Source organism: Humulus lupulus, chromosome 3, assembly GCF_963169125.1.
Source record: "Humulus lupulus chromosome 3, drHumLupu1.1, whole genome shotgun sequence".
In the NCBI taxonomy this organism is placed as follows: Eukaryota; Viridiplantae; Streptophyta; class Magnoliopsida; order Rosales; family Cannabaceae; genus Humulus; species Humulus lupulus.
The window spans coordinates 200,576,248-200,648,336 of NC_084795.1; the positions used below are offsets into that span (position 1 = coordinate 200,576,248).

The following is a 72,089-nucleotide window of genomic DNA, read 5'->3' on the forward strand; positions in this document are numbered from 1 at the left end:
TATGGACACCACGAGCTGAGAGTACATCAAGCTCGAGGTGCGAGCTTGAGTTGGCACCTCTGACCCCTTATAAAGTCAACTACACAATGTAAACGTGCATATATCAGACATCACGTGTCTGATCCATCCCTAAATTCTCGGACACGCAGCATAAACGTGCGTGTTCAGGCACCCACGACTGGGTTGGGCCGTGCAGCCCATTATCCCCCTTACCTATTGATTAGACCACACTTTTTTGTCAGGTTTTAGGAATTAATCATGAATGTCACAGAAGTCACATGATGGGTAAGAAGGTCACGGGATGACCTCCCTTGCCAACCCCCAGGTGCCCTCTCCCTATAAATATCGAGACCCTGGGAGTTGCAAAGGGTTGGATTCTAATCTGCAAAGAAATACCCTGTAAAGAATATCATAAAGATATCAATAATATTGGCTAGTGGACTAGAAGGATTTTAACCTTTGAACCACCTAAAAAAGTATTCTTGTTATCATTTTATTTTGAGATCATTCATCTATTACAGTTCATTATTTAGCACTAATCCCGCTCTTTATTCTATTAATTATCTGTTGCCGAAGAACCGCGTCAACAGATTGTAACTACTTTTTGATTAAAACTAATTTTGTGATCCCAAGTAAATATATAAAGTTTCAATAAAAGTTTATATGTTTAACCAAAATTTTTAATACCTAAACCTTTGATTAGCTTTAATTACACTTTTCAGTCCAAATGACTCGCTTAACGAGTTAAGCACTATTTTAAACACACGGTGTAACCGTCCCAGATTAGTAGGGCGTTACAACTTGAAATCAGAACAGCCAAGGCTTATGGTTCCTGAAGATTGACCGAATATGTACGCTCGCTAGTAAAGACATGTTCGACTCATGGTTCGGTGGGTAATGGGTTGAATACATGTTTATTGGTTTAATTGAACTATGTGCCTTATCTGCATGCTAGAATAGAGAGCATGATATATATTGTTAGAGCAAGGCCAATTGATTGATACATGAATCTTATAGACATGAGCATTAGTATTATTGCTTCATGTGGATCCTGTGTTGTTTGGTTTTGACCATGAGATCGTTTCTAGATACGTTTTTCTTGCCTGATAGGTCGAGTCATTGATTGTAGACATACTTGGAAGTTATGCATCCAAGGCAATCAATTGGACCAGGCAGTGTTAATAGTAATGCCCAAAATGATAATCAATGCCAAAACCATTCGACTGCCCCTTGGAATTGGCAACAGATGTTTATAGACATGCAAGCGAGTCTACAGAGGCAAGATGAAGAGATTAGGTGGTTGAGACAATAGGTACTGCCTAGGAACACTGCTCTGATGGTTCTGTTAGTAGTGGCATTGATTTTGAAACAGTATGGGGTTGAGAACAGATGTGAGCCACTGTACGAGAGGTTCCATAAACACTACCCTCTAGCCTTTGAGGGAGACCTAGATCCACTTAGAGCTGAGAAGTGGATGGGCATGATTAGCTCCATCCTCGACTTTATGGGGGTTGTGGGCAATGATAGGGTGGTTTGTGCTACGTATATGTTGCGGGATGATGCCTGGACTTGGTGGGAAGTGGTATCCCAGACTCAGAATTTCATTAGGATGGGTTGGGAGGAATTTAGCCAGTTGTTCAATGGGAGGTATTACAATGACGTAGTTCGAACTGCGAAGACGAATAAATTTATGAATTTTTTTAGGGCAACATGATAGTGATTGAGTATGCCATTAAATTCAATGGGTTGGCCAAGTTTTCTTTTAATTTGGTGCCGACAAATGTGGCTTGAAAGGAACGATTTGTTGGAGATTTTCACCTATGCTTAAGTAGTAGAGAAGGCCCTTACTGTTGAGGGTGCAAAGGATGAGATATGGAGGGAGAGCGTCGTAGGGCACGACGCACATAGAGTGGTACCTCCCTTTACTGGATTGGGTAGGGCCGAGGCCCTAGTGATCAGGAAAGGAAGGTTTTAGACACGTTTAGAACCCTGGAGCAGAGAGGGAGTTCTGTGGCGCTCAGTGCAGTCGTCTGGGTGGGGGTGAGAACTTGAAGACTTACCCAAAGTGCGCTCGATGTAGGAGATGCCACTTGGAAGAATGTCGTGTTTTCTATGCGACGTGGTGGGTTATTTCAAGAATGAGTGCCCATAATTAGAGAAGGAGGAACCGAGGAAAGGCAATAATTTAGTTCCGGCCTGAGTAGTTCCTTTCACATAGACGAAGGCTGAGGCTAGTCCCTCTGTGTTGATAGGTTAGATTTCTAGCATTGATTCTTATTGCATAACAAAAATTTATTTTGGCACTAGATATGAAATTGTTTATTTTGTAAGGTTATGGATGAGTTGAGTAGACTCGGTGATTTGTATGTTGTGGAAGTTGGGACGTTGTCGATGCTGGAAATTAGTAGCCTTTGGAAGGTGGAATTAGATTTTTACTGGTAGGGGTAAATATTAGGGAGTGTCCTCCAGAGTTGATAAATGTAGTAATGAAAGAGTTTCACATGGTACTGGATGTGATTGGTTGGCCAAGTGGGAGCGACCATAGAATGTAAGAGGAAAATAGTGACTCTTGAGTTGAAGGAGAGGACCCGTTTGCTCTCGTGGGTGCTATGAACGAACCTCACATTCCAATGACTTTGATATTGAATGTTAGAGACCTATCCCAATGAGGCTGCATGGGATTCCTAGCTAGTGCCGTGGATACCACAAGGGTATTACAAGTTGGATTAGAGGGTCTACTGGGATTGCCATCGCATCGGGAGATTTAGTTTGTTACTGAATTGACATTAGAGAACTAACTAGTATTCAAGGCACCATATAGAATGAAACTGATAACGTTAAAATGGTTGAAGCAACTACTCGAATTTGGTTGATTAGACCGAGTTTTTCACCACAGGGTGTGCCAAGATTATTTGTTAAGAAGGAGGTTAAGTCATTGAGGATGTGTACCAAAGATGGATAGCTGAATAAGGTGATTACCAGTTGAGGATCAAGAGAGAAGACATTTCAAGAACTACAACTCGTACTAAGTATGGACGTTGTGGATTTTCAGTGATGGCTTTTGAACTGACCAATGCTCCAATGGCCTACATGGATTTGACAAGTAGAGAGTTCGAGGATTATTTGGAAAATTCGCATTTCAATTTATTAGTAATGTATTGGTCTACTTCCAACCAGAGATGGAATACGAGCAACATATCCATTTGGTATTGCAAAAGCTAAGGGAACCTAAATTTCAGGCAAGGTAAAAAAGGATGAATTCTCACTTCTTTGAGTGATGTTTTGGGTCACATTTTTGGAAATAATGGGATCGTGCTTGATCTAGTTAAGATAGAAGAAGCAAAAGATTGGCCAAGGAACACTTTAGAGGTTAGAAATTTCTTGGGACTGGCAGGACAATATCAACGTTTGGTTGAAGAATCTTTAAGAATTGCAAAACCATTGACTAAATTAACACGTGATAATTTGAGGTTTGTCTAGATTGGTAGATGCAAATCGGGCTTCCAAGAGTTGAAATAGAGGCTGATCATTGCACCATTGTATTAGTATAAGTATATGGTGGACTGATATACCAAGACTGTATATTGGATAAGATATTTGTTGTTTGAAAATGAGAAAATTGGAGTGTTTGGGGTAGTGAAATGACAGAGACTAGGATATGTCCATGTGTAGGTTGGGAAGGTGATTGCTTATGCTTCAAGGTAGTTAAGGGAATAAGAACAGAGATATACTACACGTGACTTTGAGTTAACATAAATGATGTTTGTGTTTGAGGTATGGTGACAGTACTTATGTGGGGGGAAGTGTGAGACATAAACTGACATAAAAGTTTAAAGTGTTTCGTTACCCATAGGGATGCTACTATGAGATAGAGACGTTAGTGAGAATTGGTGAAGGATTGACAAGGAAAACCTTTATTACCTAGGGAAAACTAATGTGGAGGCTGATGCCTTGAGTTGGAAAGGTCCAGGTCGAGTGTATAATTCTAAATAGATCACAGAAAAGTCAGTTGAGGAAATGCCTAGAATCGATATAGAGTTTGTTATTGATAAATTGGCAGATGTAATTCTACAAATGGTGAAACATAGAAAAATAATCTTAATAGGAGTGTCTAAGGACACTATTATTTTGACATGGATAGGTTGAGATGTGAGGATCATATATGCGTTCTGATGAATGATGATATCAAGAAGGAGATTCTGGATGAATCTCATACCATTCCATGTTCGCTACACCCAGGCACCCCGAATGTGTATTAAGATTTGAAATTTGTGGCTAAGCGCCTAACCTTTCAGCAAGTGAGGGTTGAATACTATAGGCCAGCGGGGTTATCATGACCTTAGGGCATTTAAGAATAAACATGGGTGGACATAACCGGGGACCTCATGAATGAATTGCCTAGGATGGTGAGGCAATGTGATTTTGGTATGAGAGGTTGTGACTCGATATACTAGGTCAGCGCACTTTCTGCATGTGCGAATGAATTATAATGTGGAACAATATGCTAAGTTATATGTGAGGGGAGTTGGTGTATCTCCATGGGGCACCAAAGTCTATATTGGAAAGGCTGGCAGAGGGCGATGGGTACAAGACTGGAATTTGGTATTATTTATCATCTTCAGACAGATGGACAATTTGAGAGGAGGATTTAGATTTTACAGAATATGCTTTGGGCATGTGAATTAGGTTTTAGGGATCCTGGAGTAAGTACAGTCCCTCGATTGGGTTCCTACAACAGTGGTTATTAGTCGATAACCAGAGTGACTCTGTACAAGTTATTCGAGATAGGAAGTGAAGATCACCCATTTCTAGGGATTAAATGGGAGGAAGGAAGTATTCTGGACTTGAGACGGTTCAGAGGACCAATGAAGTTATTGGGAAATGTTAGAGCAGGAATATTCGCTTTATTGAAAGGATTGAAAAGTGACACAAATCTAAATATAGGAACGTGGAGTTCTAAGATTGGATATTTTGTGTTTCACCGAGTATCACAAACTAAAGAGATAAAATAAGTTGGCATGAAAGGGAAATTGAACCTTAGGTGTGTTAGACCTTTGAGATTTTGGAAAGGAATTAGGCAAGTGATCCACAGATTAGCTTTACCCCAGCAGTGGTGGGGGTTCATAGGGTATTTCATAAATCAATGCTAGGAAAAGATGTGTCGAGTACTACACCTGTTTGGGTTAAGAGACCTTATAATTATAGTAATACTTATCATGGGAAGAAAAGCCAGCAGAGATTCTAGAAAAAAAGGATAAAGTCTTAAGGAATAAGATTGTCACCTTAGTATAAGTGTTATAAAGAAATGACAAGGTAGAGAACATGACTCCGAAGTTAGAGTCAGATATGCAGGACCAGTATCCCGAGATGTTCCAATAAATTTTGAGGACGAAATTTCTATAAGGAGGAGATAGTTGTAACGTCCCAAAACTGCTGATAAGATTAATGGCTTGGATTAGCGTGCCAGGAGGGCACGTGGGATAAATATGTTGATTATATTGATATATAATTAATTATGCATGATTACATGTATTAAATGCGTTTAAAGACATGCTTTTGTTAAGAAATTGGCATTTTCGTAATTTTGACCCGTTGAGAGTATATTTGCAGTTTATATGCTATATGCATGTGACCACATGGTTATGTGGATATATTTGTGATATTTGGCAGGAGTTGATCCTCTTGAGAAATTTTAGTGTAACGTCACAAATGGGAAATAAATACTCAGCTCGGAGTGAGCCAAGGAGTATTTTGGTAATTTTGTATATTTTGGGGAATTGTTTGGTAAATGAGATAAATATGTGGAATGTATGTGTTTGGAATATTAGTGGAATTAATTTGGAGACTAGAGGTGTAAATTGAGGTTTAGTGGGTGTTGACGCGGTTCTTCGCCAACAGGTAATTAAGAAAATAAGAGGAAGGGATTAGTGCTTATGTTGAACCGAAATAGATGAATGATCTTTTTAGGAATGGGCTGGTGACACAATTACGTTTTTAGGTGGTTCAAAGGTTAAAATCCTTCTACTCCACTAGTCAATATTATTGCTATATGCTTGGTATTCTCTTACAGGGTACTTCTTACACAATAGAGTCCAACCCTTTGTAACGCTCAGGGTCTCCATATTTATAGGAGAAGGCACCTGGGAGTTGGTAAGAAGGTCATCCCGTGACCTTCTTACCTATCATGTCAACTCTGTGACATTCATGATTAATTCCTAAAACCTGACACATGAAGTGTGGTCTAATCAATAGGTAAGGGGGATAATGGGCCGCACGGCCCAACCCGATCGTGGGTGCCAGAATGCGCACGTTCATGCTGCGTGTCCGAGAAGTCAGGGATATATCAGACACGTGATGTCTGATATATGCATGTTTACCTTGCGTGGTTGACTTTATAAGGGGTAACAGCCTCCAACTCTAGCTCGTACCACGAGCTGGATGCTTCCCTCGACCTGTGGCTTTCAAAGTCAAAACTCAATCTAATCTTGGCGAACCCTTAGGTTACCTCGAGCTGAGGAGGTAGGACCTTTCGAGTTGCAGCTCCGGTCTTGGGGATGTCCACGTGGTAGACATGATTAGGTCGAATCTCATGATTAGGCCATATCTCAGCTTGCTAACAGAACGTGGGAAAACCAGGGCGTACATTTGCCCCCCAAGCCCCTGCTCGTGGTACACGAAGTCGCATAGGGCCACAGTAGGGGCTTTTAGGCTTCCCCATGAACTCTTCATATTCCACATTCTACGCAGGCGCCGAATACGTGGAACATCGTGGTTGGTGATGGTACGTCTTCCAAGAACTGCATTTAATGGCCTAGCCTATACTCAGCCGTCGTTTCGTCTTTCGAGTTGAGAGCCTTGGATCCCACATCAGGGTAATCCAACGGTCCTCCTCACGTGACCCTTCACGTATATAAAAGGGGTGGCCACCTTACGCATGGGCCACCCGTTCATTTGAAATTTTTCAGAAATTTTCTTCTTCTTCTCTCTTCATTTTCAAAAGAAAAAACCCTCTTCTTTCTAGCTGCCATTCCCAGCACTCAAGAAGTTCAAGTGTAAGGGCTCCTTCGAAGCTTTGGAATCAACTACTCCGACAAAGCCCCAACCCAGGCGATCCCTTCATCCTCTTCTCAACCAGAACACTCAGTAAGTCTCCTGACCGTGCATGTTTTGAAATTATTTTTCACTGTAGCTTAGGTAAATATTTACTGTAGCCACATGCAGGGTTTTGTTGGTTTTTTGTGGGCATGAAGGGTAAAAGCCTTTTAGGTTAGGGTATCTTTTGCATTAGAAAACCATTTAGGAGCCTTGGTGCGTTTTCTGGGGAAACTTTCTGGGTAGGATTTTAGGTATGCTTGTTTAAAATACCCAGTATTTTGGGTGCAAAACCGGGTAGCTTAGGGGACACGCCTCACAGGAGGTTTTACCTCTCTTGCCTACCGAAACTTTGCATCCAAGGCAAATTCTATCCTGACCCTCCTGACACATGAATTCCGAGTAATCGGGGATCTGTTGGGAGCACAGGCGCGTGTTCATAGAACTGCGTGGTCTCACTCTCCACGGGCTGGGCTTACCTCAGCTCGTGTCAAGGAAACACATTCAGATTTTTCTCCATTTTTAGGTCGCCTTCTTCTAAAATTTCTTCTTTTTGTTCACTAGGCGACCAGATGGGACCCAAGAAGAACGCTCCCAAGAAGTCTGTAGGCAGCTCGTCATCCCAACAAAACAAGGGAAAGGAGGTGATGGCTGAATCCCCGATTCCCAACTTTGGGCCAGCAGTGGAACGGGAGCTCGAGGTGGCCCCTGACGCATTCTTTGAGGTAGAGAGGATCATCTCGAAGATCACTGACCAGGCGAGGGTAAACAAAATATTCCTCTCCCACAATATCGAGCTGGGGAGGGGAACCGTGGTTGCCCGACCTCCCTTAGAAGACGAGCGGAGCTGCGCGTCGCTTGATGAGGTGTTCTCGGCCTGGAGCGACAAACATTTCAAGGCGGGGGCCTTCCTCCCGTTGGACTAGTACTTCAACGATTTCCTCAACTACGTGAGGTTGGCCCCATTCCAGCTCCCCCCCCAACTCTTACCGTTTGTTGGCGGGGTTAAGATACTTGTTCTTGAAACAGGAGTGGGAGGTCCCCACTCCTGCGGACATTCTGTATTTCTTCTGCCTCAAGGCCAGCCCGGAGCAATGGGGGCGAGGTGACGGGTTTTATTACTTAACTCGGTTCCCCAACACGACTGCGGTCAACGAGCTGCCCAGCCATCCCAACGACTTCAAAGATCAATTCTTTATGTTGACGGGGTTTCGAAACTGTGAGCTGCACTACTTCAACCGTCCTCGTAAGTGCCTTTCAACCTTAGCTCGTAAGTTAAGTATCGGTTAGTTCCCCCTATATCCATTTCTGACTTAGAATAATTCTGCAGCTATCTTTGCGAGGACAGAGAAGTCTGTGATCCTCGGGAGATAGTACGAGACACTAGCGGGCTTGCCCCCCAGTGAAAAGGACTATCGCCAGCTCATGACAGATGAGACAATGCTGGCCTGTAAGCTGATCTCCCCAGGCCAGACTCTGAACTTGAGGAGGCCCCGAGTGCTTCCCCCAGCCTGCGATACGAGGCCTATCATCGTGGAGGAGGTCGCGGGGGATGAAGATGAGGAGGACGAGGTGCCCCTCATGAGGACGAGGAAATGGGCGTTGGAGGTCGCCTAAAGAACGGAAGAGGAGAGGATTCGGTCCGGAGCAGCTGCAGGTCCCTCCGGCCAAGGTAACCCTTATACGTTTAGGAACTTAGATAGGGCCACTGCAGACCCCCGGCTAGCTAGGTTCAATCCTAGACAGATCGTCCAACGCCATCAAAGTGACCCAGACTTAGATGAAACCCTGCTCCACTGTGTCGACCAGCTCGTGCTGGACTACAAAAGTCATGCTGGACTACGAAAGTAACCGCCCTAGGGGGACCATAGTTGTAGACAACACCCTAGCTTTTAGGTCGGTCCTATTCGAGGAGTACGGGACTAACCTTCAGTCATGGCCATCACTCCGGGAGGGTACCGTAGCTCCAAGTCTTAGGCAATACATAGAAGAGTCTAGTCCTGAGACAGCCTCGGATCCAGAACCTGCACCAGCTCGAGAAAAAATTGCCTTAGATTTCCCCGCGGAAGCTCCGGGGCCGATGGTCGTAATCATAGATTCTTCCTCTAGGTCGGGGGGTAGGATTCCCTTTAGTATATATACATACTTGAATTTTGCTTTTTTTCCCTTTGTTTTTGTTTTTGCATGACTGCTAACTTGTGTACTAATCATGTCTTTGTTTTGCCAGAGGAGATGTCTCAGCCCGAGGGAAAAAATCTGCAGTCTGTGTTCACCGAGGGGAACTCCTTAGCCGGGGCCTCTGGGCCCAAAATGAAGAAGCTCCGGATGGTGAAGAAAGCCGCCTGGACCCTGACCAAGTCTCCTGAGAAGGAGAAAGAGCAGCCCCCAGCCGCCCAGGTCGAGGAAACTGCACCTCCTGCTACAGGGGGGAGCATGCCCCCACCTCCTCCGCGAGCTCCGGCCTTCGTCCGGGATACAGGGGCGGAGCCCGGGGCTTTGGTGATTATGCCTCCCGAGGTGCGCATCCCGGTTGACCCCCAGGACCTGGAGAAGATTCCAGACGTCTTTCGGGGGATGGTGTATGAGACCACGAACTACGCCATCAGCCACTTCTACCGCTTCAACGAGAGGGAGCTCAGGGCCATCGAAACAAGGAGCCCGGTGGGTGTGCTGGAATCTTCCTTGGGCATGGCCCTAACTGTAAGCTAACCTTATCCTTTTGTGATGTTTGATTAGTTGCCTCTCCGTTTTTGCAGAGCACCTTGGCCCTTCACAGGAGTATAGCCCGGACCAAGTGTAACGACCCAAATTCACTAATAAGGCTTAAGGGCCTTGATTAGTGTGCCTGGAGGGCGTAATGGGAATTATGTGTGATTTTAATGATTAAGATGCATGATTATGATTTAAAGCATGTTATATTACTATTTGAGTATTTGAGATGCATGACTATGTGTATTATGTTATGTGATAATTTTAGCCCGTTGAGGGCATAAACGTGATAATTATGTTATGTGATTTGCACCACGTGGGTGTGGTGATATCAATGTGATGCATGTGCCGAGACGGTCCTAGAGAGCTAGATAACTCAAAAGTCAACGGGATTTAATACCCGGCTTGGGAGGAGCCTAGGGGTACTTCGGGGATTTTGTAATTTAGTTCTTGAGAGATAATGGTAACTGGTAATATGGTAACTTATGTAACTGTTAGTAACCATAGAGAGTAATAGGTTTTGTTGGAGAAGTGGAAGAATTGTAATGTAAGTAAAAGGACAAGTGCGCCCTTGAGGTTTAGTTAGGAAGGGGTATTAGTGGAGGGATAAGGTGGTCTTTTTGCAGTGGTTTGGATGAGCTTCAGCTGAAGGAAAAGGTAGTCACGTATAACACTTTGGAAATTGATTTATGCTGAAATTGGAGGAAAATCTTGAAGAAAAGAGAAGAAGAGGGAAGCTGAAGTTAGGAGACCTAAGAAGAGAGTTTTGATGGTTCAAGGCAACTAAGTTGAGCATAAGCCAAGATTACTTAGAGGTAAGGATTTTTCTATGATTTGTTTAAGTTTCAAGACTGGTTTTTAGAGGATAAGCATGAATTGAAACAAGATAGTGGCTAGTTTTGCATGACTTCAGAGTTGGGATAATCAAAAGGGAAGGTGATTTGAAGATAGAGTTGAGGAGAATTCAAGCTGAGTTCTTGATTGAGATAAGAGTGTATCATGTTTAATTTTCGTAACTGTTACGGTTTAAGAATCTAAAGGGTCTAGTTTGCACTTTTCTCAAGTTTTGGTTCAAGTGTTTGAATCTGAAATTTAAGTACGAATTCTGTGAGTGGTTGTGTAATTGAGCTAGATTATGATGTTCATAGGTTGTTTAATGGTTTATTTGGGGTTTTGAATTGGTTTTGGGGCTTAGGTATGAGTTTGGGATGATTTGGAGTGATTTGGGTTCGGGAAAAACGCAAGGGAAAACCCAGAAATCTGGGTTCGCGAAGGAGCGCCGCAGCCCTGTTCTTGGGCGCCGCGGCGCGAGGCTTATTCTGGGAAGAGTAAGCTCTCTGACTTGCTGGGCGTCGCGGCCCTATAGCGCAGCGCCGCGACGCTAGGCCAATTTCAGAACATGGGATTTTGCAATTTTGAGCCTTTGCTCCGGGGGTTCGGGGGATGTCTTCGGTGCATTGTTTTAGGGATTTGGGGGATTCCGAGAGTGTGGGATTGGTTCTGGGAATTAGTTTTTGATTGGTTAGTGATAAATGATGTTTCATTTGTGTTGTGACTAGGTCTTTCGAGAGGCTAAGGGTAGGGGACCGTGCTCGCGGCTTTGGGGCATCGGAAGCTAGTGAACTGAAAGGTAAGAAAACTGCACCTGGTTGTTTGATTGTGATGGGACTAACTGCTCCCGAGAATTGTGTCGTGTCAATGTTGGTTTTACGCCATGGGACATGTAAAAGCGGTCTAAGAGTATCGTACATGATATTAGCGCACAGGGCGCGGATTGGCCACTGGTAGCCAAGGACAACGGGATAACGGAGGGAGCAGCCTGAGGGCGCTAGCCCTAGTTATCATTTGTGAACTGTAAATTGATATGGCTATTATATGGAATACTTGATTATACTGATTGATGATTTGGTTGAGATTATGTAATGAAGTTTGAGATATTGATTTGTTTGCTAATTGCTTATGCTCCGTTGTTGTTGTGTTTTCTTTCTGGGCCTTGGCTCACGGGTGCTACGTGGTGTAGGTAAAGGCAAGGGCAAGCTAGACCAAGCCTAAGATGGAGAGCTCTGGGGTTGGATGTACATAGCCAGCTGTTCGATCACCATGGTCGAGGAGTGAGTCAGGACAAGGATTACCTAACTGCTAGTTTTGCCTTAGTATGGCTGGTTATTGTATCTGAACTTTATAACTTTTGTAAATGGCCTTTAAACTGATATTTTTGGGATCCCGTGTAAATAAATGATGTTTCTTAATGAAAATGTTGCTTTTGAGACCAAAACATTTTAAACCCTAGTTCCTTTATATTTTTGATGACACGCTTTCAACAGATTGACTTGATTAGAAAGTCTGGCACTTTACAAACACACAGTGTAACAGTCCTGGCTATCCAGGGTGTTACAACTTGGTATCAGAGCGTCCTAGGTTTATGGGTCCTGCGGACTAGCTGGGTATGTACATTCGCCGCGAGAGACAAGCTCAACTCAGGGTTTGGTAATTGTGTAGGCATGATTATGTGCTTAAATGATTTGAGTGAGATATGATTGTTAATATCTGTTTGATGAATAGGGAGCATGAGATACTGATAGGGCCTGGCCCTTGACTGTTGCATGATGTTAGTGAGGCGTGCTTATTAGCACTGCTGTGCATGTGAGTGAATATCTGGATAAATTGCTATACTTTGATTGCTTGTGAATGATTGGAGTTTCAGTGGTGGATTGTGAAAGAAATTTTACCCTGTCATCATAGCCTAATTGCCGAGTCGTTGATTGCAGATTGACTTGAATAGTGATGCATTCAAGGAAATCCACCCGACTAGCCGGCAGGTCTGGGGCTAAAGATGATGACCAGGGTTCGACCCCTCCGCCAGTCCCTGAGAACTGGCAGCAGTTAATGGCAGATATGCATGCTAGGCTTCAGAGCCAAGATGAACAGATTCGAATTCTGCAGTAGGCTCCATCTGGGAGTGCTGGCCCTGCTGTGCCATCGGCGATGGTACCTGTGGTACAGCCAGTTGATGTTGGAAATAGGTTGGAACCGTTGTATGAGCGGTTCAGGAAGCAGCAGCCCCCGATCTTTAAGGGTGGACCAGATCCACTGAGGGCTGAGCAGTGGATGACTTTGATCACTACCATTCTTGATTTTATGAGAGTGGAAGGACATGACAGGGTGGCCTGTGCCACTTATATGCTGAGGGAGGATGCCCGAATCTGGTGGGAGGTGGCATCACAGACTAGAGAGGTTGCTACATTGACTTGGGAAGGGTTTAAGGACCTATTCAATCAGAAGTATTACAACGTTGCCATCAGGGCAGCGAAAGTGAATGAGTTTGTGGAGCTGGTTCAGGGCAGTATGACAGTTACAGAATATGCCTTGAAGTTTGATAGACTCGCGAAGTTCGCACCAGATCTTGTGCCTACCGATGCAGCTAGGCAGGACAGATTTGTCAGAATTACCACAGTTCCCAGAGTGACTACATACGCCCAGGCTGTTGAGAGAGCTCTCACTGCGGAGGAAGCGGAGAATAAGATATGGAGGGAGAGTGCTGTGAGGAGGGAGGGCCGCATGGCGGTGCCTCCATATTCTGGTTCAGGTAGGGGCGGGGGCCCCAGTGATTTAAAGAGGAAGACTCCTGATGCTCCAATCGCTCCTAGGTTTGATAGGGGAGGTCGGGGTACTCAGGGTGGCCGCCAGGGAGGCGGTGATTCATGGAGGATTTATCCAGAGTGCACGAGGTGCAAGAGACGCCATCCGGGTGAGTGTCGGGCTAAGGCCTGCTATGTGTGCGGGGTGGTGGGACACCTCAGGAAAGATTGCCCAATAGTGAAGAAGGGAGAGACAGGAAAGGTGGACAGCTTGACTCCAGCTCGAGTGTTCACCCTGACACGGGCGAAGGCCGAGGCTAGTCCCTCGGTAGTGACAGGTCAGCTTTCTAGTGCTGGCACGCCCTTTACTGTTTTGATTGATTCTGGTGCTACGCATTCATTTGTATCTGATAAGGTGATTGATAGACTGTGTAGACCTAGTGAATATAGTGCTTCAGGGTTTGGGACTATATTACCTACAGGAGAACTGGTAGTATCTAGGAGGTGGATTAGAGCATTACCAGTGATAGTTGATGGTAGGGAGTTATCAGTAGACTTGATTGAGTTGAGTATGGGGGACTTTGATATGATTCTAGGTATGGATTGGCTGGTTAGATATGGAGCTACCATCGAATGTAGGAAGAAGATGGTAACTTTTGAGCCAGAGGGCGAGGATCCCTTTGTTTTTGTGGGAGCGGTGCATGGACCCCGTGTATCCAGGATATCCGCACTGAGAGCCAGAGACTTATTACAGGGCGGTTGTATAGGCTTTCTGGCTAGTGTGGTGGATACCACTAGGGTTTCACCAGTAGGGCCGGAAGACACCAGATTGGTTTGCGAGTTCTTAGATGTGTTCCCTGAGGATTTGCCTGGGTTGCCGCCGCGTAGAGAGATTCAGTTTGTTATTGAGTTGGTACCAGGGACAGAGCCAGTGTCGAGGGCACCATATAGGATGGCACCGACAGAATTGAAAGAGTTAAAGATACAGCTGTAGGAGCTTCTAGATTTGGGGTTCATCAGACCTAGCTATTCGCCATGGGGTGCTCCAGTTCTGTTTGTTAAGAAGAAGGATGGGACTCTGAGGATGTGTATTGACTATCGGGAATTGAACAAGTTAACAATTAAGAATAAGTATCCCCTACCAAGGATTGATGACTTGTTCGATCAGCTGCAGGGTAAGACGGTGTTCTCAAATATTGATCTTCGATATGGTTATCACTAGCTGAGGATCAAGGATGAGGACATACCTAAGACGGCCTTCCGAACGCGGTATGGGCACTATGAGTTCTTGGTCATGTCTTTCGGTTTGACCAATGCCCCAGCGGCCTTTATGGACTTAATGAATAGGGTGTTCAAGGATTTTCTAGATCTGTTTGTTATAGTCTTCATCGATGACATCTTGGTATATTCCAGTTCAGAGGCAGAGCACGAGTTTCATCTCCGACAGGTTCTTCAGAGGTTGAGAGAACATCAGTTGTATGCTAAGTTTAAGAAGTGTGAGTTCTGGTTACCTGAAGTGACATTCCTTGGACACATTGTAGGTGCAGATGGGATTAAGGTGAATCTGTCTAAGATAGAGGCAGTTAGAGATTGGCCGAGGCCAAGGAACGCCTCGGAGGTGCGGAGTTTCTTGGTTTGGCAGGCTACTACAGACGGTTCGTAGAGGGTTTTTCGAAGACAGCAGCACCGATGACAGAGTTGACAAGAAAGAATTTGAAGTTCATTTGGTCAGACAAGTGTGAAGACAGTTTCCATGAGTTGAAGCGACGACTTATTACAGTGTTAGTGTTGAGTCTTCCTTCAGGGGAAGGGAAGTTTGTTGTATATTGTGATGCATCGAGGTTGGGCTTGGGCTGTGTGTTGATGCAGCATGAGAAGGTTATAGCATATGCATCACGACAGCTGAAGGAGTATGAGCAGCGGTATCCTACTCATGACTTGGAGCTGGCAGCAGTGGTTTTTGCCTTGAAGATTTGGCGGCATTATCTTTATGGGGAGAAGTGCGAGGTGTACACTGACCATAAGAGCTTGAAGTATTTCTTTACATAGAAGGAGCTGAATATGAGACAGAGGCGTTGGCTGGAGCTGGTAAAGGATTATGATTGTGATATTCTTTACCATCCAGGGAAAGCCAATGTGGTGGCGGATGCATTGAGCCACAAAGGTCCAGGTCAGTTGTATAGCTCTGTTCAGATCTCAAGGAAGTTAGTTGATGAGATGGTTAGAGCGGGGATAGAGTTGGTGGTGGGCCGGTTGGATAATATTACTCTGCAGTTGACCCTGCTAGAGCGGATCAGAGAAGGGCAGTTGGTAGACGCTCAGTTACAGAGGGTTAGAGAGGATGTCTTAGCGGGAATAGCTAAGGACTATTCTATTTCTGAGGTTGGTTTACTTCGGTATCAGGGACGGATTTGCGTTCCAGCTGATGAGGGTATCAGACGAGAGATACTAGACGAGTCTCATATGATGCCGTACTCACTTCATCCGGGTACCACGAAAATGTATCAGGATCTGCGAACTTTGTATTGGTGGCCCGGGATGAAGAAGGATGTGGTGGAGTATATTGCCAGATGCTTAACCTGTCAGCAGGTGAAAGCTGAGCATCAGCGACCACCAGGGTTGCTTCAACCTTTGAGTATTCCTGAATGGAAATGGGAGGAGATTACTATGGATTTTGTGGGAGGTTTACCCAGGACAGTAGGACTTCATGACTCGGTGTGGGTGATAGTGGATCGATACACCAAATCAGCCCATTTCCTTCCGGTGAGATCAACTTATACTGTGGATCAGTATGCTGAGTTGTATGTGAGGGAGATCGTACGTCTCCATGGGGTTCCTGAGTCTATAGTGTCAGACCGGGATCCTATTTTCACTTTCAAGTTTTGGGGTGGTTTACAGAAAGCTTTGGGAACTCAGCTAAAGTTCAGTACAACCTTTCATCCTTAGACTGATGGACAGTCTGAGAGGACGATCCAGGTGTTGGAGGATATGCTCAGAGCATGTGTGATTGATTTTGAAGATTAATGGAGTAAGTACCTTCCGTTGATTGAATTCTCGTATAACAATAGTTATCAGTCAATGATTGGAGTGGATCCCTATGAGATGTTATATGGGAGGAAGTGTAGATCACCCATTCATTGGGATGAGATGGGTGAGAGGAGATATTTGGGACCAGATATGGTACAGAAGACAAGTGAGGTCATAGAGAAGATCCGGGCTAGGATGCTCGCATCTCAGAGTAGGCAGAAGAGCTACGCTGATCCTAAACGTAGGGACGTGGAGTTTCTGGTTGGGGATCACGTCTTTCTTCGAGTTTCACCTCTGCGAGGGGTGAGGAGGTTTGGAAAGAAGGGCAAGCTAAGCCCTAGATTCATTGGACAGTTCGAGATCCTGGAAAGGATTGGTCAGGTGGCTTACAGATTAGCTTTGCCGCCATCGTTGTCTGGAGTTCACGATGTGTTCCATGTCTCCATGCTTCGGAAGTATGTCTCAGATGTGACTCATGTATTGAGGCATGAAGATTTGGAGTTACAGGCATATTTGGCTTATGAAGAGCAACCAGTTCAAATCTTGGACCGAAAAGATAAGGTGTTGCGGAATAAGACAATTCCTCTGGTTAAAGTGTTGTGGAGGAATAGTAAGGTCGAGGAGGCGACCTGGGAGCTTGAGACAGCTATGCGGGATCAGTATCCGGAGTTGTTCAGGTAAATTTCGAGGACGAAATTCTCATTAGGAGGGGATAGTTTTAACGACCCAAATTCACTAATAAGGCTTAAGGGCCTTGATTAGTGTGCCTGGAGGGCATAATGGGAATTATGTGTGATTTTAATGATTAAGATGCATGATTATGATTTAAAGCATGTTATATGACTATTTGAGAATTTGAGATGCATGACTATGTGTATTATGATATGTGATAATTTTAGCCCGTTGAGGGCATAAACGTGATAATTATGTTATGTGATTTGCACCATGTGGGTGTGGTGATATCAATGTGATGCATGTGCCGAGACGGTCCTAGAGAGCTAGATAACTAAAAGTCACAACGGGATTTAATACCCAGCTTGGGAGGAGCCTAGGGGTACTTCGGGGATTTTGTAATTTAGTTCTTGAGAGATAATGGTAACTGGTAATATGGTAACTTATGTAACTGTTAGTAACCATAGAGAGTAACAGGTTTTGTTGGAGAAGTGATAGAATTGTAATGTAAGTAAAAGGACAAGTGTGCCCTTGAGGTTAGTTAGGAAGGGGTATCAGTGGAGGGATAAGGTGGTCTTTTGGCAGTGGTTTGGATGAGCTTCAGCTGAAGGAAAAGGTAGTCACGTATAACACTTTGGAAATTGATTTATTCTGAAATTGGAGGAAAATCTAGAAGAAAAGAGAAGAAGAGGGAAGTTGAAGTTAGGAGACCTAAGAAGAGAGTTTTGATGGTTCAAGGCAACTAAGTTGAGCATAAGCCAAGATTACTTAGAGGTAAGGATTTGTCTATGATTTGTTTAAGTTTCAAGTCTGGTTTTTAGAGGATAAGCATGAATTGAAACAAGATAGTGGCTGGTTTTGCATGAATTCAGAGTTGGGATAATCAAAAGGGAAGGTAATTTGAAGCTAGTGTTGAGGAGAATTCAAGCTGGGTTCTTGACTGAGGTAAGAGTGTATCATGTTTAATTTTCGTAACTGTTATGGTTTAAGAATCTAAAGGGTCTGGTTTGCACTTTTCTCAAGTTTTGGTTCAAGGGTTTGAATCTGAAATTTAAGTATGAATTCTGTGAGTGGTTGTGTAATTGAGCTAGATTATGATGTTTATAGGTTGTTGAATGGTCTATTTGGGGTTTTGAATTGGTTTTGGGGCTTAGGTATGAGTTTGGGATGATTTGGAGTGATTTGGGTACGGGAAAAACGCAAGGGAAAACCCAGAAATATGGGTTCGCGAAGGAGCGCCGCAGCCCTGTTCTTGGGCGCCGCGACGCGAGGCTGATTCTGACAGAGCAAGCTCTCTGACTTGCTGGGCACCGCGGCCCTATAGGGCAGTGCTGCGGCGCTAGGCCAATTTCAGAACATGGGATTTTGCAATTTTGAGCCTTTGCTCCGGGGGTTCGGGGGATGTCTTCGGTGCATTGTTTTAGGGATTTGGGGGATTCCGAGAGTGTGGGATTGGTTCCGGGAAGTAGTTTTGGATTGGTTAGTGATAAAGGATGTTTCATTTGTGTTGTGACTTGGTCTTTGGAGAGGCTCGGGGTAGGGGACCGTGCTCGCGGCTTTGGGGCATCGGAAGCTAGTGAACTGAAAGGTAAGAAAACTGCACCCGGTTGTTTGATTGTGATGGGACTAAGTGCTCCCGAGAATTGTGTCAATGTAGGTATTACGCCATGGGACATGTAAAAGCGGTCTAAGAGTACCGTACATGATATTAGCGCACAGGGTGCGGATTGGCCACTGGTAGCCAAGGACAATGGGATAACGGAGGGAGCAGCCTGAGGGCACTAGCCCTAGTTATCATTTGTGATCTGTAAATTTATATGCCTAGTATATTTAATACTTGATTATACTGATTGATGATATGGTTGAGATTATGTAATGCAGTGTGAGATATTGACTTGTTTGCTAATTGCTTATGCTCCGTTGTTGTTGTGTTTTCTTGCTGGGCCTTGGCTCACGGGTGCTACGTGGTGTAGGTAAAGGCAAGGGCAAGCTGGACCAAGCCTGAGATGGAGAGCTCTGGGGTTGGATGTACATAGCCAGCTGTTCGATCACCATGGTCGAGGAGTGAGTCAGGACAGGGATTACCTAACTGCTCGTTTTGCCTTAGTATGGCTGGTTATTGTATCTGAACTTTATAACTTTTGTAAATGGCCTTTAAACTGATATTTTTGGGATCCCGTGTAAATAAATGATGTTTCTTAATTAAAATGTGGCTTTTGAGACCAAACATTTTAAACCTTAGTTCCTTTATAGTTTTGATGACACGCTTTCAATAGATTGACTTGATTAGAAAGTCTGGGACTTTACAAACACACAGTGTAATGGTCCTGGCTATCCAGGGTGTTACACCAAGGCCCAGCTCGAGGATATGAGGGGCGAGCACCAGGCGGTTGTGGCCACCCACCAGACTTCTTTGCAGGAGGCTAAGAATGCCCTAGCGGCCGCGCAGGCCGAGCTGGAAGAAGCCCGTCCCAAACTTCAAGAGGTCGAGGCAACCAAAGTCGCCCTCGCCGCTGCTCGGGCAGAGCTAGACACTGCGAAGGCTGGGGCCGAGGAGACCAAGGCCGCCCTGGAAGCCGAGAAGGCAGCCTCCAGCACATCCATGGAGGACATGCTCTACCATTACTGGGTCTACAACTCTGAAGGTGATTTCTCCTTCTTGGGAGCGGACGTCTGGGAACCCTTGCTGGAGGGGTTTAAAGCTCGCCTTGAGAAAGAAGCACCTTCTGAGACCGGGGAAGTCTCTGGTGCAGCTGAGCAGGAGGGCGAGACGGCGACCTCCACGGGGCAGCCTGGCGGAGCTTAGGGCCTTCCTTTTTCACACCTTTTCCTTTAATATTCTCAGTTTTTTTTGTGTAACTTTTGCATGAGGCGTTTCCACCTCGAGACAATCTAATTATCAATTTTATTTTTAATTGACTTATTTCCTTTTATCTTTATGCACTTTAGTTACTATTTTGAAAAACTTAGTTCACGTTAATTTTTACCAATATCTCGTGCTTTTTAAGAAAAACCATGATCAATCGATTTAAATTAACTTCCAAGTTTTGTGACCTGGTTATATCCAGGAACTTAGTTTGAAAACTTAGTTCGTGTTAACTTTTATCAACATCTCGTGCTTTTTAAGAAAAGCAACAATCAATCAATTTAAATTAACTTCCAAGTTTTATGACATGGTTATTTCCAGGAACTTAATTTGAAAACTTAGTTCGTGTTAACTTTTATCAATATCTCGTGCTCTTTAAGAAAAACAACGATCAATCGATTTAAATTAACTTCTAAGTTTTAGAACCTGGTTGCATCCAGGGTAGAGCTTAGTTCGCGTTAATCCCTTATCAATATCTCGCGTTTTTTAAGAAAAACAACGATCAATCGATTTGAATTAACTTCTAAGTCTTTAAGGCGACCTGGTTATATCAAGGTACCATATGCCCCCCAAGTAACTGGGAAAAGGTCTTTCGTGGTTACTTTAGATTACACTTGTAAATATGTACAGTCATTAAACGAAAAAAGTTAATTCTCATTGCGTAATACATAAAAAATGACCTTTCAGGCCTTACAAGGGAATCATTGATAATATCTCTTCAAATGGATGGCGTTCTAAGTTCGTGGGACTGCCCCTCCATCAAGCCGAGCTAGTTTGTAAGTTCCTTCTTTAATGACCTCGATGACTTCATATGGTCCTTCCCAGTTCGGTCCCAATACCCCATCTTTGGGATCCTTACCGGCTAAGAAAACTCTCCTGAGGACCAGGTCGCCAACTCTAAAGGCGTGTTTTTTGACCTTTGAGTTGAAATAGCGAGTGCTTTTTTGCTGGTAATGTGCGAGCTGGAGTTGCGAATCTTCTCGTCTTTTATCAACCAAGTCAATGGAAGTGCAAAGTAGCTCATGGTTGTGGTCCTGGTCATATGCCTGGACCCTATGCGAAAGTACCTTAATCTCCACAGGGAGGACTGCCTCACTCCCAAAGGTCAGGGAGAAAGGAGTATGACCCGAAGGAGTTCGATGCGAGGTCCAGTATGCCCACATAATCTGGGGGAGCTGTTCTGGCTAGACCCCCTTTGCTTTGTCTAGTCTCTTCTTGAGGCTTGCCTTTAATGTCTTGTTGACAGCCTCGACCTGGCCATTCGCCTAAAGATAGGCCACGGAGGAGAAACTTTTCACAATTCCGTACTTTTCGCAAAATTCGGTGAAGAGGTCGCTGTCCAACTGAGTCCCATTGTCAGAAACGATTTTCTTGGGCAGCTCGAATCGGCAGATAATGCTCTTAACCACGAAGTCGAGGATTTTTTTGGAAGTTATTGTTGCCAAAGGTTCTGCCTCAGCCCACTTCATAAAGTAGTCGATGGCCACCACGGCGTAGCGGACCCCGCCTTTTCCAGTAGGGAGGGTGCCAACCAAGTCGATCCCCCAAACTGCAAACGGCCATGGGGAAGAGATCATCTTGAGCTCGACTGGGGGAGCTTGGGCAACTGAGGTGAACTGCTAGCACTTGTCGCACTTCTTGACATACGAGATCGAATCCTTGGACAGAGTAGGCTAGTAATATCCTTGCCTCAGGACCTTTAGGGCCAAACTTTGCCCCCCAGTGTGATCTCCGCAAAAACCCTCATGCACTTCCTGCAGGATGGCCTTTGCCTCGCCTAGAAGAACACATCGTAGGAGAGGTAGGGAGTGCCCACGTCAGTATAGAACCCCGTCCACCATCGTATATCTGGGAGCTTGATACAATACTCGCCGCGCATCATTACGCCCTTCAGGTAGCTTCCCCTCGGTGAGATACTTGAGGATGGGGGTCATCCAGGTCGGCCTAGCATCGATCATCTCGACCTCCGCCTTGGCTTCTTCTATATTTGGTTTTTCCAAGAACTCTACCGGAACTAACCCCAGAGCCTCCGTCTCCCCGGAGGTGGCGAGCTTGGCAAGAGCGTCTGCGTTAGCGTTCTGTTCCCGAGGTATCTGCTCAATTGAGCCTCGCCCAAACGCGGAAAGCTCAACTTTTACCTTTGCCAGGTAGGCAGCCATCTTGGGCCCTCGTGCCTGATATTCGCCCAGAACTTTTTTTACCACCAGCTGGGAGTCACTGAAGCACTGGACGGAGCTCGTCTTCAACTCCTGGGCTATTCGTAGCCCAGCCAGCAAAGCTTCGTATTCGACCTCGTTGTTGGACGCCTTGAATCCGAATCTCAACACCGAGTGGAATCTATGTCCCTTGGGGGATATTAAAATGATTCCAGCCCTGGAGCCGTTCTCATTGGATGAACCATCCACGAAGATCCTCCACGACGCCTGGGCCGAGGTGACCTGGGGTGAGTCTTCTACAGGATCCTTCCGGAATCCTGTGCACTCTGCTACAAAATCGGCCAGGGCCTGACTTTTTATAGCACTTCGTGGGGTGTACAAAATCTCGAACTGACTGAGTTCGATAGACCACTTTAACAGACGTCTCGATGCTTCAGGTTTTTGCAAAACCTGCCTTAAAGGCTGATCGATTATGACGTGTATTGAGTGGGACTGGAAGTATGGCCTGAGCTTTTGAGAGGCCGTGATACGGTAGAACGCCAATTTCTCCATCAACGGGTACCAGGATTCAGCTTCGAGAAGACTCTTGCTGATGTAATAGATAGGTCTCTAAACCTTGTCTTCTTCTCGGACCAATACGGCACTAGCTGCATCCTCTGTGACAGCTAGGTAGAGAAAAAGAGGCTCTCCTGCTTTTGGTTTGGATAATACGGGTGGCTCGCCCAAATGTGCCTTCAGGTCAAGGAAAGCGCTTTCGGACTCTTCTGTCCATTCGAACTTCTTATTTCCTCGGAGCAGGTTGTAGAATGGCAAGCACTTATCGGTGGATTTTGAAATAAACCGGTTGAGGGCTGCCACCCTTCCTGTCAGGCCTTGGACATCTTTGCGTGACCTGGGTGAGGGAAGCTCGAGCAACGATCTAATCTTGTCGGGGTTTGCCTCGATTCCTCGGGTATTGACGATGAAACCCAGGAATTTTCCCGATGCGACTCCAAAAGTGCACTTTTGTGGATTAAGCCTCATGCCATACTCCCATAGTTTCTTGAACCATTCTCCCAGGTTGGAAACATGGTTATCAGTAGTCTTTGACTTGACTAGCATGTCATCAATGTACACTTCCATGTTCTTCCCGATCTGGCTTGCGAACATTCTATTTACTAACCTTTGGTACGTAGCACCGGCGTTCTTCAGCTCCAATGGCATGACCTTGTAACAATAAACGTTAGTCGAGGTCATGAAGCTGGTGTGCTCCTGGTCCGCCGGATTCATGGCGATCTGATTGTAGCCTGAGTACGCATCCATAAAGGACATGAGCTCGTGCCCCACCATGGCATCCGCCAATTGGTCAATCCTCTGCACTGGAAAACAATCCTTGGGGCAGGCTTTATTCAGGTCGGAGAAGTCGATGCAGGTCCGCCACTTCCCGTTGGGCCTCGGGACCAGCACGGGGTTGGCGACCCAAATCGGAAACTTGGCTTCACGGATAAAGCCGCATTTCTTGAGCCGGGCTACTTCTTCCTCTAAGGCTTCAGCCCGGGTTGTTCCAAGGCGCCTCTGCTTCTGGGCCTTTGAAGGAACGCTTTTATCCAGATGAAAGGTGTGCATGATGACACTCGGGCTGATTCCCACCATGTCCTCGTGTGACCACGCAAACACATCCAGGTTGTCCTGCAGAAATTTAGTCAGCTCCGCCTTCCTCTCGCTACAGAGGTTTTTCCCGAGCTTGACCATTCGTGAAGGGTTCTGCGGATCGATGTTTATTTCCTCGAGCTCCTTAATAGCCTGGAGCTCGAACCTGTCCTCGCCTATTCGGGGGTCAATATCCTCACTTAAGACGATATTTTCCCTTTCGGTGCTTTGAGGATTTTCAATCTCAGGATCAGCTAAGGGTTCCTGAGATTCCTCTCCACCACCTTGGATGGCCATTGCTAGCTGCCCGAGTTTCGATTTTCCCTTCATGGAAATGCTGTAGCATTCCCTGGCAGCGAGCTGATCACCATGGACAGTGCATATTCCTATGGAAGTAGGGAATTTCATCGCGAGGTGGCGAATGGAAGTGACAGCCTCAAAGGCTATGAGCGTGGGTCATCCCAAAATTGCGTTGTATGTAGCGAAGCAGTCGATGACCACGAACTCTAAGAGTTTGGAGACTGTCCGAGGTCCTTCTCCTAGGGTGATCACCCGCTCGATTGTCCCTATAGCCGCTGATCCTTCTTTCGAAAAACCATACAGCATCATGGAGGTTGCCTTCAGCTTGGCGACAGTCAGACCCATCTTCTCCAATGTGGACCGGAATAGAAGGTTTACCGAGCTCCCATTATCGATCAACACCCTCCTAACCTTCCGATTAACGAGCTGAACTGCTACGACCAGAGGGTCATTATGAGGGAACTGGACATGGCCCGCATCTTCTTCTATAAAAAGGATCGGTTGCCTCTCCAATCGCTGCTGCTTCGGCAGACGCTGTTCCGGGACGAACTCTACTCCATTATGCGCCTTGAGTTCGTTTACGCACCTCTTCTGGGCACCCTTGCTCATGCCAGCCATATGTGGACCTCCAGATATTGTGGATATCTCTCCTCCTATCATGGGAGGAGGGACGTCCTGATCTACCCGAGACCTGGGCTGACTGACCGGGACTTCCGAAGCATGTCAACTTGCTGGAACCCTGTTCCGCGCGTACTGGGCCAAGGGGCCGGCTCGGATGAGAGTCTCGATCTCATCTTTCAAATGCCTACAATCATCGGTATTGTTGTAACGCCCTACTTCCTTAGAGTCGTTACCAAGTGAGTTTTAAGACAAAACAGTGTGCAAAGACTCGCTAACCGAGGTTTTTAAAACGAAAGTGTGACTAATTAAAAGTTAAGGCTGTAATCCTTGAAAATGCGTCGTTTCATTAAAACTTCTAGTATTAAACATTTGGGATCCCAAAATAAGGTTTGAAAATTGTTTACATCTTGAAATAAGTTTACAGTTGATTAGTTATAAAAATCAAAGATTATTACAGCCATTTCTCGAATAAACCCCCAACCAAAGCAGTCGGGCAGGCCAAACATGTACGCGTCGCTTCACGCTCTCTGTACTCATGGCTGGTTGACTCAATATTTGCCCTTACCTGCAACACAGAGCACCCGTGAGCCAAAGCCCAGCAAGAAAACTCATGCAGCTCATAACATATGCAAATTATACAGTTAATCATACCAGATAGTCCACAGATAAACAGGTCAACCAGTAGACTAAGCAAACACGGCCGTGCCGCCCCAGAAGCCTTACCAAAGCCTGGGGTCTCGGTCCTCACCGTAAGGATATCTCATGTATCCATTGGGTCCTACCCTGACTGTAAGCATCCCATGTGCTAAGTGGTACTTCCGGCCCCACTGCCGTTCCCGGCCTTTCGCCGTTCTCGGCTCCATTGTCGTTCTCGGCCTTGCCGCTCTCGGCCTTAGCCGTTCATTGCACTATAATAACACATATAATACATATAATACATTGCACTATAATACATTGCACTATAATAACACATATAATACATTTCCAAATAACCATTCACACATATAATAATTCACTTAAGGTTATACATTAGCACATAATACAATCTAGGGCCATGCCCTATTCTCGGGTGCTACAGTTTTCTTACCTGTATTCCGAGCTTCCTGATGCACTAAAGCCGCGAGCACGATCCTCTAACCCGAGCTTCACAAAGACCTAGTCACAACACGTACAAAACATCCTTTAATACTAATTAATTCAAAAATCACTTCCCGGAACCAATTCCACACTCTCGGGACTCCCAAATTCCTAAAACAAATCATTGGAAACATCCCCCGAGCCCCCGGGACAAATGCCCAAAATTGCAAAATTTCCCATCCTGAAAAAGGCGTAGTGCCGCGGCGCTACCCGCAAGGGCCGCGGCGCCCAGCGAAGTCAGAAAGTTCCCCTGACTGTAAACAGCCTCACGCCGCGGCGCCCGAGAACAGGGCCGTGGCGCTGCTTCGCGAACTCAGAATTTCTGGGTTTTCTCCTTCAATTCCCTCATCCCAAAACACCTCTAAACCAGCCCAAACACATACCTCAACCCCAAAACCAAATTGAAACCTCAAATGAACCATCTAACAACCTATAGACACTATCATCAAGATCAAAACACAATCACACCCCAAAATCCACACCTTAGATTTCTAATTTCAGCAACTCATACAAAACTTAAAAACTTAACTCATGCTTTAAATTTCTCAAATCAAAACAGAAACAAGCCTTAAATCACATAGAATCCTTACCTTGAATGAAGAATCCAACCCTAAGCTTCCTTCATCTCCTAAGTCTCCAATTTCAGCTCCATCACTCCTCCTCTTCTTCTTCTTCTTCTTCTTCTTCTTCTTCTTCTCATTGCCCTAGCTTTCCTTCTAGCTTTTCTTCTCTTCCAATTATATCAAAACCAACATATATCCCCAAGCCTAAACCGTGTACCCAATTTCCCAGCTGAAAGGTGCCTAAACCCTCAGCCAAATGACCATGTTACCCCTCCAAATAATCCTTTCCTAACTAAGCCTTCAAGGGCACTCTAATCCTTTCACTTATATTTCAATTCTACCATTTTCCAACTAAACTTGTTACTCACAGCAGTAACTAATGGTTACCCAGGTTACTCAATCACCAATAACCATTACCCGCTAAATCTCAATTTAACCATAACAATTCCCAAGGTACCCCTAGGCTCCTCCCAAGCCGGGTATAAAATCCCGTTGTGACTTTTGAGTAAACTAGCTCTCTAGGACCGTCTCGGCACGTGCATCACAATAATAACACCACACACACGTGGTACAAATCACATAATACAATTATCACATATATGCCCTCAGCGGGCTAAAATTACCAGTTTATCCCCTCTCATACAAACGGGGTCCACATGCATATTATTTCACCTAAACATGCACTCAACCATATATTCAATAAATTCACATAAATTAATGCAGTAAAACAATTATTGCCCTCCTGGCACACTAATCAAGGCTCCAAGCCTTATTAGCAAATTTAGGTCGTTACAATTGTGGCCAACATCGTTGTGAAAACGGCAAAACTTGGAGGTGTCTCTCTTCCCCTTCTGGTGCTTCAACGGCTCCAGCCTCTTCCAGGGGAGGTGAGTAGAGTTCACCAGGAAGATGTTCTCCCTAGAGTGGGTGAGCTCTGTATAAGTCGCGTAGACGGGCTTGAACCTGTCTGCGGACTTATTCTTCTTTGGGCTGTGCTGGCTGCCCTCGCCGTTCCCCTTTCTTTTGCCTCCACCAAGCTGGTTGTTCTGTGTGACGTTTTGAGTCGCTGTCGCGACCTCCGTCCCCACTCCAGCGGGCTGCTCAGGGACCTGGCTGGTCCCTGCAATTGAGGCTTCAGCCTCCTCCAAGTTGATCCATTCTTGGACCCTATTTAGGAACTCGTTCACCGAGCTAACTCCCTTCATTTGTATATCTTTCCAGAGTCCCCCTCCGACGAGGATCCCAATCCTCATGGCCATTAGCTTGGAGCTGTCATCCGCGTCTCTGGCCCGAGCAGCGACACTAGCGAACCTGCCCAAGTAAGCCTTCAGAGGTTCGTCGGGTTGCTGCCTCACGATAGCCAGAGAATTGGCCTTGACGCGGGCAGCCTGGGAGGCTCGGAATGCCCTTTTGAAGTCAGCAGAAAAAGTCTTCCAGGAGCTGATTGATTGTCTTTTTCTTTGCTTGAACCACTGCCTGGCTGGTCCTGCCAGTGTGGAGGGAAATATTAGACACCTCAGCTCGGGGCCAATGTTGTGGGCCATCATCAGGGTGTTGAACATCCCCAGATGATCCGACGGATCTCCGCCTCCATTGAATTTGGATAGGTGCGGCATACAGAAACCGCGTGGGTAAGCCGTTGCTGCTATGCTGGGGGCGAAGAGCTCCATCTCGTCCCTTGAATCATATTCATCTTTCTCTTTCCCGACAGGAGCTTCCTCATCAGCTCCTCCATCTGAGCCAGGCGCTCGAGGGTTTTGTCCTGATCTCCTTGGTTATTCTGTGGCTGTTCAATAGCTCCGGATCCATTGTACATAGTTGGTGGGTTATTGCCCCTCCTATCTTGAGATAGGTTATTTGGGGCATTCCCGCAGTTACGTATTTCGGACAGGTCTCCCCCTGAGCGAGCACGGCTGTAACCTCCTACTGGCTCTCCTCTATGAGAGTTAAGGCGATCTCGCAGGTCGCCCCCCTAGGTGGTTTGAGGACCTTGTGCCGGACTTAAACGCTGACGCAGGTCTCCGCCAGAAAGGTCACTCCGGCGATTGTCGGTCCAGTAGCTCCTGTTAGAGAGGCTCGGAGTCCGCCTTTGGTGGTGAGGATCCGGGCTTTCTCTCAGCGCCCTCCTACGTCGGGAAGGTCCCGTAGACAACGGGTTTCTCCCAATGCTTCCATAAGCTGGAATATCTCATATGGGCCGAGGTGGAGACGGATATCTTATTGGTGAGGGAGGATGCCTGACCGGAGATGCGATCCTGGTTCCATCAGGGCAGATCAAGTTAGGTGGGGGCCTCGAGGCCTTGCCAACATGCAGGTCCCGCGCCTGGCGATCTGGACGAGGCGCAGGACGGCTGGTGGGGACGGGCTGATGCTGTGAGCCCTCCCTATATATCCTTCTGGAATTTCCTCGAGCTTTCCTGGGTGTGCTCGAGGCTGGTTGGGAGCTGGGAGTTGAAGTTCAGACCGAACGGTTGTACTGTTGTTGTTCGGCTCTAGGCATGTCTTCGAAGTTTGCCTCTCGATGGTGTGATGAGGGAATAGAGTTGGCTGTCAGAGGTCTGTCCGAGCGGCTAGGCCTGGACCGATTACCCTGGCAGGACTTATGAGTCTCGCCTTGCCTCTTTCTGACGTTAGCGTCGGTTGTAAGAGGGGGTAGTCGGGCCAACACCTCCTTGATCTGTTGATTAGCTGTTGCTAGTTGGCTCCTCAGTTAAGCATTCTCCATCTCCACTGCAGTGTAATAACCTGGGTTTGGATTAGGTGGCCAGGGCACCGAACTTCCAATGTCATCTTGGCCCACCGGCTGCTTGCTCGGCCGCTGTTGGACCTCAGGAATTTGTTCGCCGGGGATGGCGATATGATGAGCCTCCTGCCCATCATGTTGTTCCATCTCGTTATCGTGTCTGGATCGAGTGGTCACCATAGTGGATGTTTGCGACAACACCAATCTAACTTGCTCTCAATTAAAGCACCAAACTGTTGACGCGGTTCTTCGCCAACAGGTAATTAAGAAAATAAGAGGAAGGGATTAGTGCTTATGTTGAACCAAAATAGATGAATGATCTTTTTAGGAATGGGCTGGTGACACAATTACGTTTTTAGGTGGTTCAAAGGTTAAAATCCTTCTACTCCACCAGTCAATATTATTGCTATATGCTTGGTATTCTCTAAAAGGGTACTTCTTACAAAATAGAGTCCAACCCTTTGTAACTCCAAGGGTCTCCATATTTATAGGAGAAGGCACCTGGGAGTTGGTAAGAAGGTCATCCCGTGACCTTCTTACCTATCATGTCAACTCTGTGACATTCATGATTAATTCCTAAAACCTAACACATGAAGTGTGGTCTAATCAATAGGTAAGGGGGATAATGGGCCGCACGGCCCAACCCGATCGTGGGTGCCAGAATGCGCACGTTCATGCTGCATGTCTGAGAAGTCAGGGATATATCAGACACGTGATGTCTGATATATGCACGTTTACCTTGCATGGTTGACTTTATAAGGGGTAACAGCCTCCAACTCTAGCTCGTACCATGAGCTGGATGCTTCCCTCGACCTGTGTCTTTCAAAGTCGAAACTCAGTCTAATCTTGGCGAACCCTTAGGTTACTTTGAGCTAAGGAGGTAGGACCTTTCGAGTGGCAGCTCCGGTCTTGGGGATGTCCACGTGGTAGACATGATTAGGCTGAATCTCATGATTAGGCCGTATCTCAGCTTGCTAACAGCCCGTGGGAAAACCAAGGCGTACAGTGGGAATTTAAGTTAAATGATCAAAATGCCCCTCCAGTTGATTTTGAAGTTTAGTTGATCGAGGGGAAAAATGGTGTTTTTGACCATTAAACTAAGTAAACTTGACCAAGGGCTGGGCACAACACACACCCACACATTCAACACTTCTCTTCCTCTTTTCTTCTTCTTTTGGTTTTCTCTCAAAAATTGAACTATGGGTTGGAGATGAGAATTCATGAAGCTTTTGGGGAAAACTTTTTGAGGAACTAAGCAACTAAAAAGGAGATTAGGAGCTGTGGGAATCATGACCAGTTGAGAAATTCGAATTCACAGCAAGGATTGAGGTTAGTTTGCTTTTTTTCTTTGGTTATTTGGGAATTCTTTGCGAAATTGGGAGTTTGAAGTGTCTTGGCATGTGTTGGTGCTATTTTTATGGTGTTTGTGGGTTTTCTGACTGAATTGTGGTCGGGGTTAGACTTAGAACTAGATAGAATGTTGTTTAAAGATTGAATTGGTTTGGTTCAAAATTTTGAAATTGCATTTTCTAGGTATTTTGCGGTGGTGGCTGGGATGAGCTTCGTGGCACGGATGAGTTTCCTTGATGGCAGGGCTTTCCCTCTGACCCCTGTGGTGTCGCGACCCTTTTAGAGGGCATCGAAAAGCTAATGTAGGATTTTTGCATAAGGTTTGTCTCAGACTGTTGTGGTGTCGCAACCCTTTAGCAGGGGCGCCATGACGCTAATGTATTCTTTTTAGGAGGGCTTCTCGGTTTTCTTTGGAGCCGCGACCCTTAGTGGGGGCGTTGTGACGCTAATGCCATTTTATGGCACACATTTTAGATTTTAGGAATAAGGCTTGGGGGCTCAAGGGACAATTCCATTACCCAGTTGAATAGAATGGGAGGGCTTGATAGCTAGGGTTTAATTTTGAAACCAGTGATTGAGACTTAGTCACTAATAAGCGTACCAATTATGTTGTGACTAGGAGTTCCGCGAGTGTCAGGAAAGAGGATCACACTAAGGTCACTTTGTCATCAGCACACAGAGCTGATTGTTTGCTATGTATATTTAACTTTGATTTATCTATGGATGATCAGTATGACATATATTCAGCCATCGTCTTGAATGTGGGGCCGGTTGGCAAGCGTGGGTAACGTAGGTCGGTCGACAAGCATGTGTAATGCAAGTCGTGAAGGCGACTCCAATTTGAGGGTTCAGTCCCCACTCCCTCGGCTGGGCCGTCCTACAAGGTTGTTTTTTGTGGGCCATATATAAATGATTCATGTGATTAAAATATATATACTTGTAAACTGTGAAACGTGTTAACGACTTATATGATTGGATTAGATGTATTTTGCGTCAGTGAAGTATGCATTTATTACTTATGAATAATTGTATTATTATTATTATGCCTTGTTGGGGTTTTCTTGCTGGGCCTCGGCTCACGTGTTTGATATGGTGTAGGTAAGGACAAGCTAAAGGTAACTTGCCATGAGTCAGAGAGCTTTGGAACGACATGTACATATTCGACTAGCTCCGCCGCCACAGTCAAGTTATTTTAAGGGGCTTAGGTTAGAAATCTGATTTTGCCGCTTAGGCCAGCTATGTTTGCAACTTTGATTGTAACTACTTTTTGTTTAAAACTCATTTTGGGATCCCATGTAAATTTTTAAAGTTTCAATAATAGTTTATATGTTTAATCAAAAGTTTTAATACCTAAACCTAATATTAGCTATAATTACACTTTTTAGTCCAAATGACTCGCTTAACGAGTTAAGCACCGTTTAAAAAACAAGGTGTAACGTTCCTTGATTAGTATGGTGTTACATCAACCTTCCAGGTGGGTTGATTCATAGTATGCATACTTCAGACAGAATCCCCTCCAAATGCCATCACGGTTTCTTAAGCTTTTCCCTTACCTACACACACAAAGTAACTAATGAGCTATAACACACAGTAAGGAAGCTAAGTAAAAACTAGAGAACACAAGTCTCAATTCATAGCATAAACATATTGTAAAGTAAACTTTAAATTAACTAGCAATACATCTCAGACATTCACAAGTCAAGTATTGAATCATAAATAATATTCATTCATCATAAACAATTTCCTGGCTATTGAATTTAACATAGAGATCATATGCCTTGTAGCCTCCACGACCCAAATAATACTTACCTCCCGTACAAAGGCCATGCTCTGATGATGATACATGTATTGTGGTTAGTCCCACTATACGACTGCATGGGGACCCCATTTACAGAGTTCACATAGCATGCACAACATCACAACATTTTCACTTACAACATGCATACATAACTAGTGCATTCGACCCCGAAAGATCGATACTATTATTCACGTTTCTAGCCATATAATTCAAATATCCAACAACACATTTAATCTAGCAGCATTCATAGCAAACATTTCACAAAACTAAGTTACTCTTGGTGTATACTTCCTTACCTCTTGTCCTTAGATTTTTGTGAAAAGTTCCATGGTGATTGTTTCCGTTTGATTTTAGATCCTATAAACATATAGGGAGAATATGACTTAGTTTATGACTTACTAAGATATTAAAATATAATATTCTCCTCAAAAATAGGGAAGTTGGTGATGGTTACCAAATTCAATTGTGAATTAATGAATTGAATTCAAATTTTAAAAATTTAAATATATTAGTTAAATTGTTAGTTCACTACACCAAATACCCCTTTTCATAACATATGAATATAATACTATTGAAAAAGTATTATGATACATCAAATAATAAAATAATAGGTGGCAAAGAAAAAAAATTGGCGGTACAAAAATTTTGGAGCCCGCGTATTCCTTGTAAAGTTATCTTCTACCTTTTACTTTTTTATTTCCAAACCTCTAAACAATTTTCTATCGACTGTGTTTCCAAGGCCAAAATATCTTGTTCGACTCCTACGATCATCGACAGTTTTTTCGATTGCCTACGAAGTCTCCAAAGTCAGCCCACTGCTTTGTCTACAATGATCTACTCTTCAGCATTTCCAGTCATTCGACTCCATCTTTGGCGGTTCCAATCACGCACTCACACCTCTCGGCTTCTCCTCATCAGTCACCAAACACTTTAAGGTTCAAGAATAGTGGTTTTGCTGCTTTAATTCCATGGTATTGTTCTTTTTGTCTGTATGGTGATGTTCACTGGATCTGTATTTGCTCTTGGTGGAATTGTCTCAGCAAAGCCTTTAGATGATTTGTCATACAAGGGGTTGATTGGTTAGCCAAAAGGCTTTAGCTCTCCGTATGCATCATTAGTTTATATTGGCTAAGCTATGGCTTCCGCAGTTGCTTTGGTGGTTACCGGTGTACTGCTAATTGTTTCGTGGTTTGCAACATACAGATTTTCCTTGTCTTCTGCAGTGTGTGTTGGAATATTCACAGGTAAATATTTAATTTGATATCATATCAATTCTTTTTATGTAGAATGGTGTTTAATGGTGCATGCAGTTCTCTTGTCTGCAGTTTTCGTCATTTGTTTCTATGTTTTTTGCTTTAGGAGTAGCAATTGAATCTTACTATTTATTAGTTCGCATCATTTGCTATCATTTTTTATTTTCATAGTTGTTTGTTTTTCCCCCCTTTTTGTAAGTCTCTATTCGTTTGCATAGGAAACGACTTAGATGTGGATGGGTATGTAAGGAAGGCGTACAAATTTTCCTATTCTGATTGTATAGAAGTGGGTCCTATGGCTTGTTTACCAAAACCACCAGAAGGTAATGAGCTTTATACTTGACAATCTAGCAGGCAAGCCATAGTATAACCTATTTATATCAATACTCATTTTTGCTAATCGTTTGTGTTTTTGTTGATCTAGATTTGTTTAGTAAAGTCTCTACAATTTTTAATTCTTACTTATTGTCAAAAAATTATATGTCTGTCTTTGTAACAACTTCATTATGAGTCTTGTGTTGCTTTTATAGTTCATGTTCAGATAAGACAATGGGTCCTGTTAATTTTAAGACATAGTCGATAAGTTTTGATTGCATTTATTTATTTTTGTATAAATCTTTGTACTTTTGTTTCAGTTAATGTTATCTCCAAATTAGAGATAGGATCTGTGTGGCTCAAGATCTAATTGTTGTGTGTGTGTGTGTGTGTGATTAGTCCAAGTGGTTGGGTGGGTAAGTGTGAGCAATGTAGGGTTCAAGTCCTCGTAAATGTATCTTATTAAAATGGTTGGATATTCATTTTGTTATTGGGCTAAGATTTTCTTGGAACTTTGTATCTTATCTTCTTCCCTAAATTTGTAATGGTTGTTTAGGGCTTCACATCTTGGGCTGCTATACCTTGGCTCACTTGTAGTACTTCTGGTATATTCCATCTTATATGGCCTGACTGCGAAGGAAGCACGTTGGCTTGGTGCTACCACATCAGCTGTTGTTATTATTCTTGGTTTGTTGGATTGCTTTCACTTTTTATCTAGTTTCTTACTTTTCAATATACTAATATTAAGAGTTAGAAAAAAGTGAGGATGTTCTTAGAGTCATACACAAATTCTTACATATATGTTTAATTTTACAGATTGGAACATGGGAGCATGCTTGTATGGTTTCCAGCTTCTTCAAAGTCGTGTTGTAGCACTATTTGTTGCTGGCACTTCACGGGTTTTTCTCATTTGCTTTGGAGTCCATTACTGGTTTATAATTGCCTTTTAGATTTTTCCAAATAAATGCTCTCTTGGTTTTGGTTTAATTTTTGTAAGTTGTTTCCAATTTTCTTTCTTGCTAGGTACTTGGGGCATTGCATTAGCTATGCAGTTGTAGCCTCTGTGCTATTGGGGGCTGCTGTTTCTCGACATTTTTTAGTTTCAAACCCATTAGCTACAAGGAGAGATGCCTTACAGAGCACTGTTATTTGCCTTCGAGGGGGGTTTCATAGGAAGGAATAGAATAGTTCATAAAGCTCATATGAAGGTTGTGTCTCTAGCATGAAACGCAGTAGTAATGTCGAAGTTGGTCCTCTTGGTAATGTTACTGAAGCTAGCAACAAGACTACAACACAAGATGCTAACAACTAGAATGTTTTATGTCGAACTGCAAGTTCCCGTGAAGGCATTAATAATGATAAGAGCATAGATAATGGAAGGCCAAGTTTAGCATTGCGCAGCAGTTCTTGCCGTTCGGTAATTCAAGAAGCAGAAGTAGGAACATATTCCGTTGAAAAAGACTTTGATCACAATAATTCCTTGGTGGTTTGTTCCAGCAGTGGTCTTGAAAGCAAAGGTTGTGAATCTAGTACTTCTAATTCTGTAAACCAACAAACTTTAGATTTAAATTTAGCTATGGCTTTGCAGGAAAGGTTGAATGGCCCTAGGATCACATCTATGTTAAGTGAAGAGCAAGACAAGGTGATCGTGAATAGGCTAACCTATTGTTGGATAAGGGTTTGGATCCTAACTTTGTTATGATGTTGAAGGAGAAGAGATTGGATCCAACTATTCTTGCTTTACTTCAGAGGAGTAGTTTGGACGCTGATAGAGATCATCGTGACAATACTGATATCACAATTGTTGACTCCAATAGTGTTGAGAGTGCATTACCAAATCAAATTTCTCCATCAGAAGAGCTAAGACTTCACAGGCTTGAAAAATGGCTTTAGTTATCCAGGCTTATTTAGCACCATGTAGCAGGAACACCAGAGTGAGCATGGGTTCTGTTTAGTTTTGTGTTTTTCCTAGAAACAGTATTTGTGGCAATTTTCTGCCCAAAGATGATCCAAATAATAAGTGCCACTCACCAACAGGTAAGTAATTTCTATTTCTATTAATGGCTATTTATGAGGTGGCAATGACATTGGTGGATTTTATGCGTACTTCAGTCATATAGGATAAGCAGATTTAAATTTGATCTCAGTCTGTCATGTGTGTTCATCTACATAATTTGTTGTCTGTAGTTTGAATTTGGGATTGTAGTACTGCTGCTGTCTCTCGTTATTTGTTCAATAATGGCTTTTCTACGCTCACTTCAAGCAGGAGAAATGGCTATGACCTCGAAATCCCGCAAGGTATGATTCTCTTCTAGGCTTGAATTTGCTAAATGAATATCCGTTTTGGGCATTTAATTTGCAACAAACATAACTATGCATGCAGACAACACAAAGTTACTCCAATAAGCTAACAAAATAAAAACCCCTAATATTTCAAAAGTTGGTTCTGAGTTGAAAATAACTACACGACCCAAAAGAAATGAACAATTAAGTAAATCAATTAGAAGTGAATGTTATAAGTTTGATTAAATCAAATTTAATACACAGCCAAAGAAAATGTCTAGAAAATTTTGTTGGACACTTCTTTTTTTTTAAAAAGAGTTGGGCACTTATTTTTAGTTGGTTCCTATATGTATAATTATTTTAATATATAATCATTAGTTTTTAATAAAAATGAAAATAGTTTTAATGAGTAGTGATAATAATATGAATAAACAATTGTGGAAAAGGAAATCAGACTATAAGAAAATAAAAATAAAATTACAAAATAAAAGCTCCTATCCTTCACAGAGTCTTTTACATCAATTAGCCAAAGAGCCAGTCTAAATTTAATTTTGGCATAAACAGTCCACATTGTCTTCAACATCTTTAAATTTTCTCTTATTTCTTTCTGGTCATTAACCATATAGACCAGCATAAAGCCCTCATAGCTATGTTCCACAGAGTTTGACTCTTCTTATTGAAAGGAAACTCTAATCCCATTCCCATGGGCTTGGTGCAACATTCTTGCAGAGCTTACACTAGTTCAAATTCTCTCAAAACTGTGTTCCATAAATTAAGAGAAAAACTGCATATTATCCATTACTACTCACCACCCGATCAGCTTGGGTTTTCTCCTTTAAAGAAAATCATGAATGTTTAGACACCCCAATGATAACAATCAAACAAACTTACTTTTGGTGGAGCTTAAGTTTTCCACAATCTTCGCTGGGGGACAATCATGAATTGATTCCCCAACTTTAGTAGGTTTCTAAAGAGTTATTCATATTGTATTTGGTCTTTCTTTTTATTTCTGTTTTGTGATGTTTTGGATTTTGTAATCACGGTATTCCTCCGCCACAAGTGAGGTTATTAATAAATTATGAGAGTAGACCACTCATGTACATGTGGTCTTCCTCTCTTTTTAAAAAAAAAATATTCATATGGAAAATAAAAGTGAAAGAATAACATGAAGATAACTACATTTTTCTGAATTTTTATACTAACTTGCCATTCATTTCTACCATTTATTTTTTCTTCTCTTTGTGTACTGGTTCTTCGACTACAACGTTCAAATCGTTCTTCCGCATTGTATATAAATTTGTCATTCATTTCAAAAATTTTGGCATCAACACCCTGGGTGGTCGTGTCTTCTTATTGTTTATTCTATTTATGCACTCAAAATTTTCTATTCGTTAAATTTTTTGTGTAGAAATATAGACTTCCAAAATCATTTAGTTGACTGTGCTTTTTGTTATACACTCCAAAAATTCTATGTTTCTGCAGTATGGCTTTCTTGCTTGGCTGCTTAGCACCTGTGTTGGATTGCTGCTTTCTTTTTTGAGGTATGTACCCTTCACTTATCATTAAATTATACTTTATACCGAGGTCACTTTTTTTTGTTGCTTAATGTATTGAGGTCACTTAAATGGGTAAATTATGCTGACTACTCTCCTATTTAAACCAATAGAATATTTATTTATGATTGTTCATTTTCATTTAATAAGTAAAATTTACCTTTCAGAATTCCTAAACAGTAGAGAAATTATGCTCATCTATTTTTGCATTGTATAGTGGATTTAATATATTTTTTAAAGTGGGAAAGTAGGATTATGTGGAATGTAAGGTTAAGTTATAGTTGAGGTGATTTGGCTAGAAAGAAGCAATAGAATTTTGGTAGATCCTTGTGAAGAAGAGTCTTACTTAGGGATAGAGTTAGATACTCTAGTTGGGTGGACATGGCCCAACCTGCATGGATGATGCTTCAGATCTCTGTTTGTATAGTCTTTAGGGATAGCGGGGAGATTTTGTTATTATTGTGCTTCGTTTACACTGCCTGTGGACACATCTTGTTTACTAGTTTCGTTGCTTTATATTTTAATTTTTATGGATAAACTGGTTACTTAAAAGAGAAAGGTTTGTTAAGCTGTGTTTCAGTATTCATTAACTAATATAACTCATAGACATGAATGTTGAAATTCTAAAATTAAATTTTATTTTGCGCCTTTTTTTCCTGTTCCTATCATCGTTGTTTTTATTTACTCTCTCATGAACTGGTGTCGAAAGTGGAGAGGAATATTGAGTGTAAGTGTAGTTTTTGACATTGTACAAAGATTCAGACATTTTTTGTTTGTTTCCTTGCTTTCCCTTTGGCTCTGGCAGCATTCATTGTCGAATGGTTTGGAGGTAAAAACTAGTTTTGTCATCTATTTTTGTTTGTTGGGTTTTGCAAGGATATTGCATAAATTACATTTTTCTTGTTTTTGCTAAACATGCTGATATCGTTGTTGTTTCAGAGAAACCATTTGTGGGAGCTTCTTTTGGTTACTTTTCTTTCTTGTTTCTTCTTGCTGAGAGAGCAATGACTGTAAGCTGCTTTTGTATTTTTATATAATATTTTAAATGTCATTACTTTGGGTTCATTTCTTATTTCTTTTTGCTCCCTTTTCTTTGGTTCTTTCTACATTCTTCTTTCACCACCTATTGTAGTTTACTCTCCCCGAGTTCTCCCTATATATGTTTATGATTCTCATGCAGATTGTGGAAAGAATGTCAAGATAGTCTTGATGATAACCAATGTAATTGTTGTCTTACTAATTGATCATATCACCATAGACAACACATGTTGTGACATTATTAGTTATTGATGTGTTCTCACTTGAATTCCTTTTTAGTATTGCATTTCTGATGCTCTATGGGATTGCATTGGCCACCGAAGGCTGGGGTGTTGTTGCCAATTTGAAAATTTATCCTCCATTTGCTGGTGCTGTGGTATCAGCAGTTACCCTTGTTGCTTCCTTTGGTTTTGTTGTGTCCCATCCCTGCTTGACTCTCAAGGTTTGTTCACATCATTCTCAATTTGCAAAGCTCAATGTTTCATCAAGTGGGATGTATTACCAGTTGTTCACCTTTATTAGTAAAAAAAAATATTATGTAATTCAATAACTTTGTTAAAATAAATGTCATTTTATTTTATATTTTTAGACGATGGAAGATGTCGTTCACTTTCTCAGCAAGGAAACTGTTATTCAAGCTATTGCTAGATTTTCCACAAAGGTACGAATACTGTTGTGAGATACTCTAGCTTGCATGTTGAAGAAACTATTCTCTCGTGCTTGTGTGTGCACGCTTACTTTGCATTTTGTTGTGGTGCACATAACTTTAGTTCAAGGTCCTTAATTTTATAATTATGGTATTTTGGAGCTAATGTTTCCAAAGGATGGATAAGAGTGTCTTCATCAGTTAAGAATTGTATCTAATACCGTTGTCATGATCCATATCTTTCTTTTATTTTTCCTTTTTCTTGCGTGAGATGGAATTTTGATATGGAATTATAGCATATATTCCGATGGCAGGATAAATTTTCTTGATTCTGAATGCATCAGAATGTATGTGAACATGTTGAGTTTTGACACTTGAATTCATGTATTCAACTTTTCTAATGTGCAAGTGAATATGTGTATATATTTTTACTTACCTTTAAATGCTCATAAAAGGAAAATTGTTCTTTTATGATGTATGAGACTGTGCAGTGTCTTGTGCAAGTTTCTAAATACTCTTGTATGTACCAATTTGCAGTTACATAAGAGAGAAAGAAATGGAAGATGAGCTATTAATGCAAAGACGTGAAGAGGAGGGTAGAGGTAAAGAAAGATGAATGGCTCTCTTGGAGAAGGAAGAATGTAAATGGAAGGAGATAGAAGCTTCTCTCATATCCTCTATTCCTAATTCTGGAAATAGGGAAGCAGTAACCATGGCAGTTGCTGTTCATGCTGTAGGAGGTGATTCTGTTCTTGATGATTCTTTTGCTCGAGAGAGAGTTTCTAGCATTGCTCGCAGTATACGTTCAACTCAGTTAGCTCGTCAAGCCCTTGAGGTTTGTCTATTATTATCACTATAAAAAAGTGTTTAAGTTGTGTAAGACACTTGAGACTTTGTAATTAGTAAGTTATACAGCAGCCTCTCTAGCATGCTATTGCTTAAATTTTCATGTTTTATATCAAACAAAGTGTGGTTGCATTAAAGCTCATTATTTCTTTCTCGCATCCACATACTATCCAATGGGGTTTGAATCTTAATTAGCCATCTCAATACTGAGTTGAACAAATAAGCTCCAACTTTTTTTTTGGTCCTAAGAGCATGATAATCTCCACTCTTACCTTTCATTTTGTACGTGGTATTTATGTTGCCTCCATCTAGGATAAGAATAGATAAGTGGACCCGATGCTATTTCTTCAATAGTGTGCAACTCTTTTTATTGTCTATTTGTTTATATCCTTTTTCTTTATGTATTTTTTGTGGCCACGTTAATGGTAATCACTAAAAGTTATTGTATTTATTGACAGACGGGTATTGTGGATCCTGTTTGTGTTCTTGATGATGAACCAACTATAAGTGGGAGACATTACGGTCCGATTGATCCCAACATATGTCAAACTAAAAAAGTTAGTTTTTCAATTGTTGTGATGATTCAACCCGAGTCTGGACCTGTTTTCCTTCTAGGCATTGAATTTCAACAGAAAATTTGTTGGGAAATCCCTTACTACAAGGGGCGAAACACATTTTACTGATCAGGAGTTCCCTCCAAGTGATCAATCATTATTTGTAGATCTAGACAATCCCCCTCAAAAGTTACAGGTAAGTTTATGAAAAATATTCCTTTTTATTTTTCGGTACATTGAATCTATTTTCTTAATCTCTAATTTTTGTATTTGCTTGTTATCTAGGTTGTGTCTGATTGTATTTGCTTGTTATCTAGGTTGTTTCTAATTTGATGCTCGACCATGCTTATTTAATGGGGTTGCCAATCCTTCTGATGTTTGTCAGGTCCAGATTGTTTTACAACTTGACACTGAAGTTTTTCTTTGCTTATCAGAAGTAATTATTACTCCAGTGTACAACGATGAAGGGATCTACATTGTTCATTTCTGTATGCAGATATGAATTCTATGACCATAGGTACCGTTTGCAAGAGAAAAAGAGAGGAAAAGCCCTTGATTTTGTAGCAAACTTTCACTTGCAGAATGGTGCAGTATGTCATTCTATTAAAAGTTCTTGGATTGTGAAATTTTTTTGGCTTAAATATTTTATTTGGTCAAATGGAAGTATTCTTAGTTAAGACAGTAGTAAAATATGTTGCAATTACTATATTGACTTTACACATATGCAAAATTATAAGCATTTATAAAGCAAAAAGTAGATGTTGTTCAAGTTTGGTAAACACTAATTAAATTCTGTTTGCGCAGATGATTGAACGAATAAATTGGATGGCTGATCGTTCAGAAAAAAGCCTACGTCAAAGTGGGGGAATCATGGTAAATTTACAGGTAATTTTTCTAATCACAACAAACTTTTTTTTTCAAACTGGACACGTCCAAAATTTCTGTTTCTCTAAGAAAGTTTATGTTCCAAAAGTATCTTATGAAATTGAATGGGACCCAACTCATTAGTTATTATTGCTTTCGTGGAAGGTCTGCTGCCTTGTCACTTGCTAACTATATGATGTATATTAACTCACATTGGATTGGGGCTAGACTAATTATTTTGATCTTGCCGATATTTGTTTTCAAAGTATGAACTTTACTTAAAAAATCTATTATCAAGAGTTTTCCTAATTTATTCCGAACAATGCTTTGCAGGGTAGAGAGCATTGAAGAACATGCTCAGTCATATTTCAGCACAGGGCACATACATGCTTCTAGCATCCTTTGGCACTATGTTGAGTTATGCATATGTTTTGGTTGAGGTATATATATATATTTTTGTTACATATTGTTTTTAAGTTGCTGAAATATTGTTTATTTTAGTTTTTTAGTAGTTGAATTTAAGATGGAATGAGCGGAAATGATGATGATTTTTTTGGACATTTGAGTTGGAATATGTTTATTTATGGTAATTTTGAACCATTAATGAATATAGTTTATGATTTTAAGACTCGTAACAAGTAATTTCATGAATTTTATGGTTTTATTGTATCATTTAATTTTAATTTTGTATTAATCTTTTAGGTATTGATTATATTCTTTAGGTTGTGGATCAAATTGGCGAGGAGCATTGCAAAGTTAATTAACTTGATTATTAATTGCAAGAGGTACAGAAGTATGTTATCTTAACTCTTTTATTAATACCATACAAATGTTAGAGGAGTTTGAATATCTTAAATATTCATTCGTAGAGAAGTAGGTTATGAGATTAAACTTGTGTGCTGTGGTGATAACGGAAGGTTGAAAACTTGTGTGTCTTAGAGAAGTAGGTCCTGGAAATTTTGTTTGTGTGTTGCGGTGGTATAAGGAAGAAAACTTATTGTGTGTTGTTTGAATTTTTTTACTTGGTATTGATAGATGGTTAGGTAACCTTTTATATGAGAAATGATGTCAGATTTTATCTAGAATTATGTATTATCTTCTTACAAATAAATTGTGTTTGCTTGAATTCATTTTATTATATTGATAGATATCTTGCCTGGGGTGTAAATAAGGGTAGTTTTCATGTCCCCAACCTTAGGGTTTGAATAATAAAACATTATACATATGAGTTGTGATTGGGAAAACGCATAATCTGATAATGCCTCCATGAGCTCTTCACACCTAACCCTGCTTATGTTTAAACATGGCTAGTCTAAATCAGATAATGAACATTCAGTTATAGAAAATTGAATGGAAACCATACCAAATTTCAGGGATTTTTGTATAGGTAATTTCAGGGATAGAAAAACATGTTTGTAGTAATTTTTATCATATATACATAAGAACTCTTATATTCTTTAATTTTTATTCTCTGTAATGTTCTAGCACTGTATCATATATATACAAATGCCCACAATATTCCACAATCCAACAATATTCCTTCTCCTAAGGTAAATCTTCAAATTGTTTTCTTTCTTTTTAAGGAAACAAATACAAAATTTAATATACTGTCTTCAAAATTAATTTTGCAGAGTGTTGGAGTTAATAAGGGCCATAACTTTACAGAAGCAAGGAATGCTTGCTAATTGCTCGATTGGTCAGATCCAATTATTGCTGAAGGCTGTTGGGATTCTAGTGTTCCAGACTCAGAGGTGCACAAAATTCCTCTTGGACCAGATTTTATGCGTGTAAGGGTTGATGTTGTTGTTGTGCCTGGTGCTTATTTATTTCATCCTAACTATGCGATGCATACTATATGAGAAGTTGTTGGTTCAACAGTTGCATGGCCTTCTCAAAAGGTTATTCCAAGAGGTTTTTTTTTTGGTTATTTGATTATATAATGCTTGATCAACATTAGCCGATATGCAATCCAAGATTATGATAGCATTATTGACTATTTTAGATGAATGATATGAAATTTCATGACCTCATTAGTTTTTCTTTTATGTTTTATTTACTAGATTCAACAAGTCAAGTGCAAAAGAAAATCTGATCTAGAAGGCTTTGGTGTGCTGACATTTGGAAGATCATGAATTCCTACCTTTACTTTTGAATATCCAACTGTTTAAGACTATTTTGTTGACTATTGTGAGAATATTTTATTTATGTTAATTAGGAAGTGTTGAATATCTTAAGACTTTTGGATTATTTTTTAGATACTCTTGAATGTATTTTGACAAAATTATTTGGTTATATGTGTTATGAACCATATAATTGGTACTCAAAAATATATTTGTACAATGTTAAGGGTGTCTTAAGTATATTAAATGAAGCGGCTTTGAATTAAAGAAATAAAAAATAATTATAATGTACAGGTTTATATAATAATAATAATTCAAGCTTATCCAAATATTAGAATAATACAAAAAATGTGGTATTGTATCTTTTCAATAACACTGGTTTATAAGCATAAAATTATGTTATGCAAACTATTTTCTATAATGCAGAAAGTGTGTTATTATAAAGTGTATCATAACACTACTTTATAAGTCCAAAAAAGTGTTATATAATCTACTTATAAATAGCATAATGAAATACTTATCTAACTATTAAAATAACATAACAAAAGTGTTATTGTAGGCTATACCATAACACTTGTCTATAACTATGGAAAAGTGTTATGCAAAGTGCTCTGACATACTATAACACCGCTTTCCTTAACACATCAAAAAGTGTTATGGTATATATTTGATAATACTTTTTCGGTCTTATTGAAAGTATTTTTTCTTGTAGTCATTGATAATTTTGGGAAATAAGACATATATGTCTTAATTAAAAATTAAGAAAATTATTGTTCTTTTTTCTTAAATTTATTATTAGGAACATTTGACTATTTTAGTCAAATGCCTTGTTTGTGAAACAAGATAATTAGTATTCATTTTTTAAATGATAAATATTTGATTTATTGAAATCAAATATTGGTTTAAGAAACTACTAATAAAACTAATAATTAATTTTCATTTAGAGAAATGAAATAATTTGAATACCTTATTTCGAGTCAAAATTTAGTTTACTTAAGCTAATTAATTATTAATTATATATAATTTGAAATTATAATCCCAATAAATATAATTATTTTAATAGTTTAAGAAACTATTTATTATAAAATAAAATAGTTATGAATTATTTTTTCTCAAAATGTAATGCCCCGACAAATTCTAAGACCTCAAACCATTAATAGCTACTAAGACATAGCTACTATTTTGGAATACATACATAAATTAATAAAACTTTATTATAAAAATCCAAAATACGGGATCCCATTGTTATTTACCTAATAACATAAATAAAACATAACCTTTAATTAATTGTTCAAAAAATAATTGCGGAAAAACATAAATACATAAATTAAAAGACTTGAAATATCAACTTCATCCTCGATCTTCCAGCAGTTCATCCATTCAGTCCAGCCACAATACACATGCCAAAGCCGCCATGAATCCATCTCGCCTTCCAAGCTTATTTTCCTACACCATCTATTTGGATTTATTTGCTATCTAAGCAACTATATTTCCAAGTGACTAAAACATATACATATATACATAGCACATAAACATAATATAGCATATATACATATCATAACACATATAATCTAGCCTATTTTCCTTACCAAAATCTGGGATATTGGAGACAAGATCGGGATGGAAAACTCCTAAAATCAAATAGTAAGATCCATAATTTTCTAAAGAAATGGAGATGAAAATGAGATCTAAACCATCAAGATAGTAACTTACCGAAAACCTTAAGTTTCAAGAAATTTAAACACCTAACCAAAAGCTATTATAACAAGTTAGGATCTGAAAGAAAATAAAAGAACTATAATGGACTAAACCTGAGGATAAGAATACCTTGGATAGACTAGAACTTTGATCTACACCTCAATACTGAAATATCACTCTATCCTACTTCCCAAGTGTTTAGAAAAGCTTAGTTTGAAAAGCTTTTAATCCCAATACCCTATTGTTCTCTCTCTAGAATAAACTTAGCAGCTTGGAGGCTCTAAAGAATGCTTGAATGATGAATGAAATGGCTAGGTCCTATTCATAGAGTTCAAGGAGTGAAACTAACCCCTTTTAAAAGAATAAATAAATTAATATTAATTGAATAAATTGGAATTCTCTGTTCAACAAATGCCCAAAACTTGGTCAGAAACGTTCAAGAGCAAGTCCAAGTTGTTGAGGTTTGTTTCTAGTTCGGTTTCCAAAAAGTTTCAAAAATTCGATCAAGGGTCTATATATTGCCCCCTATAGGCGATATATCTCCTGCCCCAATGTGATATATCAGCCCCGAGCCTTCGTGGTTTCATTCATACGAAGTCGATGTGTTTTCTGTATCAAGCTTAGGCGATATATCGACCCCTATAGTTGCGATATATCAGCATACATTGATATATCAAACATGTTTTGCACAATTTGAGTACACTTGGAATTTATTTAAACAACTTTGACTGAGTAAAACGTGATCCTAACAGCTGCTGGAAGGTTCTAGACCTTCTAGATCTATCCTTTATTAATTTATTCATCTAAAATGCTTAGGTCCTTAATAAACAAGCTTGTGACAAGTGTGACGTTCTTAATTATTTTATGTAAACCTTAGGTTATAATAAATTATAATAATTTTAGGACCAACTATATTAATCAAACCTTATGTTAAAATTAATGTTTCTAAACTATAGGTTAAACTTGTAAAATCCATAACTATTTCTATGAGTTTTCAAATAAATCCCGGCTTGAACCAATAACCATGAAAACTAACATACTAAGCTACTACTACTACTATTAATACTACTATCTAGCTAAGTAAAATTCTGAGACACTACAATTCTCCCCTACTTAAAATAATTTTCTCCCCAAAATTTACTTACCAAACAATTCCGGATACAGTGCCCGGATGTCTCCCTCCAACTCCCATGTTGCCTCCTGTTCTGTACTATTACTCCATAGGACCTTGACTATCAGAATACTCTTGGACCGTAATTCCTTTACCCCCTTCTCTAGGATGCTAACCGGTCGTTCCTTATAACTCAGGTCTTTCTGAAGTGCTAACGTATCGTACTTGAGAACATGGGATGGGTCTGACACATATTTATGCAGCATTAAGATGTGAAATACATTGTGGCTATCTGCTAGAACTAGTGTAATCTATATGCTACTGGTCCCACCTTGTCCAATATCTCAAAATGACGTATAAACCAGGGACTAAGTTTTCCTTTCTTCCTAAACTGCTTCATTCCTTTCATAGGAGATATTCTTAAAAATACTTGATCTCCGATTTTGAATTCCACATCTCGTCGCTTGGCATCTGCACAACTTTTTTGCTGACTCTGAGCAGCGAGCATACAATTTCTAATCAGCACCACTGTGTCTTGAGCCTCTCTAATAGCCTCGGGTCCAAGAAGTTGTCTTTCGCCTACCTCGTCCCAATGTAACGATGATCGACACTTCCTTCCATAAAGTAACTCATAGGGTGCCATACTGATCGTTGCCTGGTAGCTATTGTTGTAGGAGAACTCTATAAGTGGAACATACTTACTCCATGATCCTTCGATGTCCAGTACACAAGCGCGCAACATGTCTTCTAAAATCTATATGGTACGCTCGGACTGACCGTTAGTCTAATGATGAAATGTCGTACTGAGACTTAGTTTGGTACCCATGCCTTACTGCAAGCATCCCCAAAATCTTGATGTAAACACCGATCCTCTATCAGATACTATGGTCTTAGGGATTCCATGGAGTCGTACTATTTCTCGAACATAAATGCCTGCGTACTAATCTGCACTGTACGTAGTCTTGACAGGAAAGAAGTGAGCTGACTTGGTGAGTCTATCTACCACAACCCAAGCTGAGTCGTGTTGCTTATTTGTTCTTGGTAACCCTGTCATGAAGTCCATGGCTATATATTCCCACTTCCATTCCGGAATACTAAGCGGTTACAATAAGCCTACAGATCGTTGATGTTCCGCTTTTACTTTCTAGCATATAAGACATTTGGACACATACTCTGCTATGTCTTTGTTCATTCCCGGTCACCAATATCGTGCCTTAAGGTTGTGAGTCATCTTGGTCAACCCTGAGTGAATTGAGTATGGGGTAGTGTGTGCCTCTTCTAAAATATTTATCTTACTTCCATGGTCATTCGGCACGCATAATCGTCCCTTTTACTGCAGTCATATGCGACATTAACGTGTCATCATGCACTTGCCCAATTCGTATATCTTCTAATATACTTGACTAGATGGACAAGTTAGCCAGTTTACCCATGAATACTTATATTCCAGCTTTAATTAGCTCTTGTTGTAGCAGCTTTTCAAGTCCAGATAATGCTGCTAGATTTTCGTAACTCTTCCGACTTAACGCATCTACAACTACATTTGCCTTTCCTAGGTGGTATAAGATTTCACAGTCATAATCCTTTACTAGTTCTAACCACCTGGGCTGCCTCATGTTGAGCTCTTTCTGTGTGAAGATATATTTTAAGCTCTTGTGGTTCGTATATATCTCACACCGTTCTCCATAAAGATAGTGGCGCCAGATTTTCAATGCGAAGACACCCGCTGCCAACTCCATATCGTGTGTTGGATAGCGTTGCTCGTATTCCTTTAGATGCCTTAAGGCGTAGGCTATTACTTTGTCATTTTGCATCAGCAGACAACCTAAACCTTGCTTCGATGCATCACAATATACTACAAACTTGTCATTGGGTGTCGATACACAAAGTACTGGTGCTGAGCATAGTTTATCTTTGAGCAACTGGAAGCTCTCTAGACTTCTATCTGTCCAGTTAAACTTTTGCTATTTTCGGGTCAGGTTGGTAAGCGGAGTGGCTATCTTAGAAAAGCCTTCTACAAATCTCCGATAATAGCCTGCTAGCCTGAGAAAACTTCTAACCTCTGACGCATTCTTAGGTCTTGGGTAATCCTTCATAGCCTCTACCTTAGCTAGGTCTATAGCATCTCCGTCTTTGGATACTATATGGTCAAGGAACGCTACTCGTGATAGCAAAACTTTTCATTTCTTGAACTTGGCATAAATTTGGTGCTCCTTTGGTCACAACATGGTCAATCTTAATTGTTCCTTGTGCTCGACTTCGTTCTTGGAGTACACAAAAATATCGTCAATGAACACTACGACGAATTTATCCAAGTAATCCTTGAAGACCCTATTCATTAAATCCATAAATGCAGCTAGAGCATTGGTAAGACCAAAAGACATAACTAGAAACTCGTAATGTCCTTATCGAGTTCTAAAATCAGTCTTTGGTATATCCTTTTCCCGTACCTTGAGCTGGTGATAATCGAACCGTAAATCAATCTTTGAAAATACAGTCGCTCTTCGAAGTTGTTCAAATAAGTCATTGATTCGGGGTAGCGGGTACTTGTTCTTAATTGTCACCTTGTTCAGCTCATGGTAATCGATACACATCTGCATGCTTCCATCCTTCTTCTTCACAAACAGAACTGGTGCTTCCCATGGTGAATGACTTGGTCTGATGAAACCAAAGTCTAAGAGTTCTTGCAACTGCATTTTCAATTCCTTGAGTTGGGTTGGTGCCATCCGTTATGGTGCCTTTGAGATTGGCTTAGTTCCCGGTACTAGTTCAATTGTGAAGTCAATTTCCCGAGTAGGCGGTAAACCTGATAAATCATTAGGAAATATCTCTGGAAATTCCTTTATCATGCGGACGTCTCCAACCTTTAGTGGTATTTCCTTTGCCACATCTGCGACGCTTGCTAAAAATGTGTGACATCCTTTCTCTATCATCCTTTGAGCTTTCAGAGATGAGATAAGAAATGTTCGTAGTCTTGAAACCTTTCCCATAAAACATAGTTTCTTACCTTCAAGGGTTTCGAATGTCACTTGCTTATGTCTACAGTCGACGGTTGCACCATGCCTTTCTAGCTAGTCCATGCCTAGTATTACGTCGAAGTCCTTGATCTATAGCCCTATCAGGTCTCCTTTTAGTTACGTGTCGTTGATTTTGATTGGTACTCCTCGTACTACTCATGATGATAGGACTACTTCACCAGAAGGCAATATCGTAACAAACCTAGTTCTAAATCTTTCATAAGGTTTGTCTAATTTTTCTATCATTCCTAACGAGATATACGAGTGTGTTGCTCCTAAATCAAACAATATATATTATCGAGGATAGGAAGTTGACCTGTGGCCATTTTGTTACTAGCTTCGGCTTCTCCCTGGGTCAAGGCAAAGACTCTGGCTAGAACCATCTTGTTTTCCTTTTTCTCTTGTTGCTTGAGCTGTGGACATTCCTTTTTCTGATGCCCTTCCTGGCTACAATTGAAACAACCCTTGGTGTTTGTACGACACTCCCCAGGATATATTTTATGGCAGTTGGAGCACTGAGGGTATTCTACATAGCTTGACCTATTATTTCCGTTGTCAGTCTGTGCTCTTTTGTCACCATCGACTTGCTTACTATCAGGATGCTTTCTTTTCTGCCCATTATTTTTATGCTGGTGGTTGTTGTTGTTCTGACCACTTTGTGTTTGATTCTGCTACCTGGGTTTAGACTTGCTTGCCTCCTCTTTACAAACATTTGTTTGGAGTCTTTCCACTTCTATAGTCGTTTCTAGGACATCGACGTAAGAAGTGGTTCACGGTTTTGCAAGCTTGACTCCTATCTCAATCTTGGGTCTGAGTCCCCTGGTGAACTCAGTAACCCTCAAGAAATCGGTTGGGATCAACTCTAGTGTGAACTTGGCTAGACGATCAAATTGTCGAGCGTACCTGACTACTATCAAATTTCCCTGCTTCAGACTGGAAAACTCTTCCACCCTCTTAGTGATGACTGCCGAGTTGTAGTACTTTTTGTGAAACAAATCCATAAATCTAGCCCAAGTCATGTTGGCAACATCATGAGTTTGATGTACTAAATCCCACCAGATTTTAGCATCCTTTTTCAGATGAGAAGAAATGTAGGATATGCAATCAGCGTTGCCGAGGTTCATGTGTGTTAGAATTGGTTCTACATTCCTGAACCATTCTTCCGCCTCGAAGGGGTCGGTTGTTCCTTCAAAGTTTGGAGCGTGCTGCTTATAGAAATTCTCATAGACTGGCTCTATGTGCTAAGCTGGATAAGGCGCATAGTTTGCCATCGACCATCTCCCATATGGGTATCCTACTTGCTGGGGTGCTTGAGCCGTTGGCTGAGGATGCGGGTGCAACTAGGGCTGTTGTCGTTGTTGTAGCAATTGTTATTCTACTTGTTGACATAGCCTGATAATTTTCGCAGTGTTGTCAACTAGAGGTGGTTCATTTCTATTGGCAGTAGCACGTGTTCCCCTTCTTCGGATTAGAGGAGCTTCGTTTGTCTCATAATTGGTGGTGTTGGAGGCATTGTCGTTCGTGCGTGCAGATCTTCTTAGCGACATCTTCTGTAAAGTTCTAACATTGGAAGGAAACACGTTAGAACTTACCCTAATAGGTCCTAAGATAAAACTTAGTCTAAACAAACATAACTCAGACCTATCAATTATGGTTTCTTATAAAAAATTATGTAAGCCTTCTTTATAATTAGGGTGTGTTTCTATACTTAGAACAATAAGCCATCTTTATTATTTTCTAAGTTTGTTTCTAACCACCCTATATGACTTAATTCTCAGGCTCGAAACTCGTCGCCGTTCCAAAGTTAACCATATTGAGGGAGGGTAGGATTAGTAAAATTGTTCCATTGATTTGTATTCACCCTCACCGAACTCAGTCATTTTTTATTGAGTTAATTATAAATTTATTATGATTGTAAAAAATCAAACTCATGCATGTCATTAAAAAATAACAACTTTATTCATTGTGAAAAAGAAATTTCATTGATTACAATCATAATTTCAAAAATAAAGAAATTATACTAAAATAACTAGGGTAAATATCTAAAAATCAGGATCTTCTACATCTGACCTTTCATCTAGCATATCATCATCTATTTCTTCATAATCATCATTATCATGAGCCTCAAAAATACCTCGGGGAATATTCATTAAGATATTATGCTTTTGTTCATTAGTGAATTCAAACTTATAGGTAAACCTAAGTATGAGAAAATAATATCTTATGAATACCGGTAAATCATCTTCATCATCCATAGTCTCCCATAATTCTTATAATTTTGAAACTATAGAAGGAAAATCTTTAAAAAGCCTGATTACTAGGACATATTGTTCCATAGCTCTCATCATAATTTGCTTAGTGGTTTGAAGGTGAACTATCTCCTTGGGAAATGGGATCAATCTTTGAGTGATTCTTTCTAGCACTTCTATTGTATTCCTTGGTTTTCTAATCCTTTTCAATGCCTGAACAACTGGATATCATGATAGGTCAAAGCTCCATTCATTTTTAACTGAAAACATAATGACTAAAACGATATCTATTAACGTAAACATAGTAATCATAACATAAACACTTACATTGGTGGTTAGATTCGGAGCTTTTGCGTGTGTATCAAGAATAACTTCATGCATATGAACCGTGGCTCTGATACAAACTGTAACGCCCTGACAAATTCTAAGACCTCAGACCATTAAAAATTACTAAGGCATAGCTACTATTTTGGAATACATACATAAAATAATAGAACTTTATTATAAAAATCCAAAATACGGGATCTCATTGTTATTTACATAATAACATAAATAAAACATAACCTTTAATTAATTGTTCAAAAACTAATTGCGGAAAAACATAAATACATAAATTAAAAGACTTGAAATATCAACTTCATCCTCGATCTTCCAGCAGTTCATCCATTCAGTCCAGCCACAATACACATGCCAAAGCCGCCATGAATCCATCTCGCCTTCCAAGCTTATTTTCCTACACCATCTAAAGTAAAAAGGAATTAGCCTAATGCCCAGCAAGGAAAATCTACTGAAACATATCATAAATCATAAGACTAAAAACATATATCATAAAAGCATATGACGTAAATAACATAAATCATAAAAACATTAGACTACAATATTAATGGTGTAATGTTCCAGAATATTTACTTATCTAGCTAGATAGTTAGTAGTAGTTTGTAGTATTTTAGATTTCGTGGATTTTGGTTCAAATCAGGACTTAGTAGGACACTCGTAGCAATAGTTATGGATTTTATAAGTTTAACCTATAGTTTAGAAATATTAATTATAACATACGGTTTGATTAATATTTTTGGTCATAGAAATATTTTAATTATAACCTAAGGTTTAGATAAAGCCATTAAGAGCATGACACTTGTCACAATCTTGTTTATTTGAGGATTTAAGCATTTTAAATGGATAATTCAATAATAGAAGCATCTAGAAGCTCTAGAACCTTCTAGAACCTGCTGGAATCATGTATTACTCAGTCAAAACTGATTAATCAACTCTAATTATCCTAAATTTTTGCAAAAACACGTTTAAATTATCTACGTATGCCGACATATCGCAGCTATAGGGGCGATATATCGCCAAACGGGAGATACGGAAAACATGTTGACTTCGCATGAACGAAACGATGTACACTCAGGATATAGGGTTAGGCGATATATCGCCTAGGGTTGGCGATATATCGTCCCTAAGAGTAGTTTTTTGAACTCTGAGGAATCCGAGCTTGATTCCTCCCTTAACCTCCTGACTTGCCTCTGAACATTTTTGGCCGAGTCTTAAGCATCTGATTGACCGAATATTCAAATATTTTTCATTTAATATTCATTATTTTATTCAAGTAAAAGGATATATTTTCATCCCTTGAACTCTATAAATAGGACCTAGTACTCATCAATTTTTCTTCATTCTTCAAGTTGTGTTCAGAGCCTTTAAGCTGCTAGGATTTCTATAGAGAGATACACTTGGGTTTTGGGATAAAAGCTTTACTATCTTAAGCTTTATAAACACTTGGGTTAGTGATATAGAATGTGTTTTCAATATTGAAGTGTAGAACGGTTCTAGTACATCCAAGGTAATACTATTCATAAGTTCTATTCTGTTTGATTCCTTAGTTTTCCTTAAGTTTCTTTCAGATCCTAATTTCTGTTTTTGGTTTTATGGTTAGGTGTTTAAGTTCTTTGAACTTAAGGTTTCTTTTTGGTAAGTTTCTTCTTGGTGGTTTTAGTTCTCTTCTATTCATCTCTTTTCTTTAGAAATACTCACCATTCTTATTGTTGGTTTTAGGAGTGTTCCAAATCCCGTCCTTGTTCTAAAATATCCCGGTGTTGGTAAGGAAAATAGGATAGTTTTTATATGCTTATATGTTATGATATGTTTATGTTATAATATGTTATGTTATGTTATGATATATATGAATATGTTACCTAGGGCTTATAGTTGCTTAGCTAGCAAACCCCAATGTTTACCATGTACATGGGTCAGAGTTGTGATATATGTATTATAGTATATCTTTTTGATATAGTCTTATGTTTATGTTTTATGTTATATGATTGATTAATAGATTTTCCTTGCTGGGCATTAGGCTCACTCCTTTATTTTTAGTGTGATGCAGGAAAATGATTAAGAAGGCGGAAGGATTCTTGGTAGCTTTGCTTGTGTGTTAAGGATGAAGGGATTCAATGGACTGTGTGTCGATCAAGGATGAAGTTATTTTTAGTCTTTTAAATGTAATTTCGCAAATTAGTATTTAAAGTTATGTTTTTATGTTTTGTAAACAATGGGATCCCATACTCTATCATTTTATTTTATACTTTTATGTTATTTTCTATTGATACAATACTCTTTTGGGTTATCAATAAAGTTATGATTATTTCTTATGTATGTTTTATTTAAATTAGTAGCTATGTCTAGTAGTTTTAATGGTCCAAGGTCTTAGAAATAGTTGGTTCATTACAGATGGCCATTAACTCATTACCATAGTATGTGATAAAACCATCTAGGTCCTCTTCCTATTATTCGAGGTAGGTTAGATCACAAAATAGTGTATGATAACCCGTCTAGGCTCTCTTGCTACTATTCGAGGTAGAGTAAATCATATGTTGAATCCACGATAATGATAAAAATATTTGGATTTATTTGCTATCTAAGCAACTATATTTCCCAAGTGACTAAAACATATACATATATACATAGCACATAAACATAATATAGCATATATACATATCATAACACATATAATCTAACCCATTTTCCTTACCAAAAACTGGGATATTGGAGACAAGAACGAGATGGAAAACTCCTAAAATCAAATAATAAGATCCATAAGTTTCTAAAGAAATGGAGATGAAAAAGAGCTCTAAACCATCAAGATAGAAGCTTACCGAAAAACTTAAGTTTCAAGAAACTCAAACACCTAACCAAAAGCTATTATAACAAGTTAGGATCTAAAAGAAAATAAATGAACTATAATGGACTAAACCTGAGGATAAGAATACCTTGGATGGACTAGAACGTTGATCTACACCTCAATACCGAAATATCACTCTATCCTACTTCCCGAGTGTTTAGAAAAGCTTAGATTAAAAAGCTTTTAATCCCAAAACCCTAGTGTTTTCTCTCTAGAATAAACTTAGCAGCTCGGAGGCTCTGAAGAATCCTTGAATGATGAATGAAATGGCTGAGTGCTAGATCCTATTTATATAGTTCAAGGGGTGAAACTAACCCCTTTTAAAAGAAATAAATGAATATTAATTGAATAAATGTGAATTTTCTGTTCAACAGATGCCCAGAACTCGGCCAAAAATGTTCAAGAGCAAGTCCAAGTTGTTGAGGGCTGTTTCTAGTTCGGTTCCACAAAGATTCAAAAATGCCATCAAGGGCCGATATATTGCCCCCTATAGGCATTATATCGCCTGCCCCTATGCCCCGAGCCTTCATGGTTTCATTCATCCAAAGTCAACGTCGTATCAACCTTAGGCGATATATCAGCCCCTATAGCTGCGATATATTGGCATACGTTGATATATCAAACACGTGTTTACACAATTTCATCACACTTTGAATTTATTTAAACAACTTTGACTGAGTAAAACGTGATCCTAACAGTTGCTGGAAGGTTCTAGACCTTCTATATCTATCCTTTATTAATTTATTCATCTAAAATGCGTATGACTTTAATAAACAAGCATTTGACAAGTGTCATGTTCTTAATTATTCTATCTAAACCATAGGTTATAATAAATAATAATATTTTCAGGACCAGCTATATTACTCAAACCTTATGTTAAAATTAATATTTCTAAACTATGGGTTAAACTTGTAAAATGCATAACTATTTCTATGAGTTTTCAACTAAATCCCGGCTTGAACCAATAACCATGAAAACTAACATACTAAGCATACTATTGGTTAATAATTAATAAATTATGAAATTAGCATTTAAAAAAATGGTAACCACTTACCTTTAGTTATTAATTAATAATTTATGAAATTAATATTTCAATAACAAAAGTTTAAGAAACTTTTGATAAATCCTAATTTTGGAAATTAGGTCATCTCATTTAGAATTTAGGGTTAGAGTTTGAGTGTTCAATCCCGGAGGTCCACAACAAAGGACGAAGCATGTGTTGCTCTACTAATCAGGATCGTTACACTATGAACTTTAGATGGTGCTTAACTCGCTAAACGAGTAATTTGGACTAAAATTGTGTAATTAAAACTAACCCAAGGATTAGGTATTAAAAAAAATTTCAACAACAACCATTTCATTAAAAGGTTTATATTCTTACACGGGATCCCAAAACGGTTTATAAACTGATACGTGAACAACATAACACTAAAAGTCGGCCTCAGCGGAAAATTTTGGGTTCAACCCTAGTTCCTGCAAGTAATCTCGATTGTGGCAGTCGAGCACACCACATATGTACACTCCGCCCCTGAGGCTCTCCAAATAAGAGTTGGTCCAGCTATTCCTTGCCCTTACATGCACCACAGAGCACCCGTGAGCCGAGGCCCAGCAAGAAAACCTCACAAGGCATAACAATATCCAAATATTCAAAAGCACTAAACACATCTTTCACTATTATCCAACACATTTAAATTTGTAAACATGTTCTATAGTTTACAAAGATGTTCATATAATCAATTACATGGCTCAGGAAGACATCCCTACCGAATGGCCCTACCGAGCTAAATGCGTACACAAGCATTCCACTCACAGTTCATGCCAGAAAAGTGGGAACCACACCATCCAAACTAAACTCACCTTCACAGCCTGCGTTCCACACTTTTTTTTGGTCAGCCCCACACTCAATTCGATGGTCGTCTGACCCCATGTTCAATACATTGGCCGAATATCAGTTATATCATGCATTCACTGATACCTCAAGGCTAATAATCATATCGAATTTAATGTAAATAAGCGGCCATAGACCCACACTGGGGCCCTCCTGCCCTATACACTTTTTACCTAGCCTTAGAACTAGCCAAGCATACCTTGCACTTTATATTTCAGGTGACCATGGGGTCGTAAAAGTGTAAATCATGCTTCTGGGTTGGCCTAGCCAGATCGACCTGCGTTCAGCATGCTATGGCCATCCTCACTTATAAGTAAAGCTTTTTATTCCACTAAGTGACTATACAGTCACACCAGGGTCCATTGCTCTAGGATATGGGACTACAGAGTCACCTCGGGGCCCATTGACCTATCATCTGTATAACCATCCTTAGGGTTGGCCCAGCGTACCTGGACCTTTAATTTCCAAATAACAACGTATAGAACGCTTTTGATTAGGCCTAACCATATCGACATGCGCTCAGTGTGCTATTGTTGTCCTTGACTTATAAATCAAGCCTTTCGACCAGCGCTCAGTGCACTATTGACGTCCATGACTTATAAGTCAAGCCTTTCGACCAGCGCTTAGCACGCTATTGTCGTCGTTGACTTATAACTCAAGCCATTTCAATTAGATAATATAGACGAGCATACATCATTTAGCAATTATCCAGATATAGAGCATTCCAACATGCTTAATCAAACTATCATAGGCATAACCATAATCATCCTCCTTCACAGGGGCCTGAGCCCTAATCATAACCATGTTCAGCAACCAGGCCAAGCACTCATCATATATAACACGTTTTGGGTGCAATTTTCTTACCTCAGGTCCTGAGTGAATAGCGTATGACAACCCCGAGGACGGTCCTTTCCTCCTGAGCACAGTTCACCCTAGTTACAACCATAATAATGAATAACTATCTAGAACGAGCTAATAAAGGCTTCCAGATCAAGTCCTAGCCTCTGGGACCTTGCATTCTACACCCTCGTAGTAGAACGATTATCGAGCCCTTAGGTTTGGGTTTTCAGCTCACAAAACCTACTTTTTCTCAATTCCCCAATTTGAGTAACGACGCTGTAACGCCCTACTTCCTTAGAGCCGTTACAGGTGAGTTTAAAAAAACGTGCTTATAACTCGCTAATCGAGGTTTTAAGTCAAGTGATGGGCTACCGAAAAGAAGATGCATCTTGTTGATATAGGTAGTACCCATCAATCTATTTAAGCCATTTTCAACTATGTAGTCCCATACCTACACAGTCTTAGAATCATCACACTTGACCTTCCCAAGGCGGTGTGGGATTGCACAGCTTACCCGGTCTTTCCCCTTATGGATCACGGGATTATGATTGTCACAGATACTTACTCCACGATCCCCCAAAATCAAGCACACAGGCTCGCAGCAGATCCTCCAATACCTGAATCGTCCTCTCAGACTGCCCATCCGTCTGAGGATGATAAGCGGTACTAAACCGTAACTGCGTGCCCATAGCCTTCTGTAGACTCTCCCAAAACTTGGATGTGAAGGTGGGGTCTCTGTCCGACACTATCGACCTCGGAGCCATATGAAGTCGAACAATCTCCTTCACATACAACTCAGCATATTGCTCCACAGTATAAGTTGTCCTAATAGGCAAAAAGTGGGCGGACTTTGTATACCTATCCACAATCACACACACTGAGTCATGCTGACCCACAATTCTCGGTAAGCCAACTATGAAGTCCATAGTAATATCTTCCCACTTCCATTCTGGAATCCCCAAAGGCTGCAACAACCCCGTTGTCCTCTGGTGCTCAGCCTTAACCCACTGACAAGTTAAGCACTTAGCCACATAATTCACCACATCCCTCTTCATGCCCGACCACCAATATAGAGCTTTCAAGTCCTGGTACATCTTCGTCGTACCCGGGTGCAAAGAATAGGGAGTGGTATGCGATTCATCCAAGATCTCTCGCCGGATATCAGAATCCATCGGAGCACAGATCCAACCCTTGTACTTCAGTAACCCGATCTCTGAGATGGAAAAGTCCTTAGTCGCTCCAACTAAGGCACTCTCCCTATGACCTCACAGCTGGGAATCTTTCCCCCCGTGCTTCCTTGATCCTCTCAAGGAGTGTAGACTGAAGAGTGATGTTGGCCAACAGACCAACCACCAACTCTATACCTGCTCTGGTCATTTCCTCAACTAATTTATCAGATATCTGCCTTAAGCTAAACAGCGGCCCTGGGCCCTTCCGACTCAATGCATCAGCCACTACATTAGCCTTCCCAGGATGGTAAAGGATATCACAATCATAATCCTTAACCAACTACAGCCACCGCCTCTGGCGTATATTCAGGTCCTTCTGTGTAAAGAAATACTTTAGGCTCTTATGGTCAGTGTATATCTCAGACTTCTCACCACAAAGATAATGCCTCCAAATCTTAAGTGCAAACACCACCACTGCCAACTCCAGGTCATGCGTAGGATATCTCTGCTCATATTCCTTCAACTGTCTCGATGCATAGGCTATCACCTTACCAGCTTGCAACAACACGCACCCCAAACCCTGCCTGGATGCATCACAGTAGACCACAAACATTTCATTCTCTGTCGGCAAGCTTAACACTGGCACAGTAATCAGTCGCCACTTCAGTTCTTTAAAACTGTTCTCACACCTATCCGTCCAGACATACCTTGTCTTATTTTTTGTCAGTTCTGTCAATGGCGTAGCTATTCTGGAGAATCCCTCAACAAATCGCCGATAATACCCTGCTAAACCCAGAAAGCTTCTCACCTCAGGAACACTGCTCGGTCTACGCCAATCTTTGACCGCCTCAATCTTACTTGGGTCAACCAGAATCACCTCCTTATTGACGATATGGCCCAGAAATGTAACTTGTGGCAACCAAAATTCACACTTACTGAACTTAGCATACAACTTATGCTCCCTCAGCCGCTGTAAAACCAACCGCAGATGCTGCTCGTGCCCTGCCTCTGACCGTGAATACACTAGAATGTCGTCGATGAATACGATCACAAACTTGTCCAGATAATCCTTGAAAACCCTATTCATCATGTCCATAAAAGCTGTTGGGGCATTGGTTAATCCAAAGGACATAACCAGAAATTCATAGTGTCCATACCTCGTCCGGAAAGTAGTCTTTGGTATGTCCTCCTCTTTAATCCTTAGCTGGTGATAACCTGATTAGAGATCTATCTTGGAAAACACTGTTCTCCCCTATAGCTGATCAAATAAATCGTCGATCCTAGGTAGTGAATACTTGTTCTTAATGGTTAACTTATTCAACTCCCTATAACCAATACACATCCTAAGGGACCCATCCTTCTTCTTAACAAACAACACTGGAGCACCCCATGGCGAGAAACTCGGTCTGATGAACCCAAATCAAGTAACTCCTGCAACTAAATCTTCAACTCCTTCAACTCCGTCGGAGCCATTCTATAAGGTGTCCTAGATACTGGCTCCGCTCCTAGCACCAACTCTATAACGAAGTCAATCTCCCACTGCGGCGGAAACCCCGGCAGATCCGCTGGAAACAAATCTGGAAACTCACACACCAATCTAGTCTCACCCGGTCCAACCGACACCACCTTAGAGGTATCCACAACGCTCGCCAGGAATCCTATGCAACCTTCCTGCATCAGGTCCCTAGCCCTTAAGGCTGAAATCATTGGTACACGTAGTCCATTAACTGACCCCACAAATACAAAGGGTACCTCCCCTTCTGGTTCAAAAGTCACCATTCTGCGCCTGCAGTCAATCGTTGCCCCATACTTGGATAGCCAATCCATTCCCAAAATCATGTAAAAATCATCCATCTCTAACTCAATCAGATCAACAGACAGCTCCCTACCATCTACCTCTACAGGCAATGCTCTAATCCACTTCCTAGAGACTACCAATTCTCCTATTGGCAACAAACTGTGAAATCCCCTAGCATACACACCACTAGGTCTACAAATCTGATATATCACTCTAGCAGATACAAATGAATGGGTAGCCCATGAATCAAACAATGCAGTATACAAAGAACCAGCACTAGAGATCTGACCGTTCACAACTGAGGGGCTAGCCTCCGCCTCAGTCTGTGTCAAAGTGAATACCCTGGTAGGAGCAAGACTGTCACTCTGCTTCTGCTCCTCCTTCTTAACTTGAGGGAAATCCCTCTTTAGATGACTAGCACTCCCACAAACAAACCAGGCCCTGATCCTGCACTCACCCTGGTGTCGACGCCTGCACCGCGAAAACATAGGAAAACTCCTCCAGTTGTCACTACCACCCTAACGGCCAGTGGAAGCACCCCGCACCCTCCTATCAGAACTGGGAGGAACAAAGGGATCTGGGGCCTTCCTCTTCTTCTCACTAGAACCACCACCACGACTGAACCCAACGAAAGGAGGCACTATCCTCCTGGCATCGCGCCTAACAGCGTTGTCCTCCCAAATCTGATCTTCGGCCCTCTCAACAGTAAGGGCCTTGTCTACCGCTTGGCCATAAGTAGTAGTCTTTGGATCCAAGGTAATATTCACATTGTGGGCGATCATAACATTCAGTCCCCGCACGAACCTATCCCTCCTGGCCGTATCTGTTGGCACTAGATCTGGCGCAAACTTCGCCACTCTATCAAACTTTATTGCATACTCTGTCACTGTCGATCCATTCTGGGTCAGGTAGATAAACTCATCAACCTTTGCAGCTCATACTGCCACACTATAGTACTTCTCATTAAACAAGTTTCTGAATTCTTCCCAGGTCATAACTATTACATCCCTTCTCTGAACCACCACGTCCCACCAGATGCGGGCATCCTCTCTAAACATGTAGCTAGCACAGGCTACCCTCTCATTCCCCTGAACTCTCATGAAATCCAGAATTGAGGCAATCATATTCATCCACTGCTCTGCCCGTAGTGGGTCTGATCCACCCTCGAAGGTGGGAAGATGCTGCTTCCTGAACCTCTCATACAAAGGTTCCCACTTATTCTCCTCAACAGACTGTATTGGCACTGGCGCTGCAACCTGCAGCACTGGCAGCCCAGTAACCTGAGGTGGGGCCTGCTGCCTCAACTGCCGTAACTCTTCCTCTATTCGCTGAAGTCTTGCTTCCATCTCCGCAAACATCTTTTGCCAGTTTTGTGGGGTAGGTGGAGGGTCCTGACCCTGATTTTCATCCTCGGCCCTACTGCCGCGGAGTCTAGCTGATTGTCGAGGCATCTCAACAAATATGCTTGCAACCAACGACGCCGCTCATCAGGCATGATAACAACATCCAAAACCACCTCCCAGGCACATCAGTCATCCACAAAAATATCTCATATAACATATAACAGACAGCGGGCCATGCCCTAGCATCATGCATATGTTAACTCACTCATCATGCTCTATATAAAATAAGCAGGCAAACAGGGCATTCAAACACATATTCAGACATATTAACCAATCTTGCCAACCAACCCTGAGTTAAGCCTGTCACTAACTGCGTGTGTACATGTTCGGTCAATCTCCAGAACCAATAACCTTGGCTCGCTTTGATACCAAGTTCTAACGCCCTACTTCCTTAGAGCCGTTACAGGTGAGTTTAAAAAAATGTGCTTATAACTCGCTAATCGAGGTTTTAAGTCAAACAGTGTAACTAAACCATAAACAGAGGAAAAATTTAGAATTTACTCCATACCTTTGAAAATCATTAAAGTTGACACTTGGGATCCCAAAATACAGTTTAGAAATATTTACAACATAAAAATAGAACCAAGTTGGCTAAACGACAAAATCTAAGTTCATTTACAAGCATCTCCCAAAATCCTCTGGCTGTGGCAGCCAGGCTGGCCAAACATGTACATAGCGCCTCACCCCTGTTGTGCTCATGGTTGTTTGATCTTCTCTTTACCCTTACCTGCACCACAGACCATCTGTGAGCCGAAGCCCAGCAAGAAAACCCATAAACAGATAACATATGCAACACATACAACAAGCATATAAACAGGCCACCAATGGGCTAAACACATATGGCCTAGCCGTCCCAGGCGTTTACCAGGCCCTGGGTTTGCGGACCACGCCGTGAGGATATCCCAGGTATCCTTTTAGGGACTCGCCCTGGAAACTCGCACTCCACGTGCTCAACACTGCTCCCGGCCCCTTGTCATTCTAGGCCTTGCACTCAACGTGCCCAACGTCGTTCCCGGCCCTTCACCGTTCTTGGCCTACACCATTCCCGGCTCTTGCCGATCATTCGCATAATAACATTCATAGCATAACAAGCAAGTACAAAATTCTAGCATAGACAGTTAAAGGGCTACGCCCCACAGTTCTAACATATTGGGCTCAGCCCTGCATACCAATATTATTCAAACACATTGGGCTCAGCCCTGCACACAAGCTCCATGGAAACAAGGGTTTTCTTACATGAGTTCCGAGCTTTCTGAGCACCGATGCCCCGAGCACAGTCCACTAACGTGAGCCTCGCCGAAACCCTAGTCACAACACATTAAAAATATCCATCCATCAAATTCTAATCCAATAAATAACTCCGAGCCATAAACCTAGCCTCCGGAACCTTGAATTCTATCAATCCGGGAGATAGAATCCATCCCGAGCCTTACCCACTGAGTTCTCAAGCCTAAAAACCCTTAAAAACACAAATGGGCACTAAGAGACGCGGCCCCACCCCCAAGAGCCGCGGCTAGCCTCAAAACAGAGGCTAGCATACCCCTGCAACACACACGGGCCGCGACGCGCATGAGCTTCTCGACCACCCTCGGCCGCGTGCGCACACTGGCCGCGGTACGCCCATCCTAAGGCTGCGGCCCCCATCATCGAACCCAGATTTTCTCACCATTTTTCCACCCCTTCCCTCAAGCCAATTCACCCAAAACTCATCTACCAAACCCAGATAATTAACACATATATTCCAGCTCAATAACAACTCAATAATAGCATCAAAACCCATCAAAATATGCTCCAAAACCCAACTAATATACCCAAACACAGATCAAACTTAGCTATCATGCATACTCTAACAAATCAGCAACAATTCTCAACATAATACCAAAAATCACAGCTTACCTTGTTGAATTAAACTTCAGAACCAGTTCCCTATGCTTAAATCTTCAAGCTCCTTAGATCCCAGCTGAACTCCTTAAACCTTCAAGTTGCTTCCCAAAGTTTCCCTTGTGTTTGTCTTAGAGAGTGGGTGAGAGAGAAAGAAATAAAACTATCCTTAGCTGAAAGAAAAGAGTAAGTGTCGGTTCCTAAACTTCTAAATAGTTCTTCCTTTTGTTTTATTCACATAAATCTATGTGGTTACCTCAAGGCTCGGGGTACCAAAACGTCCCCGAGGGCAAAATGGTGAATTTCCCCAATATTCCCGCCTAGACATTCTATCCTCAAGTATATCTCCAAATATTTATTTTCATGTCCTGATAATCCCATAACACACCTAGTACCCAAATTACCCCTCGACTCGCCCCGAGTCGGAATCTCTACCCAGTTGTGACTCTCAGGGTGGCCACTCCCCAGGATTGTCTCGGATCGTGCTGCACAGACATATCACATATATATAACATTTATCACACTTATGCCCCCAATATCCAGACGGCGCCCACATGCACGTTTAACTCAATTAAACATGCATCACTATCATATATTCACATAAATCCATGTATTAACATATTAAATCATTTATTGCCCTCCGGGCACACTAATCAAGGCCCTAAGCCTGATTAGCAAATTCGAGTCGTTACAGACGCCCCCCACTAAGGGCTGCAGCGCAACAACTAAGAGAGCCCTGAGCCTAAAATCACGGGGCACGCGTCGCGACACAACCCGATTAGCGCTGGGGCACCAAAGCAGTTTGAGGCACCCGCTTGTCCCTCTAAGTTCATAAGGGTCGCAGCGTCCCAAGAACAGGGTCGCGGCGCGACCCTACGAACTCAGAAAACCAGCAACTTTCAGAAATCACAACTTACCCCAAATCCATCCCAAAACACAGTTTTGACCATTTCAATAATCCCAACAGGTCAGAAGTACTATAAACAATCTATAAAACTCACAAAAACCCAGCTGAAAACCAAAATTCAATATCTTCCTTAAAAACTTTCAAAACAAAAAACCAACACTTAAAATAAAACAGAATTACCTCTTAATTCCTTGCAACAATTCGAATCCCCTAGCTTCTAGAACTCTTATCAGTTTCCAAAACCCCAAACAAGCTTTAGAATCACAATTCTCTTCAAAAATTCACAACTTAGAGAGAGAGAGAGAATACATGAGAGAGGAGAGAGAGAGAAGATGACTTCTATTTTTATGAGTTTTTCAACTCAGCCACTACCCTATACATTCAAATCTCCCAAAAGATCAAAATGCCCCCATTTACTCACTTTCCTCTCAAAGCCCACTAATGGCAAAATCGTCATTTTACTGTCCCGTCTCACCTTACTCTTATAATTCCCAAATAATTCTGCCAAACCCAGAATAACACTATTTTCCCCAAAATACAACCCATACTCCAGTGAGTCCTGGTAACTTACCGAATTACCGAAATACCCCTTGGCACACCCCAAGCCAGGAATAAGTCCTTGTTGTGACTAAACCGCTGTCTTGCTCAAAAGGACCGACTCCTGCCAAATATCTCAAATATACTAATTACAGATATACCCACAGTGGGTAAAAATTACAAAAATGCCTTTCTTAGTAGAAATGAGCCTATAAGCACATTTTACACATGTAAACGTGCATAATCAGTCATATTATAATATAACCCATGTAATTCACATAATCACATAATTAATCAATTAAAATCACATAATAGTCCAATATTGCCCTTCTGGCCCCCTAATCAAGGGACTAAGTCTTATTAGGAATTTTGGGATGATACAAAGCCCACGGAGACTACAAGAAGTTTTGAAGCCCAAGCAATGCATTGGTTTATTTTTGTAATTTCGTTTAACAAATAGAACTTGATCAATACCTTAATGTTTAATTATATTTTATGATAGGTGACATGTTGATATGATCACTTCACATGTCATGTAGAATATGAACGCCCATTCACTTCATCATTAAAATAACACGCTATGTATGAATGTTAATTTTATTATTGTGGATGCCAAAAATCCACCAAAGAAAAAAAAATCTATAGTCCCTGGTTGGAGCACAGGGATAATAGTCACTTAGTCATGTCACTGGGCTCGTGCCCATAGGTCTCATGAGACCACGTTTTGGCCAAAACTCTTAAAACCCTGTAAGTCTCTGCCTTTCGGGAGACTAAGTCACTTTATGCCAAGGAACCACGCACCATTACGCGTGGCAAGACTCGCATGCTCAACGGGACCATCCTGCCTCACATGTAGCCAAGGAGCCCCGCGCATTGATACCTCGGCCAGGAGGGCCTCACGCGCACGCTGGTGGCCTCGCACACATGTTGGTGTCTCGACCAGGAGGGCCTCACGCGTGCGCTAGTGTCTTGCCCAGGAGGGCCTCACGCGCGCACTAGTCTCTCGGCCAGGAGGACCTCACATGCACACCGATGTCACGACCAGGAGGGCCTCACGCGGCCATGTACCGGTGTCCAGACGCCCATGCACCTCACCTCGCCCGCCTCAAGGGAGACCCATGGTCTCGCGCATCTATGGGTCTCGCCCAGGTGTCGTCTCGCGCAAGTGTTCCAGCCACCTTGTGCCTCATGTAGCAGCAGTCCCCGTCTCGCGCTTAGGTGATGCGTACCTACGGACTGCGCCCAGGTACCATCTCGCACATGCATCTCGCGGCACCCAAGCCACTTTGGCTCGATTGTCTCGTGGCCTCCGTCTAGCGCTTAGGTGATGCGCACCTACGGACCGCGCCCATTAGCGTTGCGCACCCCTCAGCATCTCGCGTCCATCAGGGCCTCGTGCTGCTCAGCTCTTCGTGCTTCTCAGCGCCACGCGCCCCTCAGTGCCTCGCGCCCATCAGGACCTCGAGCCCATCAGGGGTGTTGTGAGGGCCTTCCCTCATAGGCATCTTGGAACCATGTCATCTGAGGCAGCACATAAGGGTTTCAATACATTAAGTTTGTGGGAATAAGGTGCCTTGTGAGATTAAGAACTCACGTATGACTCAAAGAGCTAGTACAGGTACGAAATGCACCTACTAGCCAAGAGGAATTAGAGTACGGATACGACATCCACGCCAGACAAGTAGTGGCAGTATAAGAATGGTAGATGGTGAGGACTCCCTCAGCACACTTATGAAGTTCGTACCCGACAAGTAGTGGAGGCATAATATGGTACCAAGACAGAAGTGCTTTTGCAGGCCCCTAACATGTACTAGAGCCGACCACCACTCCTTCAACACCACTACGACCTATGCCACAACCCTGACAGTGTACCTATGTACCATCTTTTCCCCTGTGACCACGATGTACCAGGAGCCATTAGAGCTCCAATATAAATAGACTTTCACCCCTCCAGCAAAGGGGTTGGAAAACACATTGTACACTCAGACTATTGTGCAATATACACAGTCTTACTACATTGTTGATCTGTGTTTTACCTTTCCTTAAGCTTATTCTAAGTTCTTATCTAAATCTAAATATCTCCATAATTATCTTTGAGTTTTTTGAACTAATTTCATTGATGAGATTTCACCATCAACAGTTTGGCGCTGTCTGTGGGAAAAACAAGCATCAAGCCAACGTTCTTTCATCACTTCCAACAAAGAAAGATTCTAAGACATTTAAAATGCCTACGAAAAGTACAAGATGATGAGGTTCGCCGGCCCCCAAGAAAGATGATGGAATAGAGCGGAGGGCTCCCAAGAAAGACCCCTCTCCGCCTAAGCATGGAGGTAGACCAGAGGAAGCATCGTCCCCGGCCATCCGACCCGACGGAGATCATTTAGAGCCGCCAGTGTATTCCCTTCACCGGCCCCCGGTAGCACCTCGCTCAGGCCAACACAACCCAGGTCCATCGACACACGGGCCAAGCAAGGGTCCCAGGGTACGCTCGGTAAGTTCCAGCTCAAGGACTCGCTCATACAAGGATGAGATTCGCGAGTTACATAAAAGGACTCGAAGGCTGGAAACAACGATAGAGAACATGCAGGAGATCTTAAACGACTTACTGCAAGGAAAGTAAAGCATACCCCTTCCTAAGCGTAAATAGAAGGAGCATGAAAAAGGGGAAAACGATGTCCCCGTAGATGATGGGAGAACCTGAATTTCCACCAGTAAAACTCCCCTGACAAAGTCCCATGGGGGACTTGGGTCGACGAAATGCCCCCATGAGCAGAGGCGGAGGGAAGACGATGGTCGCAAGAATGACGTAGAAGTCACCTCAAAAAAAGTTCCCCTACCTTAAGATAAAAGCTCTATGGAAAAAGGTCTGAAGTAAAAAACACACCACCCACGGTTCCCCCGAGGAACACAACCAAAGCAAGAGTTCAGTCTGAGGACCCGCGAAACTCCTCAAGAAAAAAGAGGAGGGAACTAGACACCAAATTGCGAAGCCCTCGAGGCAAGATTACTACTGTACTTAGGGGGCACAAAGATGAAGAAGAATTTGACCGTGATTCGCCCTTTACAATGGAGATCCAGGCTGATCAAATGCCCACCGGCTTCCGAGAGCCTTGCATGACTCCGTACGAGGGCACTACAAACCCAAAGTATCACTTAGACTCCTTCAATAACTTGATGAGGTTAAGAGGGGTCAACAACAAGGCAAAGTGTCATTGCTTTGTCGTTACGCTTATAGGAGTTGCGTACAAGTAGTTCAAGAGGTTAAGGCTAGGAACAATCAAGTCATGGTAGCAATTCTCTGATGAATTTCTTCGGAAACACCATGCAGCCTGTGATTATGTCATGCCAATTACTAGCCTCGCTAACGTAAAACAAGGCGAGAATGAAAGTCTGAAGAACTATATCCATAGGTTCAATATAGAAGCAACAAAGGTTGGAAGTTTAATGAAAGCGAAGCTCAAGATGGCTATTACAGTCGGAGTTCGTCTAGGGAGCAAGCTATGGGATAACATGCTCAAAAGAGAAGTTTTAAATTTAGATGATTTCTTCGAGAGAGCACAGAAGTACATACAGGTGGAAGAGGGTCGTAAGAAATCGCATGTTGAAGAAAGCGAACCTTCCTCCAGTCGCCCGACAACCAATACGTCTGAAGATTCCATATAGAAGGGGGCGTCGTGCTAGAGGGGTCGCTGACCAAGTTTGAGATTGAACGAAGACCATCTAGCTATGAAAGTCCTGACCCAAGGGGAGATCACCTCAAAATTTGCAAAATGGGTATCAAAAGTAGACACCTGCAAAAAGGGTCTCAAAAGTAGATGCATGTAAAAAGGGTCTCAAAAGTAGATCTCAAAAGTAGACGCCTGCAAAAAGGGTCTCAAAAGTAGACGCTTGCAAAAAGAGTCTCAAAGTAGACGCTTGCAAAAAGGGTCTCAAAGAAGACGCTTGCAAAAAGGGTCTCAAAGTAGACGCTTCCAAAAAGGGTCTCAAAGAAGACGCTTACAAAAAGGGTCTCAAAGTAGACGCTTGCAAAAATGGTCTCAAAGTAGACGCTTGCAAAAAAGGGTCTCAAAGTAGACGCTTGCAAAAAGGGTCTCAAAGTAGACGCTCGCAAAAAGGCCTCAAAGTAGACCCTTGCAAAAAGGGTCTCAAAGTAGACACTTGCCGAAAAGGGTCTCAAAGAAGTCGCTTATAAAAAGGGTCTCAAAGAAGATGCTTGCAAAAATAGTACTATGCCTAATGATGAGAAGGACGCTTCTCGCAAGAAAAAATAAGCGCATGCAAAAGTATGTAAAAGGATAACTAGAACCTAAGGTTTCAACATATCCTTATAGATACAATCAAGGTTCACCAAAGAGAGACCTACTGAACCCCCTTTCGCGTGGGTTCCAAAGCAGCTCGAGCATGATAAATACAAAAATAAAAAAAATAATAAAAAAAAGAGAAAATGAGAATAATAAAAAGGAAGAGAAGAGTCTACAAGAACGCCCAAAGGCCTCCCGATAGACTGGGGGGCAAGTGTGGATGCCAAAAATCCACCAAAGAAAAAAATCTATAGTCCCTAGTTGGAGCACAGGGATAACAATCACTCAGTCATGTCATGGGCTCGTGCCCATAGGTCTCATGAGACCACGTTCTGGCCAAAACCCTTAAAACACCGTAAGTCTCTGCCTTTCTGGAGACTAAGTCACCTTATGCCAATGAACCACGCACCGTTACACCTGGCGAGACCCGCATGCTCAACGGGACCATCCCGCCTCACATGCGGCCAAGGAGCCCCGCGCACTGATGCCTCGGCCAGGAGTGCCTCACGTGCACGCTGATGGCCTTGCACACATGCTGGTGTCTCGGCCAGGAGGGCCTCACGCGCACGCTGGTGTCTTGGCCAGGAGGGCCTCACGTGTGCGCTGGTGTCTCAGCTAGGAGGGCCTCGCACGCACACCAGTGTCTCACCCAGGAGGGCCTCGTGCAGGTGCTCCAGCCACCCATGCACCTCGCCTCGCCCACCTTAAGGGAGACCCCATGGTCTCGCGCATCTATGGGTCTCGCCCAGGTGCCATCTCATGCGAGTGTTCCAGCCAGCTCGTGCCTCATGTAGCCGCGGCCCCCGTCTTGCGCTTAGGTGATGCGCACCTAAGGACTACGCCCAGGCACCATCTCGCTCATGCATCTCGTGGTACCCAAGCCACTTTGGCTCGATGGTCTCATGGCCTCCATCTCCAGCTTAGGTGATGCGCACCTACGGACCGCGGCCATCAGCGCCTCGCACCCCTTAGCGCCTCGTGCCCCTCAGTGCCTCGAGCCCATTAGCGCCTCGCGCCCATCAGGTCCTCGCGCCCCTCAGGGCCTCGCGCCGAATAGCACCTCGCACCCCTCAGGGCCTCGAGCCCATCAGGGGTGTCGTGAGGGCCTTCCCTCACAGGCATCTTGGAACCATGTCATCCAAGGCAGCGCATAAGGGTTTTAATACATTAAGCTCATGGGAATAAGGTGCCTTGTGAGAGTAAGAACTCACGTATGACTCAAAGAGCTAGTACATGTACGAAATGCACCTACTAACCAAGAGGAATTAGAGTACGGATACGATGTCCACGCTAGACAAGTAGTGGTAGTACAAGAATGGTAGATGGTGAGGACTCCCTCAGCACACTTATGAGGTTCGTACACAACAAGTAGTGGAGGCATAATATGGTACCAAGACAGAGTACTTTTGCAGGCCCCTAACACGTACTAGGCCGACCACCACTCCTTCAACACCACTACGACTTGTGCCACAACCCTGACAGTGTACCTATGTACCATCTTGTCCCCTGGGACCACGATGTACCAGGAGCCATTAGAGCTCCAATATAAATAGACTTTCACCCCTCCAACAAAGGGGTTGGAAAGCTCATTGTACACTCAGGCTATTGTGCAATATACAAAGGCTTACTCCATTGTTGATCTGTGATTTACCTTTCCTTAAGCTTATTCTAAGTTCTTATCTAAATCTAAATATCTCCATACTTTTCTTTGAGTTTTCCGATCTGATTTCGTTGACGAGATTTCACTGTCAACAGTTATTAACATGTGTACAAGGATAAAATATTGTTATAGTTCTTTTTCTACCATAAATTGACATAAATAATGTGAATTAGATTTAAGAAGTTAAATTGGGAAATGTCACATTAATAGCATGTCTAGATTACCTTAATACGTTTTAGGGTTATTAATGAGTTTAATACCTAGGAAAAACATAGTTTAGAATTAATTATTAATTGTTACTAAATATTCTAAATTTGGTAATCTTAGAATTTTAAGAGTTAAAATTTGGATTGCATAAGTGATTAAGATTTAATAGTTAAATTTTTGGTAATAATAACTTAATAATTCAATTATGAGATATTTTAATAGAAACTTTTTATTTCTAAAATAGTGAGTGGGAATAGGTTATAAGGCACTATAACCTAAGATCTCTACTATTGGTAGAAAAGCGTTGGTTCTAGTCAAGGCCTCAAGACGACCTTGTTTATATTTGGGAGAGGCAAATTATGTTCTTAAGATACGATTAATTCAGGACCACAAGAAGAAGTTATTGGCACTATCTTAAGCATCTTATATAGATAAAATACTTGCAAGGTATGCGATGTAGAACTACAAGAAGGGAAACCTCCCATGTAAAACACCCTAAACTACTACTTTGCAAAACATCTCCATACTCATA

The 72,089-nt window shown here is 41.7% G+C and overlaps 1 pseudogene; it reads left to right on the forward strand.

The window, feature by feature from the left end:
• Nucleotides 1-33,232: 33,232 nt before the first annotated feature.
• Nucleotides 33,233-43,690, forward strand: LOC133825313 (calpain-type cysteine protease DEK1-like; annotated as a pseudogene).
• The last annotated feature ends 28,399 nt before the right edge of the window (nt 43,691-72,089 follow it).